The 65,621-nt window shown below is 34.5% G+C and overlaps 5 protein-coding genes across 6 annotated transcripts; 1 reads left to right on the top strand and 4 right to left on the bottom strand.

Moving 5' to 3' along the window:
• The first annotated feature begins 29,587 nt into the window (after positions 1-29,587).
• Positions 29,588-31,068, top strand: LOC105763370 (mitogen-activated protein kinase kinase kinase 20). Its single transcript, XM_012581595.2, has one exon. It carries the CDS (start codon positions 29,667-29,669, stop codon positions 30,717-30,719), a length of 1,053 nt encoding a protein of 350 aa, XP_012437049.1. The 5' UTR covers positions 29,588-29,666; the 3' UTR covers positions 30,720-31,068.
• A 901-nt stretch (positions 31,069-31,969) lies between these two features.
• Positions 31,970-34,682, bottom strand: LOC105763372 (uncharacterized). Its single transcript, XM_012581600.2, has 3 exons — positions 32,863-34,682; positions 32,581-32,766; positions 31,970-32,444 (listed from the first exon to the last, which is right to left on the bottom strand). The coding sequence occupies exons 1-3, from the start codon at positions 33,322-33,324 to the stop codon at positions 32,160-32,162; spliced, it is 933 nt and encodes a 310-aa protein (XP_012437054.1). The 5' UTR covers positions 33,325-34,682; the 3' UTR covers positions 31,970-32,159.
• A 150-nt stretch (positions 34,683-34,832) lies between these two features.
• Positions 34,833-41,204, bottom strand: LOC105763371 (nicotinate phosphoribosyltransferase 2). 2 transcript variants are annotated; one of them, XM_052625142.1, is made up of 15 exons: positions 40,955-41,204; positions 40,417-40,564; positions 40,177-40,296; positions 39,923-40,057; positions 39,780-39,841; positions 39,509-39,584; positions 38,312-38,413; positions 37,809-37,925; positions 37,646-37,704; positions 36,903-37,077; positions 36,649-36,783; positions 36,429-36,527; positions 35,767-35,875; positions 35,344-35,456; positions 34,833-35,137 (listed from the first exon to the last, which is right to left on the bottom strand). In XM_052625142.1, exons 1-15 carry the CDS (start codon positions 41,128-41,130, stop codon positions 35,090-35,092), a joined length of 1,674 nt encoding a protein of 557 aa, XP_052481102.1. In that variant the 5' UTR covers positions 41,131-41,204; the 3' UTR covers positions 34,833-35,089. The 2 variants fall into 2 exon arrangements, with proteins under 2 accessions (XP_052481102.1, XP_012437053.1); XM_012581599.2 differs by having other exon boundaries at positions 34,833-35,257; positions 40,955-41,189.
• An 11,304-nt stretch (positions 41,205-52,508) lies between these two features.
• Positions 52,509-54,908, bottom strand: LOC105763373 (transcription factor SPATULA). Its single transcript, XM_012581601.2, has 5 exons — positions 54,549-54,908; positions 54,134-54,259; positions 53,947-54,012; positions 53,677-53,742; positions 52,509-52,979 (listed from the first exon to the last, which is right to left on the bottom strand). The coding sequence occupies exons 1-5, from the start codon at positions 54,732-54,734 to the stop codon at positions 52,704-52,706; spliced, it is 720 nt and encodes a 239-aa protein (XP_012437055.1). The 5' UTR covers positions 54,735-54,908; the 3' UTR covers positions 52,509-52,703.
• A 1,889-nt stretch (positions 54,909-56,797) lies between these two features.
• On the bottom strand, positions 56,798-59,162 carry LOC105763374 (probable E3 ubiquitin-protein ligase RHG1A). Its single transcript, XM_012581602.2, has 5 exons — positions 57,844-59,162; positions 57,706-57,756; positions 57,481-57,579; positions 57,259-57,402; positions 56,798-57,109 (listed from the first exon to the last, which is right to left on the bottom strand). The coding sequence occupies exons 1-5, from the start codon at positions 59,131-59,133 to the stop codon at positions 56,978-56,980; spliced, it is 1,716 nt and encodes a 571-aa protein (XP_012437056.1). The 5' UTR covers positions 59,134-59,162; the 3' UTR covers positions 56,798-56,977.
• Positions 59,163-65,621: the final 6,459 nt, after the last annotated feature.

Below are 65,621 nucleotides of genomic sequence, written 5' to 3' on the forward strand. Positions count from 1 at the left end.
AAAGCTTGACCCCACACTCCTCTTTCCCACTCTTTTATTATTTTATTTGAATTATGTTATTTGGATTCATAATTTTTAAAATATTTTATATTTGATACATATTAAAATGGTTAAATTCTAATGGTAGTTCCTATACTTATATATTTGTATGGATTTTGTCTCTCTACTTTTATTTGCTCAAAATTGGTTTCTTTATTTTCAATCTGCTCAATTTTAATCCTTTTGTAAACTTTTTTCATCAATTCCATTAAATATTAAGGTATAATCACAAATTCAACCTTTCAATCTTTACAACTTTTGTCAATTTGGCCCCTACTCTATTTTTTCTATTGCTTTAATTATAAAAATAATTTTAAAAAATAAAAATTTTATAGAAAAATAAAAGAAAATCTCAAACATGTCAACAAACTAATGATGGAAAAAACCAAAACTTGATATTAATCACTACTAGAGATTTAACATGCAATTCTCATTCAACAACAAGTATCGTGCATATTTATAAAACAATCATAAGAACAATAACGTTGATGAATATATATTTAGTAAATGATGACCAACCCTTTTCTATTAAATCTAAATGACTTTGATGTATCCTAGAGATAATATATCAGCAAACGACAAATTAGCTAAAAGGTCTCAAAGTATTTTATGTTCTAGATCTATAAAATTGGATTTTGTCTTTTGCTTGTCTTTACTTTGATTGGGTATGTCGTGTTTTTGCCACATGAAAACTCAAATAAAATTTCATGATTTATAGAAAATAAACTCGTCATTGTCTAAACCAATGTTATCCGCTTTTTCCTACTAAGATGAAGGCATTGAAATAGTTCAAGTTTATTCTAATGTCACGAGACTAGAACTTTAGTCTCATAATCCGTGCGGCCTTAGGTGAATTATTCTCTTTAAAAAGCACCTAAGTCAGCCTAACTCATAATAACCGAGGATTCAAACATAATTCCTCTAAGGCACCAATGTAAAACGAAAGCAACCCAAAGATGAATGAGGATGAACGAACTTGAAATATAAGAATAAAGCCATAGAAAAGTAAGAACACAAAAGAAAATGTTTGAGTGAATGCTCTGAAGAATTCTATTACTCAAAACTGAAGTGATTTACAATGAGGGTAGAGGCCTCTATTTATAGTTGAGCCTCCCCAAATTCAATGGTACAGATTAAATTACATCAACGGCTAAGATTAAAAGCTATCTACAAAATCATATCTTCTAAGATTACAAGTATCTCTACAATTGCATATCTTCAAAGATTACATTCCATAATTGTCATGCTTTGTAGATGGGCCTTCAATCTCTCCAAGCAACGGGCCAATTTAGTTGGGCCAAATGACCTCCATTGAACATTATAGATCGTACAAATGTGCCATGTTTAGGGGCTCTCATGCGCAACCCATGACATTTTCCCCACTTGTTCTAGAGAAACCCTCATCGCGTCTTCAGAATTAAACTAGTCTATCTTGTCTTGAAACTACCATAGGTCGTTGGCAGGTTCCCAACTTACTTTACCATCGCAAAGTCCCTTCTATCGCATTAAGTACTCATGCCTCGATCGATAGTACTTTCATTTGATCACGCGGTCTGCCATGATGCAACCTACTTCTCAATCATAGGAGACCTTTACCCTTATTGGAGCTCATTCAAACTTGCCTTGATTTGGGTCCTCTTGATCCTCATGAAATGGCTTAAACATGTTCACAAGAAACACTAGGTAGACCTTGAGCTTTGTCGGTAGCTCAAGCTTGTAGACCACCTTTCCTACTCTTTTCAAAACTAGAAAAGAGTCATTTATACTGTCGTACAAGCCCCTTGTGCAAACCATTGTATTGCAAAATCAAGTGCAGTTTAGTAAAAACTAAATCATCAACCTAAAACTGCACATCCTTTCGATTTTGATCCGTCCACTTCTTGTTGTGCTTACTTGTCTTATGTAGACAAGCTTTAGCTAAGTTATTTTACTCATAGCACTTCTTTGCAAATCTATAAGCTTCTAGATTTGGTCCTCCATAATGGGTCGCAACAACATTGGGTGTGAGTGACTGTTGACCCGTCACTATGTCAAATGGATTGTGATTTGTGGATCCACTTCACTACAAATTATAAGAAAATTGGGTCACATATAACAAATTTGGTCAATCCTTTTGAGTGGCACTCACATAATGTCGAAAGTATGTCTCCAACAATGCATTCACTCGTTCAATTTACCTATCAATTTACGGATACATGCTAGTGGAAAAATTCAAGTCTGAACCCATCAACTTGAACAATTTTGTCCAAAATTGACTCGTGAATTGCCTGTCCCAATCACTAATGATAGATTGTGACACTCCCCAATATTTCACAACATGTCTAAAGAAAAAACGAGTTGCCTCCTCAACAAGGCACTCATTGGTAGCTGAAATAAAGGTTCCATACTTTGAAAACCTATCCACCATAAAAAAATGCTTGCACACCTATCATACTTAGGCAAACCAACAATAAAATCCATGGATACACTCTCCCATGGTCGTTCTAAAATGGCCAATGGTTGCAGCAATCCGACTAGAGTCTTTAGCTCTACCTTGTCTTGTTGGCACACTAGACAAGTTCTCACATAGATCTCCATGTCATCTTCAATGTGAGACCAATAGTAACGATCCTCCCGAAGGACCAAAGTGCGTTGCATTCCTGGATGACCAAATCATCTTGAGTCATGACATTTCTTCATGACTTCCTGCGCAATTTCTCATATTGAGGCATATAAAGGCGGTGCCCGTGAGTATATAGCAACTCCCCCTCAAGCCAAAATCTCCTCTTTCCCCCTACTTGGCAAGTTTGAGCAAGTGTTTGGCTGTAGGATCATGGGACAATCCTTCTCGAATGTCCTCCAATAAAGAGCTATCAAGTTGGTTGATTGCCGCAAACTCCATCTTTCGATTAAGTGTATCAATTACAATGTTGGCACTCCCCAACTTATACTCCATCTTGAAATCAAATTCTGCTAGGAAAACTTGCCAACGAGCCTATTTGGGAGACAACTTTTTCTGGGTTAGAAAATAATTGTTTGCAACATTATTGGTAAAGACCATGAACTTAGAACCAATTTATAATGTATCCATGTGCATAAGAAATGCACCACAACAGTCATCTCTTTTTCTTTGATCGTGTGTATTCACTCCATCTTATTTAGCTTTCAACTCTTGAAACCAATCGGATGCCCATCTTGCATCAATACCTCACCAATCGCATAATCTAATGCATCCGTGCATACCTAGTACAGCTTCGAATAATCTGACAAAACAATTATGGGCTCCCTCGTCATCACCTCCTTTACTTGATTAAAGGCTTTCTCTCACTTAGGATCCCAATCCCATACCTTACCCTTCTCCAACAAATCCATCAAGGGTACAGTGATATTGGAGTAGCCTCTGATGAAAGGTCGGTAATGGTTCACCAACCTAAGGAAAGAGTGCAACTTTGTCACCTTGATTGGTGCTTCCCAATCAACAATGGTCCGAATCTTACTTTCATTCATTCGGGTCTTGCCACCTCCCTTAATATGGCCTAAAAATAGTACCTCTTGTTGGGCAAATGAGCATTTCTCCTCTTTAGCATACAACTCATTTCCCTGCAAGGTTTGAAACACCTCCCTCAAATGTTCTACATGCTCCTCAAGTGACTTACTGTACACCACAATAACATTAAGGTAAACAACCATAAAATGATCGAGGAAAGGTTAAAGTACCTTATTCATTAAGCTGGAGGGTTCATGAGTTTGAAAGGGATCACAAGGAACTCCTACGAACCATACTACGTCACACAAACTGCCTTTGGCTTGTCCCCCTCGACTATTTGAACTTAATGATACATTGATCTTAAATCTAACTTGGTAATCCATCTCACATTACCAAGTTGATCAAACAAATTCGCAATAAGGGGAATAGGGTACATATTCTTCACAGTGATCTTGTTTAAGGCTCGATAATCGATGCAAAATCTTAATGACCCATCATGCTTCTTTTAAAAAAATCGACGCTTCAAACGGGATTTTAGATGGTCTAATAAACCCGACATTTAAACAATCCTTTAATTCATTTCGCAATTCTTCCAACTCAGATGAAGACATCCAATATGGGGCCCTAACTAGCAACTCAGAATTGGGCATCAACTCGATCTTGTGATCTACCTCCCTCTTCAATGGCAACTTTTTGGGCAACTCTACTGGCACCACATCTAGAAAAAATTGAAGTAACTAGCTCACTTCTTTTGGAATTTCACCAACGAACTTAACGGCTTCATTTAGCAAATTGGATCGCCAATAATGTACTCCTTTAGCAAATTGGATCGCCAATAATGTTTTTCCCTCTATGGCACTTTTTTTCTTTTTAATTCTCACCATACATTGATGCTTTGGATCTAAGTTCACCATGTAATTGCCAAAAGAAAAAATAGATGTATTAATCCGATCAAAGAAACTCAATCCAACCACAAAATCATTATCATCAAGTGGTATTACCTTAATGGTCGCCTTACCATTCCAATCACTAAGTTTGAGATCTACTCCCTTTGGAACACCCTTGATTGGAATACTTTCTGAGTTCACCATCTTGACCCAACCCAATTCATTTTGGATCTTGAGACCAAGTTTACAAGCAGTCTATTCGGACATAAACAACTCTAACACACCCATGTCAACAAGCACATTCAATCCTTTGTCATCCACCATGATGTCCCCATGACTCGTCTTGTCTTTGACACCCCCTAGTATCGAACAAAGATTCTTTGTTGCTTGTTTCAGCTCATCACCTCCATTGATGGTGGCAAACTTCACTCACTTTGGGCAGTCTTTTACGCTATACAGGCTTTGAAAAATGTAGTAACTTATCAGGCCCTTCTTCTCTCATGGCCGGTCTTGCTTAGCTTTTTATGTCTTGCCATTCTTTTTCACCTTGTCTTTGTCTCCTCCACCATTGCCCTTGGGTTTGAATTTGGGCTTGGAAAACTCAGACATTTCTAACTTTTTAACATTTATCTCAAAAAGTGATTTAGCAACGGTTATAGCTTTGGAGAGTTCTTCAACCCCTAACACTCTAATTCTTTCTTAACCCACGACTTCAATCCATTCATGAAAAATAAAAAGGCATAGTCTTCAGCTAGATTATTGATTTAGGTATCAACTCACTAAACTATTTCACATGCTCCCTTATTGTGCCTTGTTACGAGAATTGACGCAACTTTTCCCGAGCCTCATTCTCAACATATTTTGGGTAAAATAGTTCTTTGAAAACTCCTCTCAAGTCCCAATTTTGCTGCCACCATATCTCACATCTGTGAGCCTACGATGCCACCATAATAAGTAGCGTCAATGAGATACAGAGAAGCAGTATTTACCTTAGCACCATCCTCTATGATGCCCATGACACAAAAGTATTTTTCAATATCCCATAAGAAGTTATTCACTTCCCTTACAACCTTACCCCTTTGAACTCCTCTAGTTTGGAAACGTCAACCTTACGACTCGATGTTCCACCCAACACCTCTTTTCCCACAGCAATGCAACACAAAGTAAGCTCTCCCTCATGCTCCTCAATCTTTGTGTGCAACTCTGCCACTGTGGCTTCGTTGTCTACCTTCATTGCCATCATAATAGCTTCAAGGGTCTCATTCTTTTCTATCAGGTTAGCCACAGTGGTGTTGAAGAGAGCTTTCAATACATCCAAGCTGAAACTAAAGGCCTCGTCCACATGTTGCTTGAGCTACTCATTCTCTGAGCCAAGTTCCTTGATGCGTCCCCCCATTATCTCGAGATTTTCCTTTGTGTCCCCCATAGAATCTTTGAGATTTACCTTTCGACCTTCCAGCGCCGATAGCATATCACTCAAATGGCTAAGTTTCCTGCCTCTCCCACGAGTCTCAACTTGTTCAACATCTTCTTTCAATATCTTTCAACGGTGTCTTCACAACCCTAGCTCGGATACCAACTGTCACGGGGCTAGAACTTTAGTCTCATAATCCATGCAGCTTAAGTGAATTCTTCTCTTTAAAAACACCTAAGTCAACCTAACTCACAAGAACTACGAATTCAAATAGAATTCCTCTAAGGCACCAAAGCAAAGCGAAAGCAACTCAAAGATGAATGAGGATGAACGAACTTGAAATATAAGAACAAAGCCACAGAAAAGAAAGAACACAATAGAGAATGTTTGAGTGAATGCTCTGAAGAATTCTATTACTTATAACTGAAGTGATTTACAATGAGGGGAGAGGCCTCTATTTATAGTTGAGCCTCCCTAAATTCAACGGTACAGATTAAAGTACATCAACAGCTAGGATTAAAATTTATCTACAAAATCAAATCTCTAAGATTATAGAATCATATCTTCTAATATTACAAGCATCTCAAAAATTGCATATATTTGAAGATTACGTTCTATAATTGCCATGCTTTATAAATGGGCCTTCATTTCTCCAAGCAATGGGCCAGTTCGATTGGGCCAAATAACCTCCCTTGAACATGATGGATCGCACAAATGTGTCATGGTTGTGGCCTCCCATGCGCAACCCATGACACTAGAACCATTAAAATAGGGGCAACTCATAGCATTATTTATTAACATTTAAATTCATCAACACTAAATTTATTATGGTTTCTGTTAAATATACATATGGTATTTGTTGTTACATTGTATGTTAAAATCTCTAGTAGTGATTAATAGCAAGTTTTAATTTTTCTTATCCTTAATTTGTTCACATGTTCGAGAAATTTATAGTTTTCATAATTTATTTTATACATTTTTATAGTTTATAGTTTTTATAATTAAAGAAAAAAAGTAGGGTCCAAATTGAAAAATAAATGTAAATAGAGTTAATATAGAGTAGTTAACAAAAAGGATTGAAAATGAACAATTTTAAAATAAATGGACCAATTTTTAGCAAATAAGAATAGATGGATTAAATCTACACAAATCAATAATTATAAGGCTGTCACTAGAATTTAACCTATTTAAATATGAGTCTAAGATATAATATTTTTAAAATTAATGTTGAATCGCTTACTAGTTATACATTGAATTGCAACTAAAGATACAACTGAAAGAGTGAAATAGTAGAGATGGACACAAGAATTGGGTATACTATTCAGAACCCTTTTCTATGACTATGAGACCTTACCCAGAGAGTAATCCACTATGAATCAACAGTACAAATGTGATTTAAGTTCTACTGACTCACTAAATTGCAACTTTACTCTTATACTTCAACTATAATCACCTTCCACTAATAGTTTCTCCTTAAAAGCTTAGTTTAAACTGAACAACAAAATAATTTGTGTAAAATTATTTAGTACCTTCATTTAATAAAAAATAAATGTTGGGGATCGACCTGATTAAGCAACGAACAAGTAAAAAATAGGAAAAGAAATTGAGAAATTGAACACACAAATTTAACGTAGAAAAACCCCTCCAAAGAGGATAAAAAACCACGAGCAAAGATGATTTTACTATAATGTCAAAAGAACAAATAGTACAAAAGATGGAGATAAAAAACTAAAACTCGAACCCAAAAACAAAGAACCCTCAAAATGTAAACACAAAATTCTCCAAAAGTGTTATGAGTTCTAATTTTTAATGGCTGTATTTTCTAATGATATAAAAGAGCTTATTTATAGGCTAAATTTGCAAGTCAAATAATAATAAAATAATCTAGACTAATCAGAATTCGACTGAAACAAATAAACATAGTTTAACTGGGAGATTATCTTTCAAATTTGAATGAAATATGAGGGATACTCAACAAATCTCCACATTGATTCATACTTCCACAACGCCATTTTTGCTAAAGTCCATCACGGGCCTATCTTGAACTATGTAGGAAATTAACTGAGACGAATGTGTGCTTAGAAGCTAGAATACTTCTAGCCTTCGACATGTGCACTGCCAAATCAAAACTAGCCCGAGTCTGATTTTCATGAACACAATGCCCCAACTTTTCAAAACCTACATCCAAAAGAGAACCTCTCTTCAACGAAACGGTCATACTTTTTTCCCTCCTATAACCAAGTTGCCTCCGCTCCAAACGAGTTGACTTCGACTCCGTAACGGACGAAAGATATCCGATTTCACTTCCAGAATATAAATATTTTTGGTCATTTTACTTTTTAACAAAATGAAAGCCCCACGAGACACTTTAATGTCACTCAGCTTGATGTTAATTCTACAACCTTTCGAGTCTAAAGTACTCAAGGAGATGAGATTCTTTCGTAAATTAGGTACGTACCTGACATCTGATAGTGTCCTAATCGTCCCATCATGCGTCCTAATTTTAACAGTATCAATATCGGTTACCTTACTAGATGAATCGTTTCTTATGCATACAACTCCACCTTCAACTAAATTATATGTGGAGAATCATTCTCTATTGGGACAGATGTGGAAGGAACATATCAAATCTAGGATACACTTGGACGTAAGCTCGGAGCTATCGCTCGTTGACACAAACAAGAAATCATTACACTTGGACGTAAGCTCGGAGCTATCGCTCGTTGACACGAACAAGAAATCATCACCGCTTTCCTCAGCTGAATTAGCACCAGCTACATCTTCCTCATTACTCTCAGCAACCCTTTTATTTCACATTTTATAACAATCTGCTTAGACATGACCTAACTTCTTACAATAGTGACACCTTTTGTCTCGCTTCTTTGATGCTACCAAAATGAAATCTTACCTATCTTCCTTATTATTCAAACAAAAATCATTGTCGAGTTTGTCTTTACTCAAAAAATGACCCTTCACACCCTCGAACGAGAGTTTATCTCTATCATAAATCAAGGTCTTTTTGAAAGACTTGAATGAAGAGGGTAAAGAGCACAATAATAGCGTTGCTTAATCTTCATCGTCAATCTTAACCTCAATATACTTTAGATCATTCAAAAGAGTAATAAATTAACTAATGTGATCTCTATGAATCTCACCTCCGTTCATGTGAAACGTAAATAGACGTTGTTTCAACACTAAATGGTTAGCCAGAGACTTAGTCGCATAAAAAGTTTCTAACCTTTTCCACAATGCGGATGAGGTTTTCTCCATCAATACCTCCTATAATACCCTATTCACAAGGCACAACTGGATTGCATATAGGGTCTTTTAATCAAGCTTATCACATTCTGTCTGATCTAGATTCTCAGGCTTTTTTCCGATAACGACCTTTTCTAGGCCAGTCTGAACTAGAATTGCCATCATCCGAACTTGCTACAGATTGAAATTTATGACACTATTGAACTTCTTAATATCAAACATTGTTACTTCCATCTCTATATATGATAATTGAATTAGCTCCTATACCAATTGTTAAGGATCGACCCAATTAAGCAACGAACAAGTAAAAAATAACAGAAGAAATTGAGAAATTGAACACATAAATTTAACGTGGAAAAACCCTCCAAAAAGGAAAAGAAACTCATGAGGAAAGATAATTTTACTATAATGGCAAAAAAATGAAGAGTACAAAAAATGGAGATAAAAAACTAAACCCCGAAACACGAAAACAAATAACCCTAAAAATTCTCCAAAAGTGTTATGAGTTCTAATCTTTAATGGGTGTATTTTCTAAGGTTATAAAAGAGCCTATTTATAGGCTAAATTCGTAGGTCAAATAATAAAATAATCTAGACTAATTAGAGTTTGACTGAAACAAATAAACAGAGTTTAACTGGGAGATTATCTCTCAAATTTGACTGAAATATGAGGCATTCTCAACAATAAATTTTCTCTCTAATTTGTTCATAATTTATTTAAGGCTTAAACAACAAAATGGCACCTAAACTATACAAGTTTTCCCAAATTGGTACCTAAACTTTTTTTTGGTCAAAACAGGTACCTAAACTATTAAACCATTACCCATTTTACCCCAACTGTTAGTCCTGTTAGAAAAAATTCCAGCCAATCATAACTTGCCAAGTAGACCTCTATTTATTTTAACCATTTTCTTATATTTTCTTCTCATTAAATAATTTTTTCCAGATTTTCTTACATTTTCTCATCAACCAAACACCCAAAACATTTTGTTTGCTTCCTTATACAAAGCTTCCACCATTTTACCATTTTCAAGCTTCAATTGCTTCTACCATCTTCAAGCTTTTAATCTTCTTTTTTCTTTACTCAATTCTTTTCTCATCAACCAAACACCCAATTTTTTCCACCATTTTCTTCCTCCTTGATCTCAATCCCAATGCCTTATTCACTTTACTTGTCACCCTTGACATCAATTGTTTGTTGCTATTGTGGTCATATAAGTTCCAACAAGAATTCAACGATTAAGCATAGATCTTGATATGGATAACCTAAGAAATAAAAAATCGAATCTCTCATTCTTCTGTTGGTTTTTCCTTATCAAACCACCTTAGAGGATCAAATCCTGACCCATCTAAAATCACAACTAATTTTCAATTAGACCCAATTATCAATACTACAAATCTTTCTCTCTTTTTTAAAGGAAAAAAGTTGAATTACCAAGCAGATTGCAACGGAAAAGATGCCAACTTGTTAAAACTATGCCTTTTACAACCATATATTTCTTGTATGCTTCCATTGAGTACACACTACACGAGGGAACAAACAGGCAACTCTTTGGTATTACAGGCGATATTTCCCTATTTTCATTTACTACTCAATTAAATTTAGCAAGAACGATTCATTTTTTTTTCTTTGTTGAAAGAAAGAAAAATAAACTTACTTTTGTAGAATTTGAGCATGGATAAAGCATCTTTAACCCCTAAATTCTCAACTTCATCATCTAAATTGGACAAAGAAAACCTAATTAGTTAAATAAAAGGAATCGAAACTTTTAATAGACTTGGTATTGGGAGAGAAAGACAAAGAGAGTAAAAAATGGACCTTCTTTGAGAGTGTTTTGGTGAAGAAAAAAACTAGATTAAAAGCTTGAAGCTGGTAAAAGCAGTTGAAGCTTGAAAATGATAAAATGGTGAAAGCTTTGTACAAGGAAGCAAATAATTTTTTTTGGTGTTTGGCTGATTAGAAAATGTAATAAGGTCTGGTAAAAATTGTTTGATGAGAAGAAAATATAAGAAAATGGGTAAAATAAATAAAGGTCTACGTGGCAAGTTACGATTGGCTGATTTTTTTTTCTAACGGACTAATAGTTGGGGTAAAATGGCCAAAAAAAAAGTTTAAGTACCAATTTAAGAAAAATAATATAGTTTAGGTACCATTTTGTTGTTTAAGTCTTTATTTAAATAAACAACTATAGACTTGTAATCATCAGCTAGTGTCTGTTCTAATTCATCTTTTATATGGCGTAAAATAAGCAGGCATCTTCAATATTTTAACTTTCATGGATACAACATCTCTTTGAAGATAATCAATACTAAAGTCATTGTTTGATCAGTATTCGACATGATGAAATCCATTTAATTGTTATTCAAAATCCTCAATTGTAAATAATAAACAAAATTTTTCGATTAAGATTATACCAATATATAAGAAAAGTTAGCACAAAGTCTAATTGCAAGGTTGCAACTGGTGATATAATTGTTAGTAGCACACCCAAATATAAGTAGCATAGAATTGATGGGATGATAATGAATTTTCCGGTACACAGTATCTGCGGGGAGAGTTTCTACTCCAATCACTAAAATTCATAATTGTCGGCAAAGATATGTATATATATACACTAGATTTCGTGTATGGAGGTGAAAAAAAGTTCACAAGGGTATATTTATTTTAAAAAAATTAGATTTGATTATTAAACATATGGTTTTTAATTATTTTATTTAAATATTTTATATAAAAAACAAAATATCATTTTGATAATATCTATTAATTTCTTGAAAATGATTTTTATTGTTGATTTGGTTCAAGGAATTTTATTATAATATAATTATGTAAGTATTGTGTTATAATATATAACTTGAATATAGTATTCACAAAACTTATGTGTTTACCATCAAACTTTGATAAATATATTATGTTAGGAAAAGTTAAGGCGATAATTTGTGGGTTTTATTTTGTAACAATTAATTTTAATTGTAGTAATTCAGAAAATGATTGTATATATAGCATTTCTAAAAAGAGTTTGAATAATTATTGAAAATAACTTTAGATAATTTTATTTTATTCTTTAAATATACCAGCTTTCAAACATGATGTGGACATCGTTAACAAGAAATTAAACATATAAAAATTGTGTAATAATATTAGTGAATCAAATGGAACAAGAAACTCTATATAAAAGGCTAAATTATTACATTTCTTTTTCTTCAAGTGACATATAGAAATCGTGTACCTTACTCTTAAAAACGAAAGGGATGCATAGGGACAAACCTCTCATTTCATCTTAAAACTTAAAACTAAATCATTGTTGAAACAATCTTTAAATCACTATAAATATTAAATTTTAGATTTCACGTTAGTAGATGGAATACAATTTTAAGTGTATATAAAATTATTTGAAAAACAAAGTTCAAATGATAATCTCTTAAAATCACTTATAAAAATAATTTTAAAAGCTATAATAGCTTTAATGTACCCACAAATGAACATATGGATATATTTATTTGATTTTACATAATTTTAAATATCAAGTTATCCTAATTAACAGTTAATTTATTGTAACATCCCGCCCGCGAAGCTCTAGCGCTCAAGTGTTGTTTTTAGAAGTAAGAATTTCTTTTAATATGTTTTGAGTAAGTAAGGTGTTAGATTCAACCAAGAGATTGACATTTATGGGTATGCCCTTGGGCGAAGTCTTTGTTAGACAAGCAAAGTCGGAAGAAATAGAGTGTCGCAATTCTACTCGCCCGAACGATGCCTTTGGCGGATAGATTGGGTGAACAGTCAACATTGGAATATTGAGTGAAGATATCTCGGAAAGTGAGAATTTACTGGAAAGGAACTTAGTAAAGTGTTAAGGAATTTCATGTTAGAGATTGACCCGATTAAGCAAGGAACAAGTAAAAATAGCAGAAGAAATTGAGAAATTGAACACACAAATTTAATGTGGAAAAACTCCTCCAAATAGGATAAAAAACCACGAGCAAAGATAATTTTAATATAATGGCAAAAGAACCGAAGAGTACAAAAAGATGGAGATAAAAACTAAACCCCGAAAATAAAGAACCCTCAAAACGTAAACACAAAATTCTCTAAATGTGTTATGAGTTCTAATATCTAATGGGTGTTTTTTCTAAGGTTGTAAAAGAGTCTATTTATAGGCTAAATTCATATGTCAAATAATAATAAAATAATCTAAACTAATCAGTGTTTGATTGAAACAAATAAACAGAGTTTAACTAGAAGATTATTTCTCAAATTTGACTAAAATAGGAGTCATACTTAACAAATCTCCACCTTGACTCATATTTCTACAATGCCATCTTTGTCAAACCTCGCCACGAGCCTATCTTGAACTATGCAGGGAATTAACTGAGTCGAATCTGTGCTTAGAAACTAGAAGACTTCTAGCCTTCGACTTGTACACTGCCGAATCAAAACTAACTTGGGTCTGATTTTCACGAACACAGTTCCCTAACTTTTCAAAACCTACATCCAAAAGAGAACCTCTCTTCAACGAAACGATCATACATTTTTCCCTCATATGACCAAGTTGCCTCCGCTCCAAACGAGTTGACTTCGACTTTGTAAATGACGAGAGACGTCTGATTTCACCAGTCATTGTAGAACCTTCCAGAATATAAAGACTGTCAGTTCTTTTACCTTTTAACAAAATGAGAGCTCCACGAGATACTTTAGTGTAGCTCGACTCGATGTTGATTCTGCATCATTTCAAGTCTAAAATACTCAAGGAGATGAGATTCTTTCATAAATCAGGTACATACCTGACATCTGAGAGTGTCCTAATCGTCCTATCGTGTATCATAATGTTAACAGTACCAATACCAATTACCTTACTAGATGAATGGTTTCCCATGCGCACAACTCCACCTTCAACCAAACTGTATGTGGAGAACAATTCTCTATTGGGACACATATGGAAAGAACATCTCGAATCTAGGATCCACTCAGATGTGAGCTTGGAGTTATCGCTCGTTAACACTAACAAAAAATCATCACCGCTTTCATCGGCCAAATTAGCACCAGCTACATCTTCTTTGTTACTCTCAGTAGCTCTTTTATTTCGCAGTTTATAACAATCTGCTTTGACGTGACCTAACTTTTAACAATAGCAACACCTTTTGTCTCGTTTTTTGATGCTATCAAAATGAAAGTTTGCCTATTTACCTTGCTATCCAAATGAAGCTCATTGTCGAGTTTGTCTTTACTCAACAAGTGACCCTTCACATCTTCAAAAGAGAGTTTGTCTCTGTCATAAATCAAGGTCTCATTGAAAGACTTATATGAAAGGGGTAAAGAGCATAATAATAGCATAGCTTGATCTTCATCATCAATATGAACCTCAACATTCTTTAAACCATCTAAAAGAGTAATGAATTGACTGATGCGGTCTCTAAGAAGCTTATCTTCGTTCACGCAAAACGTAAATAGACGTTGTTTCAACACTAAACAATTAGCTAGAGACTTAGTTGCATAAAGAGTTTCTAACCTTTTCCACAAGGCAGATGAGGTCTTCTCCATCAATACCTCCTACAATATCGTATTCACGAGCTACAACTAGATTGCAAACAAAGCATTTTCATCAAGCTTTTTCCCAGTAAAAATCTTTTTCAAACCAGATTAAACTAGAATTGCCATCATCCGAACTTACCACAGACTGAAATTTGTCTTACCATCGAGCTTCTCAATTTCAAACCTTGTTGCTGCCATATCTGAATGGGCTAATTTATGAAAATTGAACTAGTTCTGATACCATTTCTTAGAGATTGAGTCGATTAAGCAAGGATTAAGTAAAAATAGCAGAAGAAATTGAGAAATTGAACACACAAATTTAACGTGGAAAAACTCCTCTAAAGAGGAAAAAAACCACGAGCAAAGATAATTTTAATATAATGGAAAAAGAACCAAAGAGTACAAAAAGAAGGAGATAAAAACTAAACCCCGAAAATAAAGAACCCTCAAAACGTAAACACAAAATTCTCTAAATGTGTTATGAGTTCTAATATCTAATGGGTGGTTTTTCTAAGGTTGTAAAAAAGTCTATTTATAGGCTAAATTCATATGTCAAATAATAATAAAATAATCTAAACTAATCGGTGTTTGATTGAAACAAATAAATAGAGTTTAACTAGAAGATTATTTCTCAAATTTGACTAAAATAGGAGTCATACTTAACATTTCATTTTTGGCTAGTTATAGTACTGGTTATGTTCTAACGAGATGGTTAGGAATGAACAATGGGCTTCACCTGGAATTGTTTATATATATAACGGTGGATTGTATTATACACCTTTTTACAATTGTAAACCACCTATATGGCAGATGGAATAGTATTGTGACGCGTGTCAAGTTATCATAAGGACAAGGGTCGTATATTTAGGAAATCAAGAATTGAAAAAGGAGTTTTCCTCCTCATTCCTCAAGAAGTAGTTCTTTGGTCTAGATCTCAAGAAATTTGAAGCACTTCCTTCCTTCACGAAAGCTGAGGGTTGATCTAGATTCCCACCTAGGGGTGCTTCATGTCAAGTAATTACTGCCAATCGTTCGATGGAAGTATGGATCTGGAGTTTGGAGCTGAAAATAAGGGTAAAAGTTAAGAGATCCCCTAAGCTGACTCTTGCATGTGTGTTATGCATTCTAAAAACTTCAGTGACAAAAGATAAAACCATGAGATTCAGGCTAAGAAATTATGATGTGATGATTCTAATGCTAAATGTATGAATTATGGACTTGTGTGTATGGATTGCATGAAATTTGATGGTCTCAGTATGTAATAAGAATCTGAAGATTGAAATGTAAGTGTGTTTGTATCTGAAAACATGCTATGGAATAAGTCTATTATGAATGAGTCAGTGTGAATGATGACTTTATGTCTATCTTCGGATTTGTCTAAAGGGGTCTGTCAAGACTTTAAACATGAATCTCTGAAAGGAAAAGTCCATGGTTATGGCATTTCAAATGAAAGAACCATATCGTGTAAGACTGTAGTTGGTGGGCTATAGTGCCATATGGAAACATCATATTGTATAAGACCATAACTGGTTGGTTATAGCATCATATAAGAATAGCTAAATGAAGGTTATTACCAAATGGGGTTTCTATGTGATCTCAAATGATAAGGGGCAAACCTCATGTAATATGAGTCTAAGCGAATCCCTATCGTAAACACGTCAGAAAATGAAAGCCTTTGTGGCGTATTTGAAATGGAAGCTTTTGTGGCGTATCTAAAATGGAAGCCTCTATGGTGGTCTATGGAAAGGCATGCATTTGTGGCTAATAATGACAAGAATGTCTTTATCGTGCGATTTCAGGGAAGGCCCTAGTGGCTATCGTCTAAAGGGAACTCCCATGTAGAGGACTCTAAAAGAGAGAAATGGTATTCTTGGTGAACTCTAAAGGAATAATATGTATGGCGAACTTTGAAGGTGCAGTAAGTACGGTGAACTCTGAAGGAATAATGTATACGATGAAATCTAAAAGAAAGGCTTCGTATGAAATCTTATAGCAAATCCTGCATAATTTTAAGGTATGTTATAGTAAAAGAGTTATTTACTTATATTATAAATAAGTGGTTCAAATAGAGAGTGTCATATGTCAAAAACTACAATGTGAATGTAACTATTTATCTTCTTTTTTTTGGAATCTCATATTGCTATAGTGCGTGTGTATATATATGATAAGTTAATTTTCTAGTTAACTATTCAATTAGAGTTATTAGAACTATAAAACTCTTATATAAAACTTAATAAACCAAGATTTGTAATGTCGATTATCAAGAACAAAAAAAACTAGATGCTAAAGCATACCGAATCTATTGATATCTTAAAATATTTAAACATTGTGTTTTTTATCTTTCAAATTAGCAAACAAGTATTTTAGAGAATGCGACTCTCTTTTTGAAAACAAGATGTTAAAAAGTTACATATGTGTAATTTGTGAACCATAACCCTAATATATTTTTGAACATTAACCTTAATTTCTAATCACTAATCATCAATTAGAAATTAGTTACTAGAGTATCTACACATATTTGGCCCAAACATTATTTAATAATTGAAGCTCAACATCGTTAACCAAATTAGATCACTCTAATTTGGGTTAACCTTTAATTATAGTCAATAATAATATGTAATTATTCTTATTATACATGTGATGTCCATATTATCCAACAATCTCCCACTTGGATCACAAATATATATATACTAATTACCTTATAATTACATGTCATTATATAATCTTATGAGCTCAAAATTTACTATCATATTCTAAAGATATTCTGAACAATCTCATCCATTAATTATGTTAACATAGAACCATTATGACTTCCGTTACATATATTGTAACTAAATCTATCCCTGATCACTTATATTAACACAACCAATGTGACTTCCGTTACATCATTATAAGTAAGGTAAAACCAATATCTGTCTAACCATAAATTTTAAAAGTGGTTGTGTAACACCCCAAACACAGCCTGGACGTTATGGCCGTATCTGGTGATGTCACATGGTAGTGTGTTTGAAAATCGTAGCTTGTGTTGGAGAAACCGTAACTTCGCTTAATTCATTTTTCGTTTAGAGTTTATCTTTTATTAATTCTAAAATCGTGATTTTTAGTTAATCGTTAGCTTTCAGGACATTATACATTGCAGAAGTTTTTCTTTTAAATACAAAATCTAAATTTTAAGCGAAAATCTATAGAGGCCTTTATTACATTAAAATTCCCCAAATAAAAGTTTAAAAACCTAATTAAATACAAAACGGTAAAAAGGGGACGTGTGGCCACCGCTAAGTCCTCTGCCGCTCCGATCCGCCTAATTTTGGGGATCACCTGTACAGATAAAATAGAAGAGTGAGTTTACGAAAACTCAGTGTGTAATCCCCACATAAACAAGCAATCAGAATGCAATAATATTTTGGGCCTTAGCCCATTACAGTATCAATATTCAGTACAGTAACAGTTATGCAGTATCAATTCCTACCCAGCCAGCCTCTACACTCAAACTCCATCTAACCTTACACTCCATGTAGGGATATAATCAACCCACCCATCCCTACACTCCAAAAAGTACTGGATGTGGCACTAGACAGTAGTTTACAGCCGAGCTACCAGTAAATTAAGCTTGAGGCCTTTTAGTACACTTCCTCCGACCATTATAATCCCCAACCCAATGCAATGCAATATACAAATATGACATGCTATACATAATATCATGCATGTAAACTGGGCATACAGTATCAAATTAGTGGGACATTATCATGTTTAATCATATCAGTCATACAGTCATTTCAGTCAACTAGTGGTCTAGGTAAGCTTACCGACCCTACAGTAGGTCCACAGTCGACTCGGGTGACCCGTGCAACCTTAGCAATAAAACAGTGAAAATGGGCCTACAAGCTCATGATGTTCGCCCGTGTGGGACCACACGCTCGTGTGGCCCACATGATCCAAATTGGCCTTGGCCGTGTACATCACACGGCCTAGCCCAAAAATCCCACAAGCCCGTGTGGCCCACACAGCCCAATTCGGTCTGACCCGTGCATCGCACGCGGCTAGCCTCGACGATTATGCATTCATGGTCGATTACACGGCCTACCATACAGACGGCTGCGTGCCCGTGTGACATCAACAGCCTCACATTTTAGCTTTCGTTTATAGTGTTACAGTTACACACTTGTAGTCTTTTCGATACCTAAGCCCTCCTAAGTACTTCAATACCTACAATTGACCAATCCAACACCATAATCAATCCTTTTTTACGATTAAACAACAAATCCCCAAACCAACAGACTCATCTAAAAAGTAATGAACACTTACTGCAAGGTTTTCAATCGACTTACTAAGAAACAATACGAAAAGGACTCAATCCACACGGTATGTTACCGCCAAAACCCTATAGTTAGTTTAGGAAAAATTACTCAATCAAAACAATGTTCACAACTTACCACTTACCACACGAGTGGCTAACATTTGCACAAAACGGAAGAACAAAACACACTCAGGAGTAAAGGAAGAGAAACGGAAACAAGTGGAGAATTTTGGCTACAAACAACAAAAAGAAGAAGAAAAGACAGAAAGGGAAAAATAATCAGCAGAAAGTCGAGTAGCAAAAATCAGCACCAAAGAACTAAGAATAGTCGACCAAAAGTTGAGAGAAACAAAAGCCAAAATCGAAATTGGACTTACCGCGTGCGCAAGACTTAATGTCGCGTCGAAGAACTATATGAATAGAGAGAACGAAAGGGAGAATGGTACAAAAAAAACCAAAATTCAACAGCAAGGTGGGGAAGAAAACAAATACAGATCAAAAAGGAAAGAAAATCACATTATTTCGGCAAGAAGAAGGTAAAATTGCCGTCAGAAGAAAGAGGAACACTTTAGGGGTTTTCAAAATATTAAAAAGAAATGAAATCAGATTTAGATAATTCCCGACCTCCCCTAATTCGCTCCTAAAAACTCTTTTACTATCCCTCCACAAACCATTAACTTTCCACTACACCTCAAATTCATTATTTTCATCCACCAATCCCACAACTACCGAAACCCTCCATTATCCTCCTAAAAAATCGGTAACAACACCCCTGCACTCTTCAAATACTCAGAATTTCGGTCAAACTACAACACTCATATGACTCAAGCAGTAAAAATAAATCTCCTCCCAAGACAAAGCTCGAACTTAAGACCTCACACACACACCTAGAGCACTTAACCACTAAAGCAGATACACAATTGTGTCATAAATACACGGAAACAATTATACAAACTTTAGGGCGTTACAACTCTACCCCCCTGAAAGAAAATTTTGACCTCAAAATTTTACCTGATCAGAACAGATAAGGATACTGCTGACACATCGCATCCTGAGGCTCCCACGTGGCCTCCTTAGAGTTATGATTACACCATAGAACCTTAACCAGTAGGATGGATTTTCTTCTTAGAACTTTTACATCTCGCTCCAATATCTGAATTGGCTCCTCCTCGAAGGTCAGATCTGGCTTTACCTTAATCTCCTCAACAGGAACAATATGCGTGGAATCAGAGTGGTAGCACCTCAACATTGAGACGTAGAAAACATCGTGAATCCGGTCCAACTCTAGAGGTAGCTCTAACTGGTAGGCAACCGGTTCTACTCGTTTCAGTATGCTGTAGGGTCCAATAAACCTAGGGCTAAACTTGCCCTTATGACTAAATCTCAGTATCTTCTTCAATGGCGAGACCTTAAGAAAAATGAAGTCTCTTAGAGAAAACTCGATCTCACGATGCTTCAGGTCTGTGTAAGACTTCTGTCTATCAGACACTGCTTTCAATCGGTCTCGAATCAATCTAACTTTATCCTCGTTATCAGAAACTAGTTCAGGGCCCAGAATGCGTCACTCGCCCAACTTAGTCCAACATGAAGGTGTGCGACACCTACGACTATATAATGCCTCGTAAGGTGCCGTCCGAATGCTAAACTGATAGTTGTTGTTATAAGCAAACTCTGCTAGTGACAAATAATCCTCTCAACTGCCTCGGAAGTCAATAACATAACTCCTCAACATATCCTCCAGTATCTGAATCACCCTCTCAGATTGACCATCTGTTTGAGGATGGAACGTAGTACCGAAGTTCAACCTTGTATGCAGAACTTCATGTAGCTTTTTCCAGAACTGAGACGTGAAGCGAAAATCCTTATCAGATATGATTGAAACCGGTACCCCATACAGTCTCACTATCTCAGACATATACAGTTTAGCTAGCTTCTACAATGAGTAGTTAGTACAAACCGGTACAAAATGGGAGAACTTGGTCAATTGATCCACGATGACTCATACAAAATCCTTCTTAGTGGGTGTGAGGGGTAACGCACTAACGAAGTCCATAGTCACCTGCTCCCACTTCTAAAGTGGAATATTAACTGGTTGCAACAAACCCGAACGTAACTGATGATCAACCTTAACCTGCTAGCCAGTTAAACATTTACCTACAAAATCGGTAACCTCACGCTTAATACCTGTCTACCAATATAACTCATAAAGGTCTTGGTACATCTTATTTCTGCCAGGATGTATAACATAAGGGCTACTATGCGCCTCTCTCAGTATAGACTGCCTCAACTCAGTATCATTCGGTACACAGATTCTCCCACAGAAACAGAGTACCCCTTCTTTATTCAGTCCAAAATCCACAGTATCCCCACTCTCAATTTGTCAGAAGTGAAGACCCAAAGACTCATCCTCCAACTGTTTACCCTTAATCTACTCTATCCACATCGATTTAACTTGGAGTTTGGCCAACAAACTACCATCATCAAATAAACTGATACGAGCAAACATCACCTTCAGATCAGTCACAGCCCTACGGCTCAGTGTGTCGGCCACCACATTAGCCTTACCAGGATGGTATTCAATCGTACAGTCGTAGTCCTTAAGCAACTCAATCCATCTACGCTGCCTAAGATTTAACTTTTTCTAAGTGATGAGATACTTGAGGCTCTTGTGATCCGTGTAGAGATACACTTTTCACCATATAGGTAATGCCTCTAGATTTTCAATGCGAACACCACTGCGGCCAACTCTAGGTCATGCGTCGGATAATTCGCCTCATGGGTCTTAAGCTGATGAGACGCATTCGCTACCACCTTACCCTATTGCATCAACACACAGCCCAAACTGACATGTAATGCATCATTGTAGACAATAAACTTTTTTCCAGACTCTAGTTGTATCAAAACAGGGGCCTCAGTCAATATAGTTTTGAGCTTCTCAAAGCTTCTTTGCTGCACATCAGTCTAGTTAAACGGCACACCCTTACGTAGTAGCTTAGTCAATGGTGCTGCAATCAATGAAAACCCCTTTACAAATCATCGATAATACCCTGCCAGTCCCAGAAAATTCTTAGGGTGAGTTTGGATGGGCGGTGCGTTTACCTGCAGTTAGTGTAAAAATAGTAGTGGCGGTGAGATTAGATACTATAGTGATACTGTTGCGTGAGACAAAAAGTAAGCTAAACGCACCGCATCGCATCCAATCGCCCATCTAAACCCACCCTTAGGCTATTTCCAATTCAACACCGCCTCAATCTTTCGAGGATCGACCCTAATCCCCTCAGCAGAAACCACGTGACCCAGAAATGTTACTTCCCCTAACCAGAACTCACATTTATTAAACTTGGCATACAGTTGTTTCTTTCACAAGATCTACAAAACCACTCTGAGGTGTTCATTGTGCTCATCCTCAGTCTTCGAGTACACCAGTATATCGTCAATAAATACCACCACAAATCGATCCAGATAGGGCTGGAACACTCGGTTTATCAAATCCATAAAACTTGTTGTTGCATTTTTCAGTCTAAATGGCATCACTAGGAACTCGTAATGACCGTATCGAGTCATAAATGTTGTCTTGTGTACATCAGTCTCCTTAACCCTCAAATGATGATATTCTAATCGGAGGTTAATCTTGGAGAAAATGCCTCTCGAAACTGGTCAAACAGATTATCTATCTTCAGTAAGGGATACTTATTCTTCATTATCAACTTGTTCAATTGTCGATAGTCAATACACATACGCATGGATCCATTCTTCTTTTTTATGAATAGAACTGGTGCTCCCCACGGAGACACACTAGAGCGGATGAACCCACGATCTAGTAACTCTTAGATCTGAGCCTTAAGCTCCACAAGTTCTTTTAATGCTATTCTATAGTGAGCGATAGACACTGGAGCTATACCAGAAAAGAGCTCAATCCCGAACTTTACTTCACGATTTGGAGGTAACCCAATGAGCTCTTTAGGAAAAACATCTGGAAAGTCCATAACCATCTTGATTTCCTTAACCAAAGAATCACAAGAATCTAAAACCCTAATGTAGGTCAAATATGCCTCACATCTCTTACAAACTAAATTTTTCACCCTCAATGCAGAAATCACATTCGATAGGTAGTTCTGACGTTCCCTAATTACGACTACCTCGCTATCCTCCTCAGTTCTCAGTACAACCCTTTTTGTGGCATAATCTAAGCTCACTCGGTGTTTAACCAACCAGTCCATTCCCAGTATCAGATCAAACTCTTCAAAAGGCAGTTCCATCATATCAGTAAAAAAAATAGCCCTTAAACCTCTAGAGGAACATCTCTAAACAACTTATTTACCCTTACTGATTGTCCCAGCGAACTCAGTACAGTCACCTCACTCACAGTGCTCTCAGCCAAGATACCCAAGTTCTCAGACACAGTACAAGCTATATAGGAGTGAATGGATCCTATATCTATCAGTGTAGTATAAGGTACATTATAAATAAAAAACTACCCATTACAACGTCCGAAGTATCTCTATCCTCTCGGTAATGTATAGCATAAACTCGAGCCGACTGCCTTACCTCAGTACGACCAACACCTCTACCCGATGCTCTCTGACCATAGCCTAACCTATTACCACCTCTAGCCTGACTACGGCCTCTCGGTGGCTGCTGAGCTACTCTCGGTTGTGGTACAGTACCAGTATTCGAAGCTTGCATCTGATCGACGACTGTCCAATAACAGCAATAGGAGCCCCAACTCTGATTGACCCATCAACTCTAACATTTTTCTTAGGCCTGTGAACGGAACTCGAGGGCTCCGAATCCCTCTTCTCCTACCTCTCTCGATTCTGGTGCTAAGCGCACTTCACTTCCTCAGTGATCTTTATCTTATCAACCAATACCGCAAAGTCTCGATCTCTCTATGGAGCTATCAAAACCCTCAGATAATCCCTGAGGCCATGCTCGAAGCGAACACATCGCTCGTACTCAGTCACCACCATAACTCGCACATAGCGGCTCAATCTCAGAAATTCAGCCTCATACTCGACCACCGATCTATCTCCTTGAGTCAGATTTAGGAACTTCCTCTTACGGGCATCCACATAACTAGCCTCCACATACTTCCCCTGGAAAGTGGTCTTAAAGAACTCCAAGGTCATTCGATCAAGCTGAGTGCCCTTCTTAACAGTGAGCCACCACTAAATGCCTCATCACATAGCAGCGATACAACCCCTTTAATTTCTACTCGGGAGTGCTGTCTCGATCGTCCATAATCCTCTCTGTGGCCTCTATCCAGTACTCAGCCACATTAGGGGCAACTCTAGCAATACCCTTGAAAAGCTCAGCTCCTTTAGACCAGAGTAGTTCCGTAACCGACCCGTGGCCTCTAGCTCCAGTATTGGGCCCAGCAACCTTTTCTAAAATCCTTAACATGGCCTGGGATAGTGCGTCGTCCCCAGCCGCTCGATCATGAGGCCCAACCCCTATCACAGGTGAAGTCGTTCTCTCACTAGTATCTAAATTAGGCAGATTGCTAGATGACGAAGACCTAGCTCGAGCACCTCTGCGGCCTCTACCATGACCTCTTGTACCCCGTTCGCGAGTACCTCTGGTGCTCATTGTCTAATTGTGTTTTTTCTATATTAACAGTTTTATGTATCAGATTACAGTCCCAGTATTTATTAACAGATATTTTATGAAAATAGTATCAAAAGTGTAAAGTTTGTTTCGTTCCTCGCAGTGCCAATCAATGTCTATCAGTGTTACTACAGTATCAGTATACACTACTTTAAGTGTTCTCAGTATATACTACCTATAGCAGTTTTAGGATATACTATCAAAAACAGTTTCAGAAAACTTACTGGATCGATGTCGGAGACTCGGTGTACCACACTTTCAGAAAAAATATTTAGAAATTAGTTCTCAAAAATCACGTCTTAAAAACCCACATCCACAGTCGAGTTTTGCAACCTAGCTCTGATACCACTAAATGTAACACCCTAAACCCGACCTAGACGTTATGGTCGTATTTGGTGATGTCACATGGTAGTGTGTTTAAAAATTGTAGCTTGTGTTGGATAAACCGTAACTTCGCTTAATTCATTTTTCGTTTAGAGTTTATCTTTTATTAATTCTAAAATTGTGATTTTTAGTTAATCGTTAGTTTTCAGGACATTATAGGTTGCAAAAGTTTTTCTTTTAAATACAAAATCCAAATTTTAAGCGAACATCCATAGAGGCCTTTATTATAGGAAAATACCCCAAATAAAAGTTTAAAAACCTAATTAAATACGAAATGGTAAAAAAGGGTCATGTGGCCACCGCTGAGTCTTTCATCGCTCCGATCCGCCTAATTCTAGGGATCACCTGTACAGATAAAACAGAAATGTGAGTTTACGAAAACTCAGTATGTAATCCCTATATAAACAAGCAGTTAGAATGCAACCATAGTTTGGGCTTAAGCCCATTTCAGTAATAGTTTCAATTTTAGTTAGGGCCTTAGCCCATTACAGTATCAATATTCAGTACAGTAATAGTTATGCAGTATCAATTCCTACCCAGCTAGCCTCTACACTCTAATTCCGTCCAACCCTACACTCCATGTGGGGATATAATCAACCCACCCATCCTTACACTTTAAAAAGTAGTGGATGCGGCACTAGACAGTAGTTTGCAACTGAGCTACCAGTAAATTAGGCTCGAGGCCTTTCAGTACATTTCCTCTGAACATTATAATCCCCAACCCAATGCAATGCAATATACAAATATGACATACTATACATAATATCATGTATGTAAATCGGGCATACAGTATCAAATCAGTGGGACATCATCATGCTTAATCATATCAGTCATATAGTCATTTCAATCAACTAGGGGTCTAGGTAAGCTTATTGACCCTACAGTAGGTCCACAGTCGACTCAGGTAACCCGTGCAACCTTAGCACTAAAATAGTAAAAAAGGGCTTACAAGCCCATGATGTTCGCCCATGTGGGCCCACACGCCCTGTGGCCCACATGACCCAAATTGGCATTGGTTGTGTACATCACATGCCCTGGCCCAAAAATCTCACATGCCTATATGGTTAACCCATGTGGGCTCACACGCCCGTGTGGGCCTACACGCTCGTGTGGCCCATATGCCCTAATTCAATTCGGCCTGTGTATCGCAGGCGACCAGCCTCGTCGATCGCACGCTCGTGTTCGATCACACGGCCTACCACACGAATGGTCACGCACCCGTGCGGTGTCGACAGCCTCACTTTTTGGCTTTTCGCTGTTTTCTGTTTACATTGTTATGATTACACACCTGTAGTCTTTTCGATACCTAAGCACTTCAATATCTACAATTGACCAATCCAACACCATAATCAGTCCTTCTTTACAATTAAGCAACAAATCCCCAAACCAACGGACTCATCTAGAAAGCAATGAACACTTACTGCAAGGTTTCCAATCGACTTGCTAAGAAACAGTACGAAGGGGCCTCAATCCATACGGTATGCTGCCATCAGAACCCCATAGTTAATTTATCAAAAATTACTCAATCAAAACAATGTTAACAATTTACCACTTACCGCACGAGTGGCTAACGTTTACACAAAAGAGAAGAACGAAACGCACTCAGGAGTAAAGGAGAACAAACGACAGCAAGTGCAGAATTTTGGCTACAAACAACAAAAAGAAAAAAAAGACAGAGAGGGAAAAATAATCAGCAAAAAGTCGAATAGCAAAAATCAGCACCAAAGAACGAAGAATAGTCGATCTAAAGTTGAGAGAAACAAAAGCCAAAATCGAAATTGGACTTACCGCGTGCTCAAGACTCAATGTCGCGCCAAAGAACTATATGAATAGAGAGAACGAAAGGGGGAGTGGTACAAGAAAAACCAAAATTCGGCAGCAAGGTGGGGAAGAAAGCAAATACAGATCAAAAAGAAAAGAAAATCACAATATTTCGACAATGAGAAGGTAGAATAGCCGTAAAAAAAAAGGAACACATTGGGGGTTTTTAAAATAGTAAAAAGAAATGAAATCAAATTTGGATAATCCCCAACCTTCCCTAATTCGCTCCTAAAAACTCTCCTACTATCCTTCCACAAACCATCAACTTCCCACTACACCTCAAATTCCTTATTTTCCTCCACCAATCCCACAACTACCAAAACCCCCTATTATGCTTTTAAAAAATCAGCCACAACACCCCCACACTCCTCAAAAACTCAGAATTTCGGTCAAACTACAACACTCATATGGCTCAAGTAGTAAAAATTAATCCATTTAATCGCTCAGAGATTCAAACCTCAAACCTCCAGTCACTTAACACTTCACCTAACCACCAAACCAGCAGACCCATTCTAACATACTTTACCAACATTTATTTATAAGCCTACTGACTAGCGATAGGGCTTTGTTCAAAAAAATACAAAAATTTTCTCGAAACAAGGCTTGAACTTAAGACCTCTCACACACACCCAAAGCACTTAACCACTGAAACAGATACACAGTTGTGTCATAAATACATGGAAACAAATATACAAACTTTGGGGCTTTACAGGTTAAATTATCAATTCAGTCCCTAATCGATTATTATGTTACCACTAGCGAAAGAAATCCATAGTGGTTAAATTATACCACCTTTATAATTTTATCCCTATACTAAAATAGATTATTCAACAATCAAATTAACAAACCAGAATTTCGTATAACTTTATCATAGACTAATAAATATTAAATATTAAATTTTACTGACTCAATCATTGGTAAAGAAGATTTCGAAACTATCATTTTCGATACCACTAAAAACGGGCTATTACAATAACACCATTGGAAGTTGGAAATGGCAAGGGTTCCTTGATTTTTGTTTGAGAGATTTTTTTTTTCAATAAAATTTTTATTTTTAAAGAGCTAAAATTCTCATGTGATCATGATATGGAATTTTAATATTAGGTAAAATTTATATAAATTATTTATTAATTTTAGAAATTCTAATTTCCTTAGTTATTTTAGTATAGGTAATCAAAATATTAAATTTTAATATTAGGTAAATTTATATAAATTATTTATTAATTTTATAAATTCGATTTCTCTTAGTCAAGGTAATCAAAATAATGAAACCGTATATTTTCAAGTGTGAACTTATCCAAAATAAAACTTATAAATATTGAATGGCTAATTCTATAATTTATTTAATTATTTTATACATTTTTATTCCCCAAATGACAATTTAGTGAAATTCAAATTTGGGTAAATTACATCAATAGTCACTCAACTTTGGGATAGCTGACAAAACAGTTACTTCGGTTTTAATTTAGTCACCAACTTTCGAAAAATAACAAATTAGTCATTAACGTTATCAAAAAGTGACAAACCATTTACCCACTAACATTTTCCATTACATACCTAATGGGACAGGTGACGTGGCCAGTTAACTAGCTGACGTGGCTAGTTAACTAGCCATGTTGGATGTCCACAGTGGAAACCCACCCAATTTAAGAAGAAATTGAAAAAAAAAACCCTAATAACAGAAGAAGAAGAGACTGTAAAATCCCTCTCAAAGTCTCTAATGACCCTACAAACAAACCAACAGCACCAAGGATAAGTGCTCCGGCCACCACCACTTGCACCGCCATTAAAATGGGTTAATATTTTTTCCCCAATATTCTTCTTCTTCTTCTTCCCTTAATTGATGTTGTTGTGGATAAATTTCAACCTCCCCCAACACTTGCACAACCAAATATATACTTCACTAAATTTTCCAAGGTTAAACTTTGTCCCACAGATTTATGAAATACTAAATCACCAAAAATAAATAAAAAGCCTTCTCTGCCTAATTTTGGTCAATAACAATACATAAGTAACTAGAACAAAAAACAAAGATTGAAGGACAGTAAGAAGAATAAAGCAGGAGAAAGAGAGAAAGATATGGGTTTTTAGTATTTTACCATTTTCTAAATCCTAATTTTGGTTTCAATTTCTTTTTATTGTCTTCTCATTTCTTTTCTGCCTAAGAAACAAGTAAGGTGAAAAAAAAAAACACTCAACACAAAGACGAAAAAAAGAGCTTTCAGATCTGGGTCTTTCCTTTCATCGTTTGCTTCCCCACTGTTTTTTTTTCTTTTTTGTTCTAGCCAAATACTACAAGGTAACGAAATGGTGTAAAGCTTTCAGATCTGGGTCTCCCATTTCATATTTTGCTTCCCCACTGTTTTCCTTTTTCAGATGTGGTTTTTTCTTTTTCTTTTTCTTTTTCGTCGTTTTCACTTGGGATGCCAACATGGCAAGTTAACAGGCCACCTCAGCTTTCTGTTACGTCTGTAACGATAATAACTATTTTATTATTTTTCAAAAGTTGAGTGACTGAATTGAAACTAGAGTAACTGTTTTGTCAGGTATCTCAAAGTTGAGTGATTGTTGGTGTAATTTACCCTTAAAATTTTGTAAGAAACAATAGTTGGGGATCCACGTAGTTAGTAAAAAAAGATTTATGGATTCTCCACATCAACCATGTTTTAAAGACTGGGTTTAAGCTATTTTTTCATATTCAAAATTTGGGAAATCAAATTAAAGAAGAAAAAAAAAACATCACGTGCATTAATTATAAGAAAATGAAAACTCGTACTTAATTAATAAACCCTCGAAAATAATTTTTTTTTTTTAAATCCTTCTCCTAGTCGTAGTGTATATGTATAAAAAGACATTGCGCCACCATAATGCCCTGCGTACCCTTAATTTGCGTTCCTTTCTTTCTCTCAAAGAAACAAAACATCCTTCCATTCTTCCTAAACCCAAACTGGGAAAACTGAGGTTCAAATGGAGTGGGTTCGCGGGGATAGGATTGGATGTGGAAGTTTCGGCACTGTGAATTTGGTGGCTCCTGGAAAATATTTTCCAAAATCTCCTCTAATGGCTGTTAAGTCTTGTGCAACCATCGACTCTGTTTCTCTCAAGAACGAGAAGGAAGTGTTTGATCGACTTGGTTTTTGCTCGCAAATCATCCGTTGCTTTGGTGACGATTACACTGTTGAGAATGGGGAGAAGGTTTATAATCTGTTCTTGGAGTACGCTCATAAAGGAAGCTTGGCCGATCAGGTCAAGAGAAATGGTGGAAACTTGACGGAACCCGATGTTAGAAGATACGTTAGGTCCATACTTAGAGGGCTAAGCTTCGTTCACGCCAAAGGGTTCGCTCACTGTGATATTAAGCTTCAAAATATTCTTTTGTTTGGGAATGGCGATGTGAAGATAGCTGATTTTGGATTAGCAAAGAGAAGAGGAGAAAAACAGGGGAGGATGGAAATCAGGGGAACTCCTTTGAATATCGCACCAGAGTCTGTTAATGGAAACGATTATGATTCAGCAGTGGATATATGGGCACTTGGATGCGCCATTGTTGAGATGTTTACTGGGAAACCAGCCTGGAATTTCAAACCAGGAACCAACCTGGCTGCTTTGTTGATTCGAATTGGGGTTGGTGATGAATTGCCCGGAATCCCTCAAGAGTTATCGGAGGAAGGAAAAGATTTTCTTGGAAAGTGCTTCGTTAAGGATCCCGACAACAGATGGACGGCTGAGATGCTCCTCCATCATCCTTTAATGGCTGGTGAAGAAGAAGAATCAACGTCTCCAAATTGTTATTTTGATGAACTTTCAGAATCACCGAGATGCCATTTCGATTTCCCAGAGTGGGTTTCAACTCAATCAACAGCTTCTTCTCAATCGATTTTCCAAGAAAATTCAAGGATCGGGTATTCGTTTTCCAGTCACAGTTTATCAACTTCGGATCGGATTCGTGAATTGGCTTGTGATGAGGCACCCAGTAGGTTAGTTTCAGAGAGCTGGATCACCGTGAGAAAAGTTGTTTAATTATCCTTAATCAAATCTGACGGCCTTGATCCAATTGGTGGTGATCTTTATTGTAAATGATTAGAGGAAGAAAACATAGATTTGACTGACATTTTTTTTAATCTTTTTGCTGATGAAGAAGAGTTGCGATTGGTACACAAATAGCCAAATATTTTGTATAGGCCAACCCGAGTTGTTAAGAATTTTATGGGTAAATTGTTCATCGACAGCATTTTTGAGGTTTGAAATTTTAACAGTTGACTTGAGTAATCCAAAGCTTTTAAGACTTGTAGTTTCAAAAGTAGTCGTGTTTGACAGTGTGAAAAGGATTCACGTGTGAAAACATTGAAACTTGTGCTTGTTCCATTGATAGATTATTTTTGTCCAATATTATTATTGTTGTTGTTTAGACAAAGAAATGGTGAAATGAATGATAAAAACAGATTTCCATGGTTTAAGCAATAATGATTTCTCAACACCCTGCCCACTCTTCTGCTTTGACTGTCTTTCCCCGTCGGTGTTGGATTTATGAAGGTTGCTTCACCTAATTTCATGCATATTACCTTTTTCCTCCATAGATGATTAAGAGTGGTTTAATACTTTAATTGTGAATAAATTAACAATGGACCTCTCCCTCGTCAAAAATTGCTAGTCTAGTATGATGACATTGAAGTTGGAAGCAAAGGGCGGCTAGTTAAGGCATGGTTGGTAATGGCCAGAATTACAAGAGTTAGACCCCTAAAGCAGCTTGCCCCACATCCAAAAACTGCCATATTCTTTGGTTTTTCATTTCAAAGATGCTTTTATCTTCATTACCAAACTTAAACGGAGTTAGGAAAACTGAATTAAACCCTTTTGGTATAATAACGTATGCCCCAGGATACCTACCTGCCTTAGGTGCACGTCAGCAGATGGAAGCTGCAAACAGTTGCTTTTCAATTTGGGTTTGCTTATTTAGGTATAAATTGAAAGGACAAGGACTTGTCAAAATAAAAAATTATACTTTTTTATAATTTTCACATATTTTATTTTATTTTACAAAAATTATTTTAAAAATTTTCAACACAATAATTTTTCATTTCCCAAGAAAAGGGAAATGAAAGTATTCCATGGATGAAGCATTTATTAGTGGGCATAATCTAAAGTTCAAAAATCTTACATCTTGGACCAATAGTAATGGATTCAAGGTTGCAAAATGTGAAATTGACATGAATTCCTGTTACTAATCATATTTTACACATCCTAATGCCCCATTTTGGGAGGCCATAAAAGAACGATAAAAGCAAAATAGGCATCCATTAAAAAATGTCGGCCAAACTCCAAATTACAAGTCTTGAAAACAAATATTGAAACCACCGACCCACCCCTACTACATTTCCAATGCCCTTGAGAATCATTAAATATCCTTCCCAGAATCTAAGCCTGGCTGTTGATAGAAAGTACAACAGATGTATTGAATTATTAGCTGTAACTGCATTTGTTTTTTAGTGAAATAGCTTTACTCATCTTTTTGGGGTCCATGGTAACCCAACATTGAATTCTTTTATAGAACTTGGGCTTCACCAACTTGCCCAAAACATAAGCTCTGGAACGAACCATGAAGTCAAGTGTCAATGGCACAGGTTGAGTGGGTGCACCATTGAGACTAGCCAAGCTAGCTCCTCCTCCATACAACGGAATATGACTCCCTTCCATCATCACAATCAATGCTCTTTGGCTCTTTCTTGATTGATAAAACTTGTGTATCTGCAAAATAAACCATATATAATATAATAATGATTTGCTTAGGAAGAATAAATAAATGAACCCCCCATTGTGAAAGAAGACAAAAGTGCATAAAACATTTAATATTAGTGAAGTGATGGGGTCATTGCTGATTTACCGATCCAGTGGCCACTGTGAGCTGAGAGTAAGAGAGATGTAAGGGTGTTGATGTTACATGAACCCCAAAAAATGTAGCTGTGTTTCGATATGTGAGCTTCACTGTGCAGTTCATCGACACCATTTCAGTACTCACCCCTGAGAAATCTGCACCAGCTTGTACCACAAATTCATTGAACGAAATGCTCTACAAAAACAACAATCAATACCCTTTACACAATTTTGTTAAAGCTAAGAGAATGCATGGCAGATGTAGAAATGATTGGATTTTTTTTTTTTTTACCTTCATGGTGATTTTAGGTTTCTGAGGTCTACTAGCGCCCCATAGGATCAATGAAAACGTAGTGAAAAGCACGAAGAAGCCAACAAGAAAGGAGAGGAAATAGCAACGTCGACGGTGTAGGGCATGATGGGCAGCTTCACCGTCAAGCAAAGCTTCTTCTTCAATGGCGTCGAACTCTTTCCATGACTGCTTATTGGTGCGAGGCTTGCGAGATCCATGGTGTTTTGAGAGGCGGGTGGAAGAAGACTCGCGGGAAGAATGAGGGCCTAAGGAAGAGTTGGAGTGAGAGTGGGTGGGGCTGAGCACCGGGGTGGAGTTGAAGGAGTTGGTAGTCTTTTCACCATCATGGGAATCCCTTGATGGACTCTGAACGTAGTACATTTGTCGACGAGGGGACCTTGGTGGCGATGATTGACTTAGGCTGCTCGCCTCGGAGTCTGTCTTGGCCAGATCACCCGGCATTTTAACCTTGTTTTTCTATTGCTGTTGTTTGAGTTGAAGAAAGAAAGAGAAGGGGAGAGGGGGTTTGGTATTTGATGGATTTGTTTGTATGTTTATGAAGTAGAGATCTTTCAAAGGTAGATTTATGTAAGCACGTTGCAATTGTGTTGTTTAATTAATGAGAGAAGATGGGACTTAACACACTGACAAATGGCAGTTGTCTCCTGTTAAATTCCCTTTTTATCTTTCCTTTTTTGTGTGTGTATGTATGTAATTGTCAACATTTAACTCTTTTTACACAAAAGTATAGCTTCAGTGCAGAACTCCTGCATGAATATTTATAACAGTGAAAGGAACTCTTAAAGATGAGTCCACTCTACTGTGAGTGAATCAAGATAAAAGCAACTGCACTGAATTACCCAGACAAGACTAACCCGCAAAGATATGGCAGTGTCCCTCAAAATCTCTGTCCATCTTATATTCTAAAGTGTAAAGCAAAATCTTAAAGCTTCTTGTTTATGATCCCTTCAGTTCTCTGTCCATCTTACATCCTTAAGTTCTCTCAAACCCACAGCCTTCAAAAGGGCATTGGTGCCTACTGAATAGTAAACTTAATTGATTCAGTTATTCAAGCAAATATATGTTAAATGGTTGGTGAGTTGGTCGGCGATTTATCATGTGCCTGATACAGTAACTTAGATTGAGTAAAGGGCGCTAATCAATGCACCTTTCCTAGGTTTTAGTTGACGAATTATCTTCACCTTTGTCAACAAACACTACTGATATTTACCTGCTGTGTTAATCTTTGTATTCAGTGGATTGACACCAAAGCTTCAATATTTCTCCACCTAAAAAAAATCTCGATTGATTGACCACAAATTAAAATCCTAAGATCTGAAGGACTAAAATGATTAGTACATTATAAAGTAGTGTGAATGGTGACTTTTTCCTTGCCCATTTCATAATCTAAATCTCCCATTACTCAGATTTTTCTTTTTTCAAGAGGAAAACGAAATCGTATTGTTGAGATGTAAACTTGACATAATATCAACAAATCTTGTTTATATTTATACCTCTGCTTTGGTACCTTTTTTTTTTTCAAATAAACATCTATTAAAACAACCAGCATCTTAAATCCAATAATCAGATCCAGCTGTGTCATAGCGTAGCTTGTATTTTCTTGGCCTGCATTTGATAACATATCTGTCCATGGATTTGATCATGGCATGAATTTTTATATATAATTTTACCCAAGTCCAGTCCCCTCGAACCTGGCTAGCTTGTGAACCCAATTTGTTATTCACTAAATAATAAATAGAAAAACATTTTTTTCTATTATTATTGAATAGAAACTCAATATTCCAATTTGTTAATCTTTTGTCCAAGATTAGGCTCATACCGGTTGGGAGAATAATTAGATGTTTTGGCTAAAGTCAAATAGACCAGCGGACAAATAGACATATTTAGCAAAAGGAAAGGAAAAGAAAAAGCAGATATTGTGAAAAACAGAAGCAACTTCACAGTTTCAATGACCAAATCCAAGAAAAATCAAAATTTCACATTAGAAATTGGCATCCTAGATTTGTGCCATCAATTTCGTGTTCTGAGTAGAAGAAAATTTCTATGGCTCTAAGCTGTTTTTCTTTTCTATGCAAGATTTACACATGATCCTTGGTTCCAAAAATTTTGGACAGCGGAAAAGGAAATGTTCCATTTCATTCAAGCATTGCAAAAAATAATGGATTATTAAAGCATAAAGACAAGACAACAATGTGATGTATGAAGACTATGTTAAAGAAGCTCCTCCAACTCCATTGGAATCATTACTTTGTACCTGCTATTTGTAAGCTATATCATATCAATTTATCTGGGATTCTCACTGCAGCTCCCCGACAGGAGCCTCATTGAGCCATAGGAAATGGATGAAATCATACAGTTTTGCACTTACGCTCACCTGGTTAGTGATAAGAAAAATACTTTTAAACTAGTAATAAGTTTGACTAGGGAAAGGATATTTTCACGAATTTCATCTCGCAATACCTTGTATGGTGTTGGGTTTAATCTCCTGATGTGATCAGGCCTCATTTGCTCAAGCTGTTTGATGCAATGGTCCCTAATGTCCTTCAGAGCTGGTAACTCTTCCCTTACTTTACCTTCAACAGACAAAAAATAAAAATATTTGCTTCAAAAAATGGAAATCATAAAGTAGCTCAGGAGCCTCTCTTCTGCTCACAAAGACTGGAACTGACCCAGTATTCAATATTGAGGTGGCAAGGGAACAGGGAATACTGTTTCTATGGTTTCCTCATGTTCTACAGACAATGCTAAATCTATTTAAAGCTGGACCAATGCAAGCATAAAATACTGAATTAAGAATACTGAATTGATAAGATTATCCATTCTCCCATGATAGGTGCTGAATTATACTCTTCCATGGTGAAGATGGATATTCTGAGCTCCTACCTGATTTTCCAGGCCAGTAACACTTAAGAAGCTCCTCCACACGCTTTGGTACCACATATGCTCTTTTGGATTCACTAAAAGGGTGACGGCATAGGATTCGTTCTCCAACCTGCAAAATCAAAGAGTGCAAAAATGAGGTCATTCGGCCTCATCATTGTAGCATCTATGGCGTTAAGTATATACACTGGTATTGTGCAAACATTAGCAGTTGGTGACATAACAGAGGAGTAAAACAATCCAAGCAAAAAAGAGATCATTTTGAAATTAAGCTGAGCAAGCTGCTGCGGTGGGGAATTGTAATCTTACAAAAAGTGCACTCTAGTACTACAAAGTCAAAACTGTCACTGGTGAATATCATCGTAATTAATTAGTTTTTGAAAAGTGGTACAAACAATCATTTTAGATGTGGATAACTAATAAGATCATCAATTATATACTGTCAAAATTTTGAACTGGCGTATTAGAGTTTAATATGTAGATCATAATGCATGAAGTTATGCATGCATTTAAGTTTAAAAGATAAAATGATAGTACCATTCTATGTTGACTTCTCAGGGTAAGTTAAAATTACTTCTAAAATATTTTATGATACTAAACAGAAAAATATAAATAAATAAGAAGAGAATGTCGGTAGCTAATCACTGAAACACACGACTTATTACCTTTGGACATGGTTCATTTTCCCCCGTCATTATGTCTACCAGGGAATATCCTTCTTTGCCATATAATCTGTAACATCTTTTTTTGCATGGTATAGAGACCTAGAATTTAAGAAATAAATAAATGAAAAGAGAGAGAGAGAGAGAGAGAGAAATAATGAAGGAAATGCGTTATATGATGAAGAAAGCATGCCGCAAAAATTTCTTCGCAGCCCAGTCAAACCTTAGATACATCCTCTGAAAGTTTGATGCGTGGTTGATTATTGATCTCAACAAGCTTGAAGACACAGCCTAAAGCGGCTTGTGCATAGCAAGTTACCAAATAGGTTCCTATTCCAAAACAATCCACCTCATGACCCTGCAGAGAAAAAGTGTGATCCCTCATGAGTAATGTACTAATTGGAGGCATTGTTGTCAAGATTCAGGCTGTTAAACAGTAATGAATTATTCAAAGACGTTTTCATCTAGATCGCAAACCTGCTTTCTTATCGCATCCAAAGTTTCTTCATTTAAATCATTACTAGCAGTAATGATCATCTTTCCAAAACCAGGAACCCCAAGTTCTTTCTCAATTGTCTGAAAGATCTTTCGGGCTTCACTAGACAAGTACGCTAGGTCACCAGAGTCCAATCTAATGCCAACTGCTCTATACCTGCAGTTTTTGCATTTTTTAACTTATCAGTGGAATAAGTATGACCAAATGCCTACTAGCATGGATGAAATCCAAAATAACATAATTCTTTCAGATGTTATGAAGACAAAAGTATGACCTACAAACTATATGATCCATCACAAAAGGAAAAGCCCAACAAATAATAGCCTTTAATACAACTATGTTTTTACGCATAAACTGAAAAGGAGAAGCAGTAGATTCAGCATCTGTTGGCATGGCACAAAAAGCAATGTTACTTGGCGCCTTTCTTCACATGTTTTGATTTTAATTTACATTTAGCCATCAGAACACCACTATAAAATCATACATTAATTCATTTCTTTCAACCCATCAAGCAGAATGCTAGCATGCGACTAATGCAATCATTCAGCTTATATATCATGTTTGAAAGTCGTCAAAAAGACAATGAAAAATTATTGAACTGCAGATAAGCACAGATAACGTATCAAAATGGGGGCAAAAGGAATTCTTTTGACCCAAATTTGTGCAAGTAAGGAATTGTTATTATACGAAGTAAAACTTCTATATATAAGCCTTCAAGACATACCCCAAGTCACTAAGTGCCAAAGCAACTGCACAAAAGTTGGGGACTCCACTCCTTATTACCTAGTAAAGTGGATGTCAAAACTCCAATGTTAGTGCAGATATATGACAAGAAAAGACTACCTCTAATTCAGTTTAAAGCTAAAAATTAAGGAAGGTCTACTTACATCATATGTATCTACAAGAGCAAGAAAGTTGTTAGGAAATGCCAAAGCATATGATATAAAAGCTGCTAATTCACTCTGATTGGTCTCTCCAAAAATGCCACCAAGTGATTTCAACCACTACAAAACATGCAACAATTAAACACATAAGGTGGGTGAAGCAACAATTAAATATATCAATATAGATATGACTTGGGTTTTGAGAACTAAAAGCGGCTAAATGCCAGAATAAATGCTTTGCACTTTCTATTCTGAAACTCTGTTCTTTTAATGGGTTTTGAGATTGAGGGCTTCTTTGTGAAATTGCAATTGTAGGCCATTGGGGTTCTAGGGAGAAAAAAATGTAAGCTTGATTGCCCAATTTTGATTCACTTCCACATCTAGCACTAATGTATTTTGGTTAATGTACTTTGACAAAAGTAATAGCGTAATGTATATCTCTAGCTAAACATGAAAAGCACAATACATAATCTAAAAACAAAAATGTAATGGGCCATCCACAACACCTGTATTTTGCTAAACCATGAATGAACAAGAGTGACAAAGTCCTCACAAGTACTTGAACCATCAGAGCTACATAGAGATCTTTCCAGGATTTCATCAGGGCTCTGCAAATTAAATTTTGAATAATCTCATATTCAAAGAAGCATTAAAAAGAATCGTACAACGACAGAACAATATTCAATGCATGAAAACACCAAAAGAATCCTACAAGGACACCATATACAGAAAACTGAAAGAAATAATAAGCAATTCAAAAGGGCAGTATCTAATCTAAGCTTGCTCCCAAACATTACACTTTATGGAATATGGACCCATTAAAAAAACAGACAAGAAACCAAAGTATCAATCAAATAACATTAAGGCCTATAGTCAATAGCCAATGGCAAGGATTAAATTCAAGCACATTATAGGAAACTAATAAATACAATTGTCAAATTAAAGGCAGTATAGACAGAAAAAACTTCATTTGCCACTCAAATCTTGTCTCTTGCAGCCACTTCATGTCATACATATATGCACGTTGGTACTACTGCACATATATTAATAATTGAGTAATCAATGAAAATTAACAGGGTCAACAACGAATGCTAAATTTAACTAGGCTTGCAATTTTGGAACTAGTTTGACCTCAAAACATGTCCAATCATTCCTGTGAAATATTCTGGTTAAGCTTCTACAAGTGAATATGCCCATATCCTAAAGCACAATATCAAATTTAGTATCTAAATTTTATTTTCTTGAAAAGATATATTTGCAGCAGCCAAAGTTGCACTAGTGCAATTTAGAGAACATTACTCATCGATATCATCAATTAGCCAGTTTAATAGAAAAAGCATACCAAAGGCACAAAAGATATTTTCAAATTGATTAAAGAAAAGATTCACCAGTTTAGTCAGCCTTAGAATAAAAGCAAATAAGTTCCTATACATAAAAGATACTTAAAGTTTCTGTTTTGCTAAAACCACCAGTTTCATGACATAATTCACACAACAAAGTTTCCCATTTTATGAAAATATATAGAGATAGGCAGAATTTAGGAGGAATAAAACATGATTTATGACCAAGAATAGTTCTGCATCATATAAAGTTATAGAATATCATACAAGTAAAAACTTGAGCATATTCCCCTAGTTAGTTTATGTTTAATAAACAATATATAAATTAAGATCTCGAGTTAATTTCCAGTAAAATTTACCGACCATAAATGAGCTAACAAAAGCATGAGAATGTGTCCCACGAAGAGGTATACCGAATAACCTCCCAGCTGCAACATTGCTGGTCAAAACACAACATAAAAACAGAAGCACACCAACTGAAATATTAGCTTAGATCAAGACTCCACATTAGTTAAGAATAAACAAGAATCATAAGCTCTGAATAGCTTCAAGATCAGCAGAGGAAAAACATTAATTTTACTAAAGGAAAACATGAAAGCAGTGCAAAACAGGATACAAATACTCAGCAAACCACCTTGTTGCATCAAAACCTCCAATATAGCAATACTTTGATGCCCCTATAGCTCCATCAGGTCCCTGTGTTTAACATGAGTGGAAATATTTCACAAAGAGAAACTCAGATATTGACACTTCAAACAAGGGGGAAAATTCATTAACCTGAGCCCTTCGAAGCCCAAACTCAAACAACATTTTAGATTGTCCAGCAACAAGTCTATGTCTAGCCGCATTTGTAGTCACTAAGGATGCAAAATTCACAAGGTTCAGAACTGGAGTCTCCAGCAATTGAACCACCTAAAAACAACAAATTCAAATACAGAGAAAAGGCAAGATGTAAAACGAAGGAGCCTAAAACAAATACCAAATTCAAGACAAACTGATGGGACCAAAATATTTAGTTAAAGCGTACTCACAGCGACTGGCCCTTCAAGTCTAAGTAGGGGAACCTTTGGGAAAACAACTGTTCCCTCTGAAATAGCATACACTTCAACATCAGAGCAGTCTATTTCTCTTAAATAATTCAAAAAGCCTTCCTGCCATTTGCAAAGACAATGAATGAGCTAACCACTAAATATACAAGAAAAGGTCGGAAAAGAAATGATCTACAACCAGAATCTCATTACTTGAATCCTCTATAACTTAGTTTGGTTTACCTCACATGAACCAGGCAAGCTTTTATGGATAAAGGAGACCTCTTCCTCAGTTAACTTGAAATTAGCAATGAGCTTTATGCATTCTTCCAAACCAGCAAACACTGTAAATTCACCACCAAACGGGTTCTTTCGGAAATATAGATCGAACCTGAATGCACGTTTTAAATTTTAAATCAAAAGCTCAAACATTCGATCTTTCCAAATGGAAATACTTTGAATTTTTCATTTCCGAAACTGACATGGAATAATTAAAATACCAATAGTTTAAAATTTTGATTTCTATTATTTAATGCTAAATGAACTAAATACCAACTTGAACATCATCGAATGATAAAGTCAAAAGGAAAATAAGAAAGAAAAGGAAATCTAGCAGAAACAAGAAACTATAACTAACTACCTAACTAATAACAACATAGCAACCATAATCTACATCCAAGCCGATTTTTCATAGTAGCCAAACAAAGCATAGATAAGAAAGCGAGAAAAAAAAAGAGATTTTATTCAAAATGAAAAGAAATTGGAAGAGTTGGAAAGTTACACGGCTCGTTCATTGTGTTTGCCGGCTTTCCAATAAGCGTAAGCCATGGTGAACTGATAAAGATCGGTAAGAAGAGGGGTGACCATGGGATTGGTTGGGCCGTCCATGACCCGACCCGCATTTTGACTCGCTCTGGCCTCCATTGTAATAAATAAAATCCTTCCGCCCGCCTGCATTTTATAGTGGTAGAGGAGGAGAGCAAGCGTGTGGCTCACGAGAGCATAAGAAGAAACAAGTACGAAAGTTGATGAGATGGAAATCGTATTTTGGTTTTTCTTTTTTCTGAGAGAAAATTGAGGAAAATAAAAAAAACTTTGGAATTGAATTAGATTCCAGCTAAATTGAAAAGGTTTAATATTTTAATTATTATTTTTTAAATATTATCTTAAAATAAATAATCAATAATAAAAAAATGATTACAAGGAATTCAAAAATAGCGAAAAGTATAGCTGCTTAGTCAGCCTTTAAGAGCGTGACGTGCACAGATTGCCTTTTCTTTGCGGACCTTACAAATCTTCTCCATTTTATTGGAGCTTGGATGATTTGTCTTTTTATTAAAAAAAAAAAAAAAACTTTTATTAACTTCGAAATAAGTGAACTTAAATGTCATTGTTAAAAATTTATTTTAACATATGATTGATTTGATGTTTTCGCTTTTTCTTTTATAGTTTCAATTTATGAATTAATTTACTTTTCTAATTTAATTACAATTTCTTTTTAACTTTAAAGACTTTGGTTCAAATCGTTATAAAAGTATAACTCTATAATGTAAGAAATTTTTATTTTATTTCAATGTTTCTATTAGATAAAAATAGAAATGGATAAATTTTGATTTTATATATGAATTTTTATTTAATTCAGCAGACCATTAGCACAATTATCAAAAATTAAAATTGTATGTGCGTATGTTGTACGGTTGCACCCCGTCAAATATGTGACTATGGAAGAATTTCCAAGAAAACGCAGATTTAGAAATTTGAACACATTTTTGGAATTTCCAGGATTGGAGAATTAAAGAAAATATTAAACGTCTATATATCCTTTTGACTTTCCTTACCAAGCTCTTTGCCTCATAAAAACGAAATTAAGTAATTATAAACATATCAATAGTTTAAATTTTGAAATATGAAAGGATAAAATAAAGTTTTATAGGTCATTCACTTTTTCCATTCAATTAAGTCTCTTATTAACCATTTTATCTTTCATCACATTCACCATTAAAATCAATTGATTTACTCTTCTATTTTCTTATAAAAATTATAAAAATATTAAAATTATATAAACTTATAAAAATCAAAATCATAAAAATTTATAAATTTTATAAAATTTTATAATATGTTCTATTAAATTATAAAATATATTTAAAATTTATAAAAAATTAGAAATTATAAAAGAAATCATTTAAACCCCTAAATCACAATGACCACATAACATCAAACCAATTGTTGAATAATGGGAATAGTTATCAGATTGTTAGGGTCATTTTCATGTTGATAAAATGTTCTCGATCTTCCACAAATAAAACGATAATTGTGAGACCTTCTCCTTTTTATTGATAAATTATTTTTTAATTTTATGTTGAGTCAAACCCGAACTATGCAACGAACACGAATGAAAATCGAGGAAATTGGACATGTACAAACATTTACATGGAAAAATCCTTCCGAAGAGGATAAAAAACCACGAGCAAATAAAACTTCACTAAAATGGAAAAACCGAAAAGGGGAGTATAAGATGGAGAAACAAATAAAGCTTGAACCCGAATACAAAGATTCCCCAAAATTCACACAAACTCTCTCTTAATTTTGTTGTTGTTATTCTAAACTATATGCGGTTGCTAAGAGACCTATTTATAGGTTGAATTTCGTGTACAAATATTACTAAAACATCTATTGAATAATCAGAGTTAGACTGGAAAAATATAGCAGAGTTTAACCAGGAGAAGAAACCTGGTTGAGTAGGGAACACATCGCCACATCGTGATGTCACTATCAGCTCATCGGGACATCCATATTTGCGTCATCAAGACATGGTGTTACTTCTCATCAGGACATCATAGTCACATCGTCGAGATGACGACTCTTTCTCTTCACGATGTCAACTATGTTTCATCTAAAATGCGAAGCACACTTACAAATGCCCACCTTGACTCGTATTTTCAAAACGCCTTCTTTGCCAAGCCCCGCCAAAGACCTAACTTGATCTCTGTCGAATGCTTACCAAGTCCAAACAATGCCTAAACTTGGAAATTGGAAGACTCTTTATCATTATGTCTTCTAGATTGTTCTTTGTGACGATTTTGTGAATCTGAACATCTCATTGAGCGATCACCTCTCGAATAAAGCGATACCAAATATCTATATGTTTTGTTCTTTCGTGATGCATCTAATCTTTCGTGAGATGTATGGCACTTTAACTATCGCAATATACCACAGTTTTGTCATTTTTATCAACCAGTTCCCCGAATAGACCTCTTAACCAAATGGTCTCTTTCACAGCCTCTTTGATAGTTATATATTCATCTTCAGTATTTGATAAAGCCACGGTGGCTTGAAAGGTGGCTTTCAAACTAATAGTGTTATTTTCCAAAAGTGAACAGATAACCTATGAGAGATCTTTTTTTGTCTAGGTCTCCAGCATAATCTGAATGAACATAGCCGACTAGACTTTCTAAACATCTTTCGAATTCCAAACAAGTACTAGAAGTCCCTCTTAAATATCTTAGAATCCACTTAACAACTTGCTAGTGTAATTTGTCAGGTTTGACAATATATCTACTTACTACACTAACAACATGTGAAATATCGGGACAAGTACAAACCATTGGATACATTAGGCTCCTGACTACACTAAAATAGGGAACCAATGACATATACCTTTCTTTGTCTTTGGTTTGTGGTGAATCTGAAGTTGAAAGTCTGAAGCAGGCAGCTGACCGTCGCCAAACGTGAGAACATTTGGACAGAAAATATTGCAGCAAAAGATATGAAAATAAGACAACAGTGTTTGCAAGTATACGAGTCAAATTGTAATATAGATGTGTACAATGAAACACAAGAAAGTATTTTGAGGATCAAACCTAATGGAGGACGAATTAATCCGAAACCTACCTCTATAATAATAAGTCTAAATAGTAATAATTAAAATCTATATTACGACAATCAATAACTGAGATAAAGATCATAACCAAAATTAAACTAAATTAAATAACAGAAAATAAATAAACAACTAAATCAGATCAACAGACAAAAGATTAACTAGTTTTAGTTGTTGTAGTTAACATTAGAATCTGAGTTTAATATGGAATTAACTATTAATTAACTAGTATTACCTATCGGCCTCTACTAATTAACTAATCGGCAGGTACTCGCTTATCTCCCGACTTTACTTTTCCTACTGGGATAAATCAATATTTACTCAACAAACCTATCTCCCGACCTCTTTTAACCTATATTACTTCTTAGGTTCGTCAATCCTAGGGTTTGAGCATACATGATTTAAAACCAATTAATCCATTTGGGAAACCCATACTCTTCTGTTAATTACTCCCACATCCACTAATTAATCTTCCTAGAGACTTAGCCTCTTTAGATCTAGATGTCATAACTCTTAGGTTGAATTTAAAGATGTAAAAGAACACAAATAAATCAAATAAGAGAAAGGTAAGAAATTAATGAATTGATTGAATCGAATGTGATTGGAGTGGCGTAATCTCGTAATCATTAATAGATCTTAATGTTTGCAAATGAACATTAAAATAAATTATCTAATACTTTAATTGAAAAGACTTAGGTTCAACCCAAACCTAGTTGAAAAGATCAAAATTATTTCGAAATGGAAAGGAGAATAAACTTAAAACTTAAATCTACTAACTACAACTCCTAAAAGCTTGCCCACATGTTGGAAATAGTCTTACTATTTATATTAATGTTTGGAAGCCCTAATCCCGAAAATAATTGATTGCGCGAATAATTTTAACCTTTACGGCACTTGTGTCCCACGTTCAGCCCTGTGTCGCGACACGATAGTGATTTTCGAAGCTAGGAGTTCCAGCTTCTTGTGTTGCATCTTGGGAACTCGTACTCTACTCAGGTTTCATCCATGAGGCTGTTGAGTTGCTAAATACACATCCTGCACACTCAATTAAACAAATTAAAACTACCTAAATCCCTAATTGGCCTAATATGTCAACTAACATCAAGTATTGCGTAAAAATGCTTATTTTGCAAATAATTAAACCTAAATTGCGAAAGCTGAAAATGCGATAATTAATTATAAAACAACTAGAAAACAAGCCTCCTAAGTGACGTAATGTACTAAAACTACCACCATGTTTTGCGACAGATCAATTACCCCCACACTTAAGTTTTTGCTTGTCCTAAAGTAAACAAAAAGAAAATGAAAAATGAAAAATAAACATGCAAGAAAAGAAGATGAACTTGAACCAGTTTGGTACACGAAATTGGATCGAAGCATTAACACTAGGGAAAATTTGCTAAATATATAATTCTAGCTATAAAATTAAACAACTTAGAATTATTTACATTCAAACCAATTAGTTCAAAACATTATAAAGAAAATAAGTTAAAGAAATTAAACATAAAATTCTATCAAAATGTACACACGAATATGACATTTATGAGTGAAGAATCCAATTAGTTCAATTTTTTCCTACTCATATTTTATTCATGCTTTGAACTCTAATACAATATTTATAAGCATAAGCACTTACGAGTTTTTGTGCCAATATGAGTGAGATTTTTCTCAATTTCTCATATTTTTATTACACTGTGAACACTCAACACTCTCTTGGCTTTTATTTCGTTCTATGCTTTTATCACACTTGCAATGCTTTTAACCTTCACAATGCTTTTGTTCCTACAATTCATTTTAATTTAAGCATGTGCTTGTAAAGATTATGCTTATTATACTGCACCATTTCAATAACCATGACTTTATTTGTTGAGTATTTTAATTCAAACATCCTATAATTCAACAAGCATAAATGCCTATTCGTATCTACCTTTACTATATGGTATATTTAATTTATTTTTCCTATTTACAATTTAATAAATTGAACTAATTAGTCTAAATATAAACAACCTAAGTTATTTATTTTACGCCAAATTTATAATTTAAACAATCAACCTATGTACATGCTCCTAACCAATCACTTGTATTTCTACAAGCTCAAGAATATAGAAAAACACAAAAGAAAAAATTTTAACTAATAAACTGAAAGCGAAACAAAGAAAAAAAATTGAACTAATAAACTGAAAACGAAACAAAACAAATAAAAATTTAAAAATTTTTCTATGTCACCCCCCACACTTTAGTTGACACATTGTCACTAAAGTGCAAATAATAAATAAATGAAAAATATTACTCGATAAACTTGAAAAGTCCTCAGATATTGGTAGGTGGCCTCCTCTTTGCGAATGAAGATCGAATATTGTGGTGCCGGCAAAAATTGTGGGGATCCTACATAAAAAAATTACAATTATAATCTACCTAAAAAATCTAATCCTAAAAATTAAAATTTTCCAACCAAATAAAAAGAAAATATTCAAGTCTTCAAACAAATAATAATTAATTCCGAAAGTAAAAATTAATTTTTTGTGGCGCCCCAAACTCGATCGGGACGGTCTGACTCGAATCTGAAACGTCACATTAGTCACTTGTGTGACTCTCCTCACAGCCACCAATTACATCACAGAACCACCAATCATACCATACAGATAGATGCATAGCAATCAATCATCAAGAAAAAGTAAACATACGAACCCTAGAATCATGCTCTCTAACAAAAACATAAAAAAATCAATTAGGGGTAATCTCGTCATTTTATATTCATCATGTGAATGCTTGTAAAACATCAAATTTTACATTCATACATACAATAGAGTATTAATGGAGACAATATCTAAAAGAATCATTTAAACCAGATAAGGAAAATTCATTTGATTTTAAAACAAAGATTTAAGGACTAATTCGTAAATTTAGTAAAATATATAGAAAAACCTTTTTACAAAATTAAGAGTAAAATTATGAAATTAAACATATGAGACTTAATCATGCAAAATTTCATAGCAATTCATGACATTTAAGGACTCCAATTTCATTGCATAAAAATCAGGACTTAATTGTAAAAGTAACAAAATATGCCCAAATCACATAGCCTGCCACATCGTGACGGCGTGATTACTATGTCACGACATTTTTTGGAAAGGGTCCTTCTTATCGACAACACGATAAACAGTGTCCCGATGACAATCCCTCGTCGTAACGTTGATTATAAGTCATCGTGACGTCGTCTGCAATTTCTACAGAAACAGCCTAGCAACTTGCATATGACACTTTGACACTAAACTAGACATACCATTTCATGTTTTCATGCCAATTTCCCTATTCTAACATGTCATATAACATGCATAGGTCATTTAACACATGCTCAATTACACTAAAACATACATTGACATGCTTTGACCTTATAGGCAAGTTGCTATGCTAACATGCTTTCCTAAAATTACAATTCAAATTACTCAACATGTCAAATTTGCATCTCATGCCTTTCTAAGTGCACTAATGGTTCAAAACATACCAAATGACCATTTAGAACTTGTCCAGGCATCCAACATCCAAATTAATCATCTACATCAATAATTCACTAACAAACAACATAATAATCATCATGCAACTTAAGCCAACATATCATGCATATTCAAGCATTATTCCAAACAATCATTGAACCACAAACCAATAATAAATGTCCTTTAAATAGTCTTTAAAAGTCTTTTTTACAAACCAACAAAAACATGAAGTCTAATCTCTCAATTATGGTCCCATGTTGCCTTCTTTATTGTAGTTGAAAACACAACACATATTTAAAGGAAGCACATGTGAATAAGATTATATTTTCTGAAATATTATGTTTTACCGATTTAATTAACTGGCAGCATGTACCAACGAACCAGGTTTTATGTAAGTTTGGCCAACCCTGTTCGTAGTTCTGTTGTAACACCTCTAACCCATATCCGTAACCGGAATAAGGTTTCAAAGCATTACTAAAGCTTATCGATCAAACAGACTTAAATTACGAACATTTTTATCATATTATAATCATATCAAAAATAAATTAAACTCATACATATAGTCCCTTAATTGAGCCCTCGATGCTCAAAATACACGTTAGAAATAAATCGAGACTAATTTGGAAACTCAGAGAATTTTTCGAAAATATTAAAAATTTTCAAAGCTGCAGGGTTCACACGCCCATGTGGTCAGGCTGTGTGTCTCACATGGTCCAGTCACATGCCCGTGTGTCTGGCCGTGTAGACTCAAAATGTACCTTTAACAACAAGTTTACCATTCCCTGCAAGCTTGAACAATAAGCAACTCAAAAATCATTCGTTTAACAAATTCAAAGCACAATCAAACACATCCAAAATATGTCAAAACAATTATCCTAGGTGCCTAACCAATGTACCATCATAAGTACCACAATTATATCATTTAAACATATTAATAAAACATCATTCAAATCCAATTTGTAAACATGCCAAATTCAATTTACTTTGCCTAATCCATGTTCATTTAAACATTAACTTAAACATGTCATAGCATGACCTCAACCATAAACACATATTATATGTATATAACAACTTATAATCCCATTTACTTTACAATCAATCCATAAAATAATTATTATTTAGACACCCTAGGTACATGCTGACACAAAAGGAAAAACATCACCACGTTTGAGTTTGGGAACGTTGTTAGATGCTGAATCGACGATCAAAATTTAGTACTTAACCTGCGCACGAAAAACAAAACCGTACGCTGAGTAAAACTCAGTGGTATTTCTATAATCCGAATATTTAAAGACAAGATAATATAATATGTACATTTTAATTATAAGCACAATTGAATATTAAAACCACATTTATTTATACAATGACATTAGTCATTCAATATTCAACTCATAAATACATCATTCATACCGTACTCAATTCTCATCATTTGCTATATAATAGTTTTTCACAATATGATACACATATCATTTAAAAACAATATTGTTCATTTCATATCCAATTCATGAATACACAATTCATGTGTCTCAATCCATATTTCAATTCACTGTCTCATTTTCATTTCACATACAATATCATTTAATATCAATCATAATGGCATTTCATTTAATTGCCCCTATTAACACGACTCAGACTCAAACGAATACACGGATCCAACCAAAACACATCAGTTTGGCACCCAGTGCCTCATCGGGTAATTCGAAGTAATAAATTGACACCTAGTGTCTCATCGGCTAAACTGAAGTAAATTGGCACCCAGTGCCTCATCGAATTAATCCGAAATAGTAAATTGACACCTAGTGTCTCATCGACTCGAAGTCGAATAAATTCCTAAACTCTTTCAATCCTACGGCATGTCATCTATATCCGACTCAGCCCGATACAGTTAATAGGGTTTAATTTCACAATTCAAAAACAATCAATATCCAATATCAATTTTTCATATAATCACATATACATATGAATTCAATTCAATTCAATATCAAATGCCAAATACTCCCCTCAACCACTTACCATAAGCATTAAATCAAAATACAACAATTAATAATTAGATTCGGATTATAAAAATACAAACCAGAAATTTTGAGCTATTCCCCATCGACTTTATCTTTTCCCTTTTTATTCGCGGATTCCGGTACGACGTTAGCTACGGAATTAAAACAATTAAAATTCATCAATACAACACAACACAATTCAATCTCATATTTAATATTTAAATTTTTACTCAATATTTGCCTAAATTTCAATTTAGTCCCTAAACCAAGACTAACTTTATTTCTTCACAATTAATCTTACATTTTCATACAAATTCTACTTTAAACTAAATTTAACTCCCTAATTTCACTTAAATTCCTAATTTTAAATTTTTCACAACTTAGTCCCTATTACTTAAAATTTACAATTTATTCTACAATTCAATTCTTTTTCATTTCTAACTTAAAATCTATCAATTTAATCTGTAATACTAAAATTATTCAACATAAACATCACTTAAAAACTCAATAATTTCTAAAATTTTGACATGGGTCGGGTAGTATTTAATACGGATTCTAAAAACATAAAAATTATAAGAAAATGGACTAAATCGACTCACTAATTGAGCTTTAAACTTTGAAACCCTAATTTCTCCTTTCTTTCTTTCTCTTTTCTTTTCTTTCTTTCCTTTCTGTTTTCGTTTCTATCTTTTTTCTTTTTCTATTTCTTTTATCTATTTATTTGTTTTGTTTTATTATTATTTCATTTACTTATTATTATAATATAATATATATACTTAAATATTAAGTAAGTATAATTTATTAATAAATATATGTATATAAATTTAACACATGTGGTCACCAACACCATCCACTTGTTGGAATAAGGCTTAATTGCTTCTTTAGTCCCTTTACTTTTTCTTTAATCTATAATTCAACTTTCACTCTTTATGCAATTTAGTTCTTATACCTAACTACTCTTAATTCATGCAAATTTACCTAACCAAAACCTAATTAACTACACAATTAACTTCGTAAATATTTTTAATAAATACTACGAGTCCATTTTACAAAAACAAAATCTCGAAAATATATTTTTCGACACCCGTGACTATCGGATCATTACATCTGTGACCTTGCCAAAGTTTTTATTTAACTCATGGTTTGTGATGCTATGTGTTTATTCTTTCTTGTATGTTGGCTGAGTTTGCAAGAGCTCACACACTCCTTTCTAAACACAGTAGATAGTTAAATCACATGATGAGTAGCAGTGAGGTGAGTGATCTCGGCAAAACATAAATATTGAAAAGGTGATACAAGCGAATTCTAGATTAAAGGCAATATGGGTTTCTACTTGGGCTTAGAATTAACTTTTTGTTGACTTCGCCAATTGTTCTAGGACTCGGTTATTTTTTATGATTTATTATGTTTTCCTTGTGTTTTTGCGAATCGATAATACTTTATAAACACATCTGAATTTTAAGTATATGGATAGAGTCCAAGTCTGATTAATGTTTTCTTTATTTACAATTTCTTACTTAAGTAATTAATTTCTAAGCATAGTGTTCGCCATAAGCAATAGCATGAAATATTCAAAACTGAACAAACTCATATAGGGTTCGCCAAATCTGCTGTGAAGTGACAGAGTTGACAAACTATGCTAAGTTCGAACCCCTACAATTGGCGAACTACTATCTGCGAACCCTTAATAACCTTTTTGATAAAATCTGATCCGCGGAATAGGAGAGACCCAACAAATCGTGTTCGTGGAAACTAAACACATAGAGGTAATTCGCGAGACCTACCTTTGTAAAAAGAAACTTACCCCATGAAAGGCTTAGAATGTGCAAGCTATGCAGAGGTGCGAACCCCAATTTCAGATAGATGAACTGTTGTGATTCCGCAAGGTACATTGTTTTGCAAAACTTAGGTTCGCATGTTCTTAATTCCTTTCTTTAAACATTTATGACTTCAAGAAAAAAATTAAGCCCTTGCAAGATCATGAAGCAAGCAAATTGATTTCGGGAGCTTGTGCTTCCTTAAACCTATACATGTTTTATTTGTTTTAACTTGTGGTGTGATGGAGGTTAGGTTGGGTGTTAATGGAGAGTCACTTATGTGGCTAATGTGGCGTTCCATAGCTCGGGTTCGGTGACTGGATCGGGTATTGGGTGTTACATTCTATAATTTTTTTAATATTAAATTAGAATCTATCATGTGTCACCAACTGATTGGTCCAACATTTGATTTTAATTGTCAACATGATCAAAGACAAAAATCGTTAATAGAGGAGCTTAGACTCAATTGGGTGCAAAATTATTGCAATGACTTAATTATTATTTTTTTCGTTTTTCTTTTTCAAAGATATGTTTTTTTAACTATAAGCCTAAAATTGATAAATAGTATAATGATTTTAAAATGAAAGCAGTACAAAGTGTTACATTGGCAAACAATAAGAATATGCCCCCATTGGATACACCAGCCGACCGAACATGCTACTTGGTAGAGTCTTGTTCATTTAGGCAGAACACACACACACATATATATACGCACTTGTTTTATCTGCCTTCCTTGTCCCAAACTAACCTTTGTTTGGATTCACTCATTTGTTTTCTTATAAATACTAACATGTCCGTTCTAATTAATATAGTTCTTATTTCTTATAATTAAATATGATGTGATTAGGCAATGTCGCTTTGCATTTGTTTGAGAAACGTGGAGAAAAGTTGGTGGACGGACAGCAAGTCCAACCCAATGCCAGGCTCTCAGACAAAATTTAGATTAGAAAATTGAATTTACGTGTCCAACTCGACGGCTCCCACAAATTTCTAATTATATGACACGACGAAAAGACAAGGTTGAAACAAGCTTATTGGCTCACTTTCTCATTATATTGATTTCTTAAATCTGATACATGATAATGTGGCATCTAATTTGTTTGTTTTGTTCTATCCACGATTTTCAATTCCCGTTATAAATCAAGACCACACATTAGAAACATTACCAGCTACCTGGCATGGCTTATAGATTATTTTAGTTACCTAATTTCGTACATGAAGAAAACAATTACTCAATAAAAAGGGAAAAAGAAAACAAAAGGTTTAATTCAAACAAATGTTTTAACAGGTAGTTCAAGAGTACTGTTTGAACATTTATACCATTTTAACCAAGTTCATGTAATTTGTCTTACCTGAAATGGTCCATGGGCCCGGATTGGTTCCAAAATTCCAGTCCCACCGATGTATTTGAAGAAATCATGTTTGGCAGGTCGAGCACCAATTCAGGGTTTGAGGAACTGCATTGGTTTGGTATGTCAAAAACCATCTGCGGCTGGGTTTCTTGAGTTGCTGGCACCGTGAATGACGCATTCGTGTCGATTCTTGTTTGGGAAAACTGGACTGGTTGCGGAACTCCAGCCAAGCACATGGGATGCATGCTTAATCCATTTCTCATTGATAGTATCTGAGATTTCAAACACAAAAGTAAAATAAATCACAAGTGAACTTTTAGCCCATCTGTCATCAGCCTACAAAACAAATATCCTGCAGCAGATAGAACTCAAGTCCACAGTGTTCATGTAATCGTGACCTTAAATGCAGGCATATTCCCTTGTTTATTTTGAAGTAGCGGTACCATTTTTATGTCAATGTCATCAGTGGATTAATTAGGAGGTAGGTCTTGAATGCCAATGAATATACTACATGCCTATACCTCTGTTACAAAGATACCGGTGTGACCGCCTGATACAAATATGTTTTTTTTTTTTTTTAAGTTACACAATTTATTTAGAAGATCCTCGAGTCATCTTCGAATTTGTGTTGGACAGATGTTGAATATGGGTTTACTTCAAGAAAGATATATATAACAGAGATAACACAACATAGCATATGGTTGTGGATGTCAAATTTCTCTACAATCAATCAAGTCATGATCTTAACTTTCATATGACTCAAAGATTTGCTCAAGAGGGTTAGAAGGGTTCCCTTAGATGGCCTGGCAGAATGCCATTGCATACAATTCGAAACAAGGCATTAATAGCACATGGACTTGGTAATGAGTTTTGAAATGTTTTAGTTTCTTTCAATATCTTCAAAATTCTCGTTACTTTGGATGGTGGGTTCACCCAGAAAAGGAAAAGAGAGTAAAGTTGTTAGCATACCCGAACTTGAAGCTGAAGGTGCTTCAAGTATTCAATAACTTCATCGAGCATCGAAGCTTTATCTGTCTGCCAATCCCTCAATTATTACCCAAATTAGTAATGCCACAAGGTAGAACACAAAGTAAGCAATAGAAAGACAAGATAAAGTTTTCGAACATTATTATATGAACGTCTCAAAATTCGTATAAATACATAATGTAAATATGGCTATACAAATACAAGATGAATAAATGGAACGAAATGGGCAGATGAGAAGTAGAAAATGTATACCTTGTTGGCATTTGGAACCAGGTTTTGCAATGCTTTCATTTTCTCATTAATCCTACTCCTCCTCCTCTGCGTCATTCAAAAACCAAAACCATAAATCAATAAAATCCATGAAGAAACCAATCCAATGAACCAAGAAATCCCATTATTATAGATTTAGTACAAAAACACCATAGATCAAACTAGTAACCTTTTCAGACAAATTATGAACCTCGGCTGCTCTGTTTCTTTTTGAGGAACTACGAGATGGTGCTGACTTTGGCGGTGCCTCATCAACCAATGCTTCAAGACCCTCTTGCCTAGGACAAATTTCGAACTATCGAGAACAAAATTTTAATCTTTGCTCAATTTGAATTCTAAAAATGGCCAGAAATATCCCGTTGAAATAGAAAACTTGATTTTGCAAATGAATCTTGTGATGGTCACTACTGTTTACTTCATGTAATCAAATTTAAGCACTGCATGTATGATGTATACTATCTTTCTTAAGATCTTAACTTTCTAAACCAAAATGACCCAAATTCTCTCCTTTTTCTTCAACATTTTCTTGGCAAAAGAATCATAATAATAATAATGATAATGAAACAGCAAAACCAGACACTTACCTCACTTTCACAGTCTTGATCATCAGTTGTACCATTCTCACCAGCTGCTGTGATCATATTACCCGACCCTCCGCTCTGTCTCTCAGAATAATCAATCATCCCTTTCTTTACTGCTCCGCCACCAGGCGGAGCCTCTGACCGTGAGAACCGCCGTGGATTCTCAGTTAGACCCCCAAAGTAGGCCATCCCAGAAGCCGAAGAAAAAGAAGAAGAATGAACTAGAATTTGATGAAGAAGATTGCATATATAAACAAGTTCGGGTATATAATTCTAATCACATTTATTATCCTTCTTATAATGAAACATGTTAAGGTTAATGTTATCATCTCCCCTTTTTAGCTTTGTTTTTTCTCTAAGCAGTTTAAAATATTTCTTCTTTTCATGTGGTTCGGTTACCGTCTTCTTTTGCCCTTTTCCTTTTCTTTCTTTTGAAACAAACCGAGTTGCATTAATAGGTTTTTCTATTATATAGTATTTAGACGGATTGTTTTTGTTAATGATGAAATGATAATACTATCACTGATTTTTTTTCACAATTTCTTTACAAATTTTGTACTTTGATTAAGTCAACCTATTGAATTCAATACTTATAGGTGTTCAAAGTCATATTATCTTGATTTATCAATAATAATTCAAACTTGGCCAAATCTATCATCCCGATTAGAGGGATTTTGTTGTGTATTTCAAATTTAAAGTCTTATATTGTATGAAACTGTGATTCCACGTTCATATCTTTTTTCAATACAAGAATGTCATCAAATCAAAATTTTTCTCCTGATTTTCAGCTTTTTTTCTCCTGAAAAAATTTAAATTCAACTAAAAATACTAAAAATCAGGAAGAACTATGATTTGTCATTCTCCTATTAAAAAATTGATAAAAATAACGTGAAATCACAGTTTCATACAATCTTTTCTCATAACGATTATATATAATTTTCGCAATGGGAACCAATTGGTGTGTGCGCCGTTTACAATGAACTGTGCATTTCTTTATGGTATAAGTTTTGCCATACACGATTTTAATACTTCTGTTTTTATTTTTATCCTTCCCATGGCTTCTCAATTAGTATTCTCAAAGGCGTCAAGCGCAATTCATGTAATTAATAAATAATTAGTAAAATAAGACGGATTTTAATATAGTTTGTTTTATAAATTCAAATCATTGTTTAGTAGTTCAAGTCAAATATTTTACTTAATCTATTCTAAATTTTTTTAAAAAATAAGTATGAAATACCTTTAGTGTCGTGACCTTAGCTATTCAATGTTGCAACATCAGAGGTAAATTATTTAGAGCATGCCTGAAACATCTAAAACCAATTCTAAACTATCATCAAGCATTCCATAACACTTTTAAACATTATAAAACGTAAAACTCTTTCAAAATAACATGTAATTCAACATATATCTCAATCAAAGCTTAACTAAATTCTTAGAACTAACAAAATATTCAAGATTCACTAATAGTTTTATACATGTACTTTGATTTAATCTATGTACATGCCATAATTTAATCCCAAAAGATCAAAATTATATTCACTTCCAAGCTAATAAAACAAAGATAATAACTCATGCACAAAGAAAAGGCACACGTGGAAGGTACCTATCTATTGCTTTTAGTCATCGAACATATAGAAGTAAAATTTGTGTTAATTAATCTAAAAATAAATTCGTATACATTTAGGCACCTTGTAAAAAGAAAGGGATTGTATAAAACTGTGATTCTACGTCATTCATATCCCTTTCTAATAAGAGAATGACAAATCAGATTTTTCTTCTTGATTTTTAGTATTTTCAGTTAGATTTAAATTGTTTCAGGAGAAAAAACTTGATTTGTCATTTTCCTATTAAAAAGAAATATAAATACAATTCATTTTTATTTGTTATTTTGGGTGTTGCAATCCGTCCCTTAATTACTGTCATAGTGGCACCAAGCGTTACCTTACATGTCTCTACTTACGTGCCCTATTGTGATTCGCGAAATAGATCTGGTATCCAACCCACTTCAGTCTACCCGACATGCGGAACCACCGCAGTATCTGCGTCTCTATCATCAAACATCACACACTGAAGGATTACAGAAAACATCCAGACACGGCAAGCTAATATACGCTCATTATGTCTACGACTTTGGTTGGTGGATAGTGTGATGATGCAATGATATGTGAATTGATCAGACGGTGGGGGATTTCGTTTTTTCCAAAGGAATAAATTAATCAGAAACATGTGCGGAAACCTTGGCATTTTCCAACTCAAATGAAATATGAAACTGGAGTTTATTGAAAATTAAAATTTAATCTGAAAACATCTGTTGCTAAATAACATCAAACGAAAAAGTAAATAAAACAACTGAAATGATACTGAGCTGATAATCCTCCTATTCCTTAAGCATGCAGGCACGCAAACATCATTAACCATGGTGGATCCAATTCTCAAATAGCCAAAGCTGTCTTCTTGCAAACGGGGCACGAATTCTTCTGCACGAGCCATTGCTTAATGCAATTGAAGTGAAAGTCATGACCACAGTCCAGCTTACCAAGCTCTTCTCCATTAACATAGTCCTCCTGTCAACAGTTCCCAAACATATATACAAATATAGTTACATTCCATTTTTATCTTAGATTTAATTTGTATTAGTAGATGAATTTATTTGTTTTTGTATCATTTGTGGTGAATATGAATGAGTGGACAATTGCAACCGTAACATTATAACCTGACAGATACAGCATGGTTCAGCTTCGGTAGGAGGTTGGACTGTGATGGGCTGATATTTTCGCCTCCTCAGATTAGCCATAATAGTTTCCTCGCTTAGCCCAGTGCTAACATCCCCAATTTGCTCTTCCAGGTCCAGTAGTTCCTAAACCCAACAAATGATCTTCAGGATTTAACAAAATCTGAAATCAATGCCACTGAATTACAACCATTTAAATGTTACCTCATAAGACATATTATCAACATCAACCCGCATCTCATCATTATTCTCGTCCAAGTCACGCATTCTATTCAAATATGAACGACCGAGCAGCATTGCATCCTGCAGGCAAAAGCATAATATGGCAGCAATTTCCTTTATGTTGATAGCTAAAGGATTAGTCTAAACTCCAACGTGTCTTAGGATACCTCAGCTTTACACCAAATAATAATAAAGTTTATATCTTACCTCAAGTCGTAAGTTACCGGCCCTACGTAAAAGTCGCAAGTAATTGCGAAGCTGTTATGGCAAAGTCGTATTTAGTTCCCAAATTAATCCCAATTTTCAAAGCCAACTAAATGGAGGAAAATAGTCTGTTGAGCAAACCTGATATAGCAGCCTTCTTCTCCTTTGAGCGGCAAATTGGGATAATGGTATAGGCGAGAGTGAGACTCGAGAATGATGACCAGCTTGTCTCTCAGCAATGGCTCCCAACCTTTGTGGAAATTGAGCAGGCCTAGGATTACCGCCTCTCATTAAGGCGTCCATGTCTCGAACAGTAGAAGGAGCACCATAATGATCATAATGTATTGGGCCATAATTCGCCATCCTCCAGGCCTCAGAGCGGTCGGCCAAGTGTTGCTGTCTCTGTCCATATTGTTCAGCCACATTTAGTTGAGGGTACCCCATGGACGAAAATGGTGTATGCATGCCTGAACCTGCTTGGGTTCTCGAAGAAGCAGCAATGTTCCCAGGAAAGCCTGCGTTCCCATTGAGCAAGTTCATGTTTGCTTGCAGTTGCATGTTTGCAGGGGGAATCATCACAGGTGAAGGAGCAAATGGCGACATGGTTGCCCCATTCCAATATTGGGGAGGCTGATGAGGAGCTTGCAACGGATTAGTGTTAGGGGCTCCTACAGTAGGCTGCTGCAACATGGCTTGATTTACCATAACTGGAAGTTGTGGTGAGCTAAAGTGACCATACGATGAAAATGCTGGTCGTTGATGACCAGTTGGTTGTTGTAAATTGGAATAGTTTGAGTTCCACTGCCACAAGTTCACTGGCCCTGGGTTTTGTTGATTCACAGTTGGTCTGAAACGAGTATTTCTTTGAAAGTAGTCGATTTGTCCAACCTGTACTGTCGGGGGAGCAGCCACAGGTGCAGCTGAATGAGTGCCAGTATGGACGGAATTGGCTCCATTTAGGGTGTTGATGATGACATTGTTTTCGGGTGGTGGTACTTCAGCCGCCCTTCTTTTGCATAAAAGCCTTCTTTGAGCATCAGTTGGAAGACCAACTCGACTGATGTTCTCTTCTACAACATATCCCGCACTTCCTGAATGAATCATGACTGGGCTGGAGGAACCACCACCAGAGGTTGGGATTTGATCATCACCCGAGGCATTTAAAGTTCTAAGAAGGTCCAAGGATAGGAACTGTGCCAAATTCTCCTCACTGTCTTCAACATTCAGGTCTATGTTACGCTGGAGAGGACCAGAACCGGTGACTTGGCCTGGACCCGTTGGAGCAACGGCAATATGACCATTATTGGGGTTCACCCCAATGTTCTCTGCAGAAGGTCTAAAGGTGGGGTGTTGTCTGGTGCCAAGACCGCCATTGAAGCCAGAGTTCCCTGGGGAAGAATTTGAGCTACTGCCTTGACCTTGGTTTTGCATTATGCCCAACTAATATTTCCTTCAACCTTAACCAATCTGAAAACACAACACCCAAAATTAACTTACAAACTAGTACATAAAATGATAATCCTATATAAATACGCTTGCTATAATTATTTAAAAAACAACAACACATGTATTAATGAAGTTGTATGTTTTTCACATTATTAAGAACAGGATTTGCTTATTTTCTTTTTTTCCTCTTCAAAATTGCTGTAGTCTAAGAAACAAAGTTCCTAGAAATTGATAACAAAATCTTATAAAGAAGGCATCCTAAAGAGGTATGTATACAAGAGAAGCTTATAAAGTTATCTCCATTTACAAGCAGTCTGTACCATATATACTTTAAAATCAGATCAATCCTACTTCAATTCTTCATTTATTTTAACAAACACTTTAGCATATACATTGAACATGCTTGAGTTTGTTAAATGAAATTTTAATTGAGCAAAAATTAAAACATATAAGAAGATGATACCAATTAACATAAAGGCTACAGAATAAATTAACTATGAAAAAGAATCAAATTAACCATATAGCAACATACTTAACCTTTCTCAACCTCCAAATCTTTAAACATAAAAAGAACAAATTGAAAGCCCCGAAATTCGATTCTGTGCGTATGTTGAAGTAACAGGAATAACATAAATATAAAGGATTTTGTAGAATTATTACTAAACTATGTAGAGATATAAGAGAAATAAAGCAAAAAAATGGGTAAAGAAGAAACCATCAAAGCATCCATCTTTTGTTTTGCAAATAAAATAGAAATCATAATTGATTAAAAAAATATATTTCAAGCTGCACTAGGATGTAACTCCACAAAATTAAAGAAGCAAAATCTGGACTACATATAAAACCAAGCCTCTTAATGAGTCTATCAAACTGAATGGAAAAGAGAAGAGATTAACTCTCTGATTTGAACACAAAAAGAAGAGCAAAGAAAAGGGTGTATACCAAAAGTGATGAAAACAGGCAATGAAATTTTGAGCAAAACAGACTGAATTTATAAGCACCCGAGATTGGTTTTTCCACCAAAACTTAATCTGTGAAATTTATTTCTTGGTGCAACATGACAAATGCCAAGCAATTGGTTTTTATTACACTGTGTTTTTATTATAAAAGTGAAGGTTTTTGGAGATATTTAAGCGAATCTGAATTAATTACTATGGAAAAAGGTGACAACTATGGTAGTAAGCAGGTTTTTTGGTTGCCCGTTGACCAATTGTATACTCTGCATTTTTTTTGGTTCTGTTTTACTCTTCATGTCCGTTTTATAGTATATGTTGGGAGTTTGTGCTATTCTTCAAAAATATAGTCTCAAATGTTTGAACCTATTTTCTCTCCTAAAATATATAATGTGTCTTATCATTGCACTCAACATTTGTTCAGTATATCTAATAATTTTCATACTCATATTGATATATGTATTTTATTATGATATAATTGTATTTAAAATACTTTATATAGTGTCTAATATTATTAGTTTTCATAATTTTTTAACCAAACAATTATAAAACACTTAATGTTAACATCAAACACCATGCTTATACATATAATGTATAGATTATGAATGTTAGAATTCAAATTTCATTATTCTTTTCCAAAATCATGTATATTTGAAAAAGTATGTAAATTTAATTAATTGTAATTATATAGGTGTATAATGTTGAGTTAATTTAAATATCTTAATTATATTTTCTAATTCTTATGCCATTTGGAAAATTACAAAGATAATTACCCATGAAAACTTATTTCTTTTTTTTTAGATTTGTACTTTTTAAATTTTAATTAGATACAAACATGTTTATAAAATTAACATTTCTTGTAATTACAATAAACTATAATTACTATTTTAATAATTACACCTTTGTATTTCAATATTCAACAACTAAGTTTTCGCTAATATATCTCAAGATACAATACGATTGAAGTATCATAACTCTTCGTACATTTGGAATTTAATCATTTACTTTATAAATTTGAAAATCCAAGTTCAATTGTTAATAATGTTAAAAATTTTCATATTAAATTCAAGTTTATTACAATTGTCATTTTTTTCTTTTTCTTTTTTTAACCTATATCTTAAATTCTACTACCACGTGACCAAAGGGATTAAGGCCAAGAAAGCATTCACATCTTCAAGCCGAGAAGTAACTGAAACATAATCAAATTGTTCTCTTTCCATCCTTTTACATCTTCAAGATTGAAGTGCCATACATATCCTTCTAACATTTTCTTTTTTCCCATCTGTAGTTCACATTTCTAACACCTATTTTTAGTTGTTCATTAATTTAAACAAATTTGAGGAACAGAAAATCAATATAAACAAACCTGTGTGTACGTATATCTAAATCAGTTAATAGTCATATCTACATATGCCCAAAATTAGTCAATTTCACACCCAGTCTCAGACGTTATGAAAACTGTACAAGGAAACAGCCTGAAATAATTATTGTAACATGACAAGGAAATATTTGTCAATAAAGGAAAGCATTTAATTCACTTGGATATGTAACGCATACCAGGTCGACGGTTTTATCTTTTCAAAACCTCCTATTTTTTCTAATCTAAGATAAGTTTAAACTTTTATATGTTTCCTAGAGGAACAAATTGACTTACATTTGTTGATGTAGAGTTTGTGTGTGGAAGAGAGATAAAATTTCTATATGATAATTGGAGGTGAACTAGGTTGGGGACTGAATTTGGTAGTGTAATAGTATAGGCAAAATTTTAAAGACAAAAAGATGGTCAAGATAGGTTATACAAAACCCTTTGTGGTGGGGTTCTCATTGTCCAATTGTCTCTTGCAAAGATTCTATTGTTATAATAGTTGATGTCTCTCATTATGTATTACAAGAAAAATGAGCATTAGTAACTAAACTTTGCAATAACATAACGTGCTTCAGTGCACTCGAACCTACATTCTCCTATATTGATAATAATATTCATGTCAATTGAATTAAAACTCAATCGACATTAGTAATATTTTAAAAATATTGTTATGTAGTTTAATTTTTATTTATTTATCGCAACAACATTAAATATCGTTGAATAAGCTTGAACTATTTTGCAAGACATTTAAATGTTGTTGTGGAATTTAATTTTATGATTTACTACTAACAATAAAGTTTATTGTTACAAATTTTTAACTATGTAATTGATTATGCATACTTATAATAATTTATTACATTTAGTTTTTTTAAAAGACGAAATAAGGAGAGAACAAATAAAACAAGACTTGTCATTGTATCAAGCTATGGGAAGGTCTGTTCAAGAGAGTTCTTCAACATAAAATAATTAGACTTAAGAAATTAACTTGAAATATATACCCATGGTCCAAAAAAGAGAACAACTGTTGATTCAGATATTTAAATTGGACCAAAGTCAGATTGATTAGCTTAAGCATGGTGATCGTGAAATTTAGTTTTTCCCATGAAGGGCTAATTCTTGCATGAAAAAGAATTGGATCACAAGAATTAAAGATGGTAATGATAACATGGTCAATTCTATTTGTGATATTATTAACGTTATGCTTTTTTACTTTGCAGAGCTCTTCAAATCAAATGATGTTAGAGATTATATGACTCGAATCCTGTCACTTGTTAAAATAAATAAATATAGTGGTAAAATAAGAGGATCTGTGGGGGCGAGAGGCTCATACTGCACAAGTTGAGTCCGTATGGAATTATACTTCTACTATTTGGCTTTGATTAGAACAAATGTTTTCAACCCTTAAATAGATGTAGTCGAAACTCCTCTTATATCATCCATTTTTCAACATTAGTGAATTTCTTCTCCTCTACCCGTGATTTTTTTCCCCAAAAGAGTTTCCAAGTAAAATCTGTGTTCTTATTTTTCTTTTCTTATTACTTTGGGATTATTCTATTGCCGTTATCGACGTTTATTATAATAAATAGGAATGCCTCAAATCCTTCTATATTAGAGACCATTAGCCCTTATGCGACGAGTGATATGAATGCTCGTTTGCTTACCTCATTTACTGAAAAAGAGATTTTACGATTTTGGGATCCCGTTTTTGTAAATCGAGTCCGTAAATATTAAATAAGGATATTTATGGAGTTAGTGTATAAATGAATTGAAATTTGGATAAGTGATTTAATCGAAATTATAATTAATTAAGGCCCAAAGACTAAATTGTAAAAGTTTAATCACTATAGATTTTAATTAGAATTTGGCTTGAGGACTTAGATGGAAATAATCTCATGGTCCAAAATGGTTAATAAAGCATTTGAAACATATGCTAAAGGATGGTATAATGTGTGATTATTAAATTAAGAAAATTAAATATTAGTTAAATTAAAACATAGTTAATTAAGTAAATTAAAATTAATTAACAAAATAATCCTAGTATAAAAGCTAAAATATAGTGGAAATGTGGTCATTTTTGTCACCACAAAACTGATTCTCCATAGAAAAAGAAAAGAAGATAATTTTAAGGTTTGACAGTCGACCGAACAACTAGGTAACAAATTCAAGTCATTGTAATTTTTGTAGATTTGATGTTATATGAGCTTGATTTAGCTAGCCCATATACTAATTTGTAAAACTATTAAAGTTTTAAAAAGTTTCCATTGTTGATTTTTGAAAGAATTAGGTGAGAATTTGATAGAAATTAAGTTTTGTTTAAGAAAATGACTAAATTGTAAAGCTTAATTATCGATTTCTTACATTAGGGACCAAATTGAATAAAATAAAAAATTGTCATGAAATTTCGGCAGGAATAGAAATTAAAAGGTCCTTAATGAATGTATGTAATGATTTGAAAGTCGGTGATGTCGAAAGCGATGGTTTTGAAACCCCATTCTCTGATGATAGAGTTCATAAATGTTATTAATTAATATTTACAAGTCAATTATAGTATCATATTGAATTTTGGTCTGACGAATTTGTTAATTGGATAATTATTTAAAGTACAAGTGTTTTGACCCTAAAGTCAATGGTTTTGGAAAATTAGGTATCGGAATTGAGAGTGAACACTAATGAATAGTATAGTGAGTATAAGATTCTTGCAACTTGTGCAATAATGAAAAATTCAAGTGAAGAAAAACTTTGTGAAAGCTAAAAGGAAAGTAAGAAAATATTAAACGGAAAAAAAAAGTAAAGTGAGTAAAAAGAAAGAGAGAAAGAATAAATATAGAAAAAGAAAAATGTAACAGCCTGTTTTTTGGTCAAATCGGAACAGTATTTTCGGGACCACAAATCTGAAGTTAAAATATTAATTTTATTATTATATTAAATTTTACAGCATGATAGAATTATTAGGTGAAAATTTCGTAAAGAAATTTTACTGTTTGAATGCTTAATTTGGTAAAAAGAACTAAATCGCATAAAGCATAAAAGTTGAGTTCTAATAGCTAAAGGTATTAAATAGCTATAGAACCTTAAAGTATGCGTCCTTATATGGTAATTAAACCATTTATGTTGATAGTGGAATATGATGGCTTGGCATTATTGAAATTTGTAATGTTTTTAAAGGTTATAAAAGTAAATTAGTAAATAAATGACAAATTAAGTAAAATTAAGTAAATGTATCATCTTTTTTCCATCATCTTCAACTGAAATTTCAAAGGAAAGAAAGCCATTGAAGAAGCTAAGGTTCGGCCAACATAATTCCTATTGCATGTGAGTGATTTTTGTTCTATTTTTAATGATTTCTATGTTTTTTGTGATCATTGAGTACTAGCTAGCCCGTGTCTTCGATTTCAAAACTATTAAAGATTTTGATAGTTGAACTCTTCTTTTTGCTTTTGAATATTCGAAATATTGAAGGTGAAAAGCTGGAAAATTTCATGTTGAAATGTTGTCCAAATGCTGGAAATTTAGCATGCATATTCTTTTGTTTAAATGCTTTGACCTGCTATTGTAAATGAAAGGAATTGTGATTGTGGATTATTAAATTTGACTGTTGATTGGAAGTGTTTGATGGTGACCAAATGCTAAAAATTTAACATACAAATCCCTTTAATTTAAATGCCATTAACTGCTATTTTAAATGAAGGGAACTTCGGTTCAATGTTGTCATTTTTTATAATTTGGCTACTCATTATAAGGGTTAAATGTCGACCGAATGTTGGAAAAAAAAAAATGAGCTGTTGTTTATTGATTTTAATACTATGTATTGTTACTATTTGTTGTTGTCTAAATTAAAGGGAAATTTATGATTTAAATGCTATAAGTTGTTGTTGTTTCTGCTGTTGAATGTTGGATTTCGATTTGTTCGAATGCTAGATTTTCAACATCTCATCCTCGGGATTAATGTTTAACATTTAGGCTGTTAATGTGCCTTAATCTCTTGCATTATCAATGCATTTAAGTTGTTCAAGACAGACATACTAATTATGATTTCTTGCGGTTAAGTGCTTGCATTCTTGATGTAACAACCTGTCCAATTTGATGTTATACATAATATTGTTGTATAAACAGGGCAGTCCATTTTGTGCAAAATGGGGTGGTCTGAATAAATG

This window comes from Gossypium raimondii, chromosome 12 (genome assembly GCF_025698545.1).
Source record: "Gossypium raimondii isolate GPD5lz chromosome 12, ASM2569854v1, whole genome shotgun sequence".
Taxonomy (NCBI): Eukaryota; Viridiplantae; Streptophyta; class Magnoliopsida; order Malvales; family Malvaceae; genus Gossypium; species Gossypium raimondii.

Bases quoted from the DNA above. Each gene is read 5' to 3' on its own strand.
- LOC105763370 (XM_012581595.2), top strand. From the start codon at position 29,667: ATGGAGTGGGTTCGCGGGGATAGGATTGGATGTGGAAGTTTCGGCACT.
- LOC105763372 (XM_012581600.2), bottom strand. From the start codon at position 33,324: ATGCCGGGTGATCTGGCCAAGACAGACTCCGAGGCGAGCAGCCTAAGT. The intron at 32,767-32,862 runs GTAAAAAAAAAA...TTGTTTTTGTAG, and splicing joins AACCTAAAATCACCATGAAG to AGCATTTCGTTCAATGAATT. The intron at 32,445-32,580 runs GTAAATCAGCAA...TTTATTTTGCAG, and splicing joins TCACAGTGGCCACTGGATCG to ATACACAAGTTTTATCAATC.
- LOC105763371 (XM_012581599.2), bottom strand. From the start codon at position 41,130: ATGCAGGCGGGCGGAAGGATTTTATTTATTACAATGGAGGCCAGAGCG. The intron at 37,926-38,311 runs GTGTTGTGGATG...CATGTTTTGTAG, and splicing joins CATGGTTTAGCAAAATACAG to TGGTTGAAATCACTTGGTGG. The intron at 35,876-36,428 runs GTAATAAGTCGT...TTGATTTTGCAG, and splicing joins AAAATGAACCATGTCCAAAG to GTTGGAGAACGAATCCTATG.
- LOC105763373 (XM_012581601.2), bottom strand. From the start codon at position 54,734: ATGGCCTACTTTGGGGGTCTAACTGAGAATCCACGGCGGTTCTCACGG. The intron at 54,013-54,133 runs GTTACTAGTTTG...TGAATGACGCAG, and splicing joins TTCATAATTTGTCTGAAAAG to AGGAGGAGGAGTAGGATTAA. The intron at 53,743-53,946 runs GTATACATTTTC...AGGGATTGGCAG, and splicing joins TGGTTCCAAATGCCAACAAG to ACAGATAAAGCTTCGATGCT.
- LOC105763374 (XM_012581602.2), bottom strand. From the start codon at position 59,133: ATGCAAAACCAAGGTCAAGGCAGTAGCTCAAATTCTTCCCCAGGGAAC. The intron at 57,580-57,705 runs GTAAGATATAAA...TTTTGCCTGCAG, and splicing joins CCGGTAACTTACGACTTGAG to GATGCAATGCTGCTCGGTCG. The intron at 57,403-57,480 runs GTAACATTTAAA...TGTTGGGTTTAG, and splicing joins TTGATAATATGTCTTATGAG to GAACTACTGGACCTGGAAGA.